Here is a 72,089-nt window from a genome sequence, read left to right as displayed (position 1 = left end):
GGATCAACAAGGTACCTCTCACGAAGGCGAGTCCAGAGATACAAAAGCCATCACATTTTTACATCACAGACAGATACAATACATGAGCATTTTAAAAGTAACATCAGTTACCAACTGATGGAAATTATTACAAAAATCGTTTAAAGTTTCAAGTCTTGCAACGGAGTTTAAAGCACGGGCACTGTACACGTCGTCAGTTCAGATATCATGCTAGCCCTGGCATGATATCACTCGGAGGGGTCTGTGTTGGCCGGGGACGGGTCCCACTCCACGGTCCAACCATCGGGCAGCGGGTAAGGCCATGGCATGGGCAGAGCAGGGTCGTCCGGGGGATTACCTGAATATAAAAATCACAAGGCAAGACTGAGTATTCTAATACTCAGCAAGGCTTATCCGTTCATGGTATACTTAGCCATATAACTAGACTTATGACGGTTTTTCGGGTTTTGGGTAAAGTTTTCAGCTGAAAAGCAACAAAGAGTAGGTCCTTAATGTCAACTTTTAGCTTTCAAGTTCTATGTGATTATTCACTCTAGATAAGCACCTATAACTATTCAAGCATAGTAGAATCTTTTGCCAAACATCCTCTTTAATAATCACAAAGTTGCTCTTGTTACTCTATGTGGTAAAGGGATCAAGCAGTCTCAATCTCCGTGAGAAACGAACGATTCCTGAATCGAATTTCAACCTTGCAAGGTAAACCTAACTCACACACTTGGAACATCCAGAGATTGTTCCGAAGCAACCGTTTGCCTTTCATTCCAACTCGTGGATCAGATCCACCACAAGCGACTGCAAGACCATACACACATCCAATGTGCAGGATGTACGCCTGTAGAGCGACTACATGGCCGTACTCCTGGTTGCCTGGCAACACGTATTCCCACACGTCGAATCGAGTAACAGGAAAAACCAAAATACGAGTGGTGGGAGGTATGTCCACTCCTCAGGCCGATTGGTTACTAGGCTTACCGCTTACCATATTTCGCGGCATGTGGCTAGTACTTTCAAACGCTTAACCACCGCTACCACACACTGCGACCTTATCAAATTCACCAACACAGACGGGGTATCATCTCAACCATGATACCTCACATAATTCCCGTCTGTTATCCTTAAAGTGATTACAGGAATGTAAACACTACAACTCCTATATCGCGCGAGTGACAGGAAATCACCCGACTTTTACCGGTCCTATTAGCAAAGCGGCTATTCGGACTCAAATGCTAGTATTCAATACATCGGTTCCTAGGAAAATGTAACTAGGATTTCTCATACAATTCCTAAAAATGTAATGCATAGATAAATATAAATAATATAGGTTGCAGTGTAAATAAAGTAGGGGTTATGTCCGGGGCTTGCCTTCTTGCGTAAGGTTGGGGGTAGTAGTGTCAAGGTTTTCCGAACTTTGGTTCGGAACTTCAGTTAGATATCCGACGGTGTTCCCGGGGTCTTCAGAAACTTCCACTTCCTGATCCGGAATCAGCTCGTAATTTCCGTCGGCGAGAGTAGTCGAGTCTACATGATATGCAAAGTCATAAGTTAAGGGATGCATATTCTTTTATTTTATTTCACGATAAAGTTGCAATTCAACGAAAATATAATTTACTTTATACACTTATTATTTATTTCTCTACTGGGCAGTCATTTATCGGGTATTAATTATTTTATCTAGTTACATTAAGCAACAGGGTTGGTTACCCTAATTATTTAATTAATGGCATGGGGTAACATGTTGAGTTGGTTTTAAATACTAAAATAACTATATTGAATAGCTTTATTTATTTGCTTTGCTAATCATTTATACTAACTCTAGGTTATTATTAAACTATGGACTTATCATAGCATGTTCTAATTGTTTTGGGTTGATTTGCACTTGGCCCTAGGTTGGAAATTTAGGGATAAGCTATACTACTCAAGAATAGTACCTCAAAATATTCTCATGACTTTTGAACATTTAAAATCACAGATATTAAATATACAAGGTTAAATAGGTATATTTATAATTAAACTCACACATTAAGAATTTATTATACAAACAGTATGTTAATTATTTTTTTAAGTAACATATATCAAAACAAGATTAATGCAATTGGTTTCACATTTTTATCATTTTTCTGCCATTTATTATGCATTTTCTTAGCCTACAACTACTTAAACTTAGTATTTAATTTAGAGCACAAACCACTCAGAAACTGAGAGTCAACCTATAAGGAAAGTTGTAGATCTTAAAATGAGGATTCTAACAAATTTAAGTTTGCATTTTTGTGATTTTTCCTTGATTTGATATGAAATTTCAAATTGGACAGCACAATGAACATCAAGGGGTCCCTAAGGCACTATTCACATGAGTCTTAAGCCTTGCAGATAGTCCCCTGGACTTTCAATTCTTTTAACACGAGGTCCTTGCCAGGTCAAGATGGTGGCCGGGGTGTTTGACCGGCATGTTCTCGCCGGCGGCGAGGGTTTGGCCGGGGATGATCTGGTCCTACGTGACCTACATGCCCTACTGAGTTCACGGGTGGGTGATGTGCACCAAGACAAGCAACGGAGCATGGCCGGCGGCGATGGATTGCGGTGGCCATGTCGGGGTGCTCGCGGTCCCGGCGAGGGGCCGGCTAATACGGACCACTAGGCGCGCATGAGCATCACAAGGGTGTAGGGATGCTTTCCCCGTGCTTAATTTGGTCGGAGAAGGGGCGGAGGGTGGTGCTCGATGGTGGGGTCGGCGTCGGGTTCTTACCGGCGGCGATGGCGGCTGGTGTTCTGCGGGCTGGGGCATTGGAGGGTGGCGGGGAAGTAGTCGAGGAGCTTCAGGGTGACGTGGCGAAGCTAATGGTGAGTTGAATTGGGGTCGAGCAGGGTCGGGAGCAGGTGCTCCACTACGGGCAGGGGCGGCGGCGGGTGGAGATCGACAGCAATCGTTGGGGAGTCGGTGTGGTGCACTAGGGGACCAATTGGGGGGGTATCGAGCTTCACGGGGCCGAGAGGAGTCTACCTAGGGTGTTGTTGTGGCGCGGGAGGGCTCGGAGTGGGCTGCCGACGGTGAACCGAAGGCGGCGGCAGAACTCGAGGTAGCCGGAGCTGTGGAAGATGAAGCTCGGGTGCGAGAGGGTGAAATTGATCGGGCTGGAGAGCACCAGTGGGTCACGGCGGTGCTCTAGCAGCTCTGGATTGGGGTTCAGAGGGAGTGAGGGCGGCTGGCGACGGTGGGCAGTAGGGGCGGCGGAGGTCCGGCAAGGAAGTTGAGCTCGGGAAAGGAAATGCTGGGGAAAATGAAGTGCGGCAATGAGTAAACAAGGTCACAGAGTGGTCGTGGAGCACGTCTTAAGGCTGAAAGCGATGCTACGGTGCAAGCAGGAGCTGTCAACGGCGGCGAGGGCGTGGCGGCGGGCGGATGGCTCTGGAATGCGTGGCGCGCGCGAGAGGGCAGCAGAGAAAAGGAACAGGGCTGGGGCAGGGGGAGGACGACGCATGGCGTTCACCCCAGTAGGAGGTGGCACGGCGGCGGCTGCAGAGCGGCGGCCAGGGCGAAGCATTGCTGGCGGCAGGAGAGGAAACAGAGCAGGGCATGGGGGACCTGTTGGTGAATTGTAATAATTTCATGGATCTCACAGTAAACTAAAATTTCCCACTGATGTAAAGATCTAATGAGGAAATGCCCAAAATAAAAGTTGTAGAGTTTTTCAAACTCTATAATATTGCTTTAAGGTTCAAGTTCAAAAAGCCAAAGTTTATAGCTTTACATATTAAATTTTTGAGTAAAGGTAGAATTTGAATTCTTTTGTCCTTACCAAAGTGGATTTGATGAAATTTTGGATATGTTTACTAGTTTTCATGGGATGTCATGATGAGTTGTCTTCTTACATGTTAGCCCTTAAGTAAACATGAAAGTTACTTTTACACTTCAACTATTTTACATAAAAGGCCCTATGGTTTTTGTTTTAATCACACATAGGTCCCTGTTTTTACTTAAAGGCTTATTTTCCTTAGGATTTAACCTATCTTTTACACTTTCTTTCCTATGGTAATATAAATTTGACACCTAGTATTATATTTATCCTAGGTTTTAATGCTATCTCCCATTTCACCCAATTTACACTCAAGGACCTATATTTTATAGAAATTACAATTATACCCCTAGTCTTTTGTACTACTCACATATACCATAGCAAGCATACATATTTCCCACTAAAACCTAGTGTCTATGTTTCTAATCACCTGAATGTTACAGGGATGCAGCAATTGGCCTGGATCCAATCCCTGCCAAGTAGGACATTGTATGTACTCTTGCTGTTGACGATGAAGAAAGAGGTTGGGATAGTCTTGTTTCCAACGGTCAGATCAACACTAAGGATGCCTTGTGCCTCTGATGTTTGGCCGTTGAAATTGCTCAGCGTGACGTTAGTCTTGATCAGATCTCTAGTGGACCGCCCCAACCGATGCAGCACTGAGTACGACATTATGTTAACTGCTGGTCCTATGTGAACCAACATCTTGTTGACAGGCTAGCCGTTTATGTAACCCTTGAGATATAAAGCCTTCAAATGCTTGTAGTTCTTTTCTTGGGGCTTCTCAAATATAACTGGTCATGGCCCCAAGTCAAGCTGGGCTACCGATAATTCTTCACGGCCTCGAGCGTGGAACTCCGCGGGGAGTACAAACATCATATGTGCATCAGTCGATGTCTTCGCATTGGCTCTTGTTGATTTTGGACGCCAAAATCCTTCTTGGGAGGGTGCGACTCCCTTTTCTGGGTGTAATGGACTTTATCCACTAAATCTGGGCACGCCTTCCTCAGTGTCTCAAGATATCTGGCCTCGGCTTCCTCCAGACTGCGCAGCCGCTGTACCCTGCGTTTCTGGAAGCGGTTAAGTCCATCAGGGCACCAGCGCGGCCGGTGATACTTATCCTCCTCCTCTTCAAAGTCCACCCTTCTTTGTGGTGGCTGAATCTGTTCATGCTGGGATGGCACAGGTCCCAAACGTCAGAAAACCAAGACCCCTTCTGCATCACGCTTCTGGGGTCCACACTCCGGGCAATCCTTAGTAGTAGGCAATCGGCTCATGCCAGAGTCCTAGCAATACTTGAAGAATGGGCAATGCCAATGATCACGCGTGTCTTCCCGCTTCTTCAAACTTTTCCCAGTACGGTGTTCATACTCTTCCTCCTCCGACTCACGCTGGAGACGTTGCTGGTACTGGTACTCATACTTTTGAGGAGATCGGAAGAAGTTGGCCACTGATTCTTGACATGCCTTATTTGTTCTTCTGTGAAATATCCCTTTTTCCCTTTTTGGGGCCGATCGCAGGGATCGGCCTCTTCATTCCTGGTGTGGCGACGTAACGCAGGCCCTGCCATATTAATGCTGAGTGCGAAATCTAATTGTCGCCTCACAGACCGGTCATAACCCTCCCCCATATTCACACTTGGGAAAGGTTGGGTATCGACCTTCATGGCAGTTTAACCCAGGATCAATCGGCCTTGCTCGACAGCCTATTGGATCTACCGACGGAGTTCCTTGCATTCACTAGTGTTATGGGTGAAAGAATGATGCCACTTGCAATATGATCTCCCTTGCGGCTCTTGTGCTGTAGGAAGTTTGCCGCCTTCAGGTAACTTCAACTGCCTCCTTCAATAACAGATCAAATATCTGTCCAACTTTGCTCATGTCGAAGTCAAAATCTTTTGCAGGTTCCTGCTGTTTCACCCACTTACAGGATACGGGATTTGCCCCCCAAGTCCATTCTGCAACTGCTACTTCTTGGTCATCCCCAGAATCCTCAACGTCTTCTGTGTCGTTCAATGTTACTTGATGCTTGAACCTGTCGTGGTATAGTTCTGGGTGGCGCTGCTCATATGTTGTTAACTTTTGCACCAAGTGCGCCAAAGAATTGAACTCCAATTGGAAAGCCAGATCCTTGATCAGCTTTAGCAGTCCCAAGGATGCCAACTCGACTGCCTCCTTCTCTAAAATATGGGACGAGTAGCATCGGTTCTTTACCTCTCTGAAGCATTGGATATATTCCGCCATGGTTTCCCCATGCTTCTACTGTACTTGTGCCAAGTCGGCAATTCCTACCTCTACAGCTTCCACGTGATATTGAATATGAAACTACTCCTCCAGCTGCTTCCAGGTGCGGATCGAATCAGGGCCTAATGATGTGTACCATCTAAAGGCTGGCCTTGTGAGAGACTACGAGAAAAACCTTACTCTCAAGGGATCCGACACCGATATCATTCCTAATTGTGCCAAGTATCGGCTCGCGTGCTCGATGGAGCTAGATCCTTCTGCTCCACTGAACTTGATGAACTCAGGGAGCCGATACTTGGGTGGCAAGGGAATTAGATCATATTCACTGGGATACGGCTTAGTATAGCCGATCACCCTCCTCTTTGGTAGAATGCCGAATTGATCTTTTAGGATGGCACTGATCTAGTCTATCGTCTGCGCTCCTGGGGCCGAGTGCGTACTGTCATGACTCGGCCCGGTGGCATAAGCAGCTAGCCATGCTTGTTTGTCAGCATCTGCCCCGAAAACTCCTCCAGCCGCCCTCTGCACTGAATGTACCGGATTGTTGCTGTCCGATATATAAGCACACATATACCCATGCGGGATCTCCTTGGGTGGCTGAAGAACTGGTGATCCACAGGGTCACCTCCCACCTTGTAGACGACTTAGCCCGGGGAGCCGTGTGACTCCAAAGCTGCGAGCGCATAAGGCAGCGGTGGCTTAGTTTGGAACGGTAATTCTCCCTTATGACTCCCTAGGGTAGGTCCCGTTGGAGAGTATTGATGCTTCATGATCTACTGGACCACGCGCAGCGTGACACGCTTGAAAGCGTTCACCAGGCTCTCGAAGTGTCGATGCAGTGAGTGGGCCACCATGTAGTTTACTTCCTGGCGCAGAGCTCTGGTACGATCTTCTGAAGGGGTGGACAGGACCACGTCATCAAGAGCGCCTTTAGGTGAAAACCCCTTCCACCTAATACCGTGATGGCGGGTCTTCTCGAAAGAGCCGATGAGATCGGCTTGGAAGAGAACTTTGATCTCATCGTATTTCTGCTTGTGCTCAGCAGGCAGCTCCTCGTACATGATCGGATCCTCCCTCATCATCCCGTCAGCAGAAGTGGATGTAGTTGATGAAGATAGTCCCACCGGGCGTGCCAGAATGTGTTGTCGGTCAAAACCCACCAGCAAGCAGCGACAGGCAACACGAGGAGCCAGGAGGCTCCCGGGATGTCACACCCGATTTATAAGAGCATAAACCGAGTGATCATATATGCGCCAGGATCAAGTCACGCATATATACAATAGAATCATCAAGATATCACAACACATATCACGAAATAAAATCATATAAATAGTAAATGAATATCTTTATTACAACTGAATCAAGAATCAGTTCAAGGAGTGCAGAAGCGTAAAATAAATACATGAAGAACAGGGTGCCACAGGGACGTCGGCTGGGAGACAAACGCCTAAAAATCATTGAGTCCGCTGATGTAGTCCTCCACATCGCCTAGTACTGAGCAGCAGTCGAAGATATCCCCAAGAGAACAGAAGGGTAGAGAAGGCAAATGTGAGTACACAACTTGTACTCAACAAGTATAACACAAACTATGAGGCTCTACAGTTAGCTGACTCAGCTGCATCAGCTTTTAATCTTGGCAAATTTTTATTAAAGCTATTTACTACAAGTGGATGAATTACCACAACCCAAGTTACATAAATAAATAATAAGGATTCATCATGAGTCTATTGAAATCCAAGCCAAACCACCAAAGGTACACCCCACCAATCAGACGGAGGATCTGGGCCGCTCATGACCCTGAGTATGGCTAGTATACCAGTTTTACACTCTCGAGAGATTGCACAACTTTACCCACAAGTCGTGAGCTACACTAGTTATTCATCACACTTCCTTAGGTGAGATGACTAGCAAGCACCCTACGAGACTGTTACAAAGGATCACGTTAGTAAGGTGTAACCGCTAAGGTTTCTGGATCAGCGACGATGGGGCCCACCTCACGGGGGTACAAGCACACAGCAGAGACCAAGTCGGAGGAGCAGGGACCATTGAAGCTTACCACCCCTCTTGCCGCGCAGGTAAGTTACTCCCAAACAAAAATGACCTAATTAGTAAGTCAAGACCGTCCCATTCCAGTCTTGTGGTTGCACGGTTGTCCCAGGTTGTCGCTCTATGAACTGGTCCTTATGGAGAGTGGCCAACCAAGCACTAAGCACCGTGCTGACCCCCTAAACCATGTTTCTAATAAAAATATATTTTAACGAGACGTGAGCCGCTCAAGCACACAGCAAAGAGGGCCACTCTCAAAATCTAGTTGCATATATCATTAATCAAATTAAAATAAAAAGGACCATAATGTGTGAGAGCACAGCACCTAGCACAACTAACCAGAAATGCAACCCAAGGTATTTATATAAAGGATAAAAGTGGCTAGGAAATCCTTATAGGCATACAGTATTAAAATGCAGTATGAAATTATATTTAAAAGTGATAGGATGTTCATGTTATACTTGCCTTCCTCAAAGTTCTCCTGCTGCTGTTCAAAGGGCTCTGAAGAAGGTGGCTCCTGGTACTCCTACGGTGGCTCAACGTCTACTCACGATCGTAACGTCCAAGCATGGTCCACACAGGCACATACATGCAAACAAGGGAAAAAGATAAGAAACAGTACAACAATACAATAAAACAGCACAAAAAACTGAGCTATACGCGTCACAACAATCGCGTGAGCGCAAAAACCACCTAAAACGGAGCTAAGACGCGAAAACTTGGGCTAAAACAAGGTCTGGGGACTTTTCTGTAAGAAAACAGAAGATTCTAGGGGTTTCTGTGCAAAAACCGAGGGCCTAAACTTAATTAAACTATAGATGCAGGGTCTTACGTGCTAGAACTCAAGGGTTGGACTGCGGACCCAAAATCTAGAAAGCTCAGGGGCTTCGGTCCAAAGACAGGGGCTCAATTGGAATTATTTTTGAATGGGAGTGGACTGCAGGTTGATTCCAAGGAAACTCAGGGGCTCTTTAACAAAACAGCCAGGCCGAAGGGGTATCTTCTAATCTGGCCACTAGATCTCGATCTGATGGCTCTGGTTGAAGGGGTACGCTGGATCTAATCTCGACCGCGGGCTCAGGATCTGACGGCTGACACCTAACGCGAGCGAGGGGCGACGGCGCTGGGTCGCCGGAGCGACTTCCAACGGCGGCACGCGGCTCGGGCTCACCGGACTTCACCGATTCCGACGCTCCGGTGGCCAACAAGGCTCGGGTTTGCGTCAGGGAGGGTCAGCGCGACGTGCGTAATCCACCTAGGGCCTTAGCGGGGCTCGGCGAGGCTCGGGACGCGGTTGCGATGGCGGAGATGGGTCTGCACGGCTGAGCTCGCCGGCGTGCGCGCGTGCATGCGGATCTGGGCACAGGGGAGGGCGCAAACGGGGCCAAGCCGCGTGCACGGTGCAAGGGCAAGCCAAAACAGGGCAGTGAGGCGGCGGTGCAGAGCTGCAGAGGGCTCGCCCCGGTGGAGCGGCGGCGGCGGAGTGCCGACGTGCGTGGTCCGTCCGCAAGGGTGGGCTACGGCCTATGGACCTATCGCAACAAGAAGAGCAGGACCACGGGGTGCTCACCGAGGGCTCGGATCGACCGGAGAGGCAGCGCAGGGTGGTCGGCGGCGAGGTCCGAGCGGCGAGGGCGGGCGGCGCTCGTGGGGGAGGTCGATACAGGGCTTCGGGGCGGAGGCTACGGTGGGGATAAGGGTGCAGGGGGGTTTGCGGGCGCGTTTAAAGGGGAAGGCCGGGGATCTCGGGGGGGGGGGCGCTCGGGGAAGGCAGGCGAGGATCACGGCGGCCGTTGCGCGGCCGGTGCTGCGAGAGGAAGAAAGGAAAGAAGAAGGAGGCGCTGCCAGGTGGGGTCAGTGCTAAGAGGAAGAGAGAGGGAGTGCGCGATTGGAGGAAGTGGGCCAGCGGGGAAAGGAGGTGATTGGGGGGGGGGAAGAGAAGAGCTGGGCCACGTGCGGGAGAGGGAGCCGGCCCGAGGAGGAGAAAAGAAAGGAGCAGGCCGGGCTGGGCTAGAAGCTAAGGTTGCTTTCCTATTTCCTTCTCCTTTTCTTTTCAAACCAACTCAAATCTATTTGAATTCAAATCAAATTTGGATTCAAACTCCTATGCACTCACTCAAATAAAACTTATGCACCAGCATGAATGCACAAACATGTTGAACCTAAAAATAATTTTTAATTACTTGCATAATTTAATTGAATTAAATCCAAGCTAGGCAAAATAAATCCTTAGAAAATTACTGGAGCCAACTTAAATTCATTATAAGACTTGAAATTTTACATTAGGGTCTTACAAACCTACCCCCCTTACAGGAATCTCATCCCGAGATTCAGATAGGCTAGCTAGCAAAGAGATCGGGATATATCTTCCTCAGCTCATCCTCTCGCTCCCAAGTAGCCTAATCCTCTGTGTGATGACTCCACTGAACATGGCACATCTTGATCTTCTTGTTCCTGGTAACTCTCTCAGACGTCTCCAAAATCTTCACCGGATGCTCGGTGTAAGTCAGATCCTCCTGCACTTCCAACCCTTCCAATGGTGCTTGCTCTTTCGGCACCCTCAAGCACTTCTTCAGCTGAGATACATGGAAGACATCATGCACTCCTGAGAGATTGGGAGGTAACTCCAAACGGTATGCTACCTCACCCTTCCATTCCAACACCTTGAACGGACCAATGTATCTAGGGGCTAACTTCCCCTTCACATTAAACCTACGGATTCCTCTCATTGGCGAGACCTTCAGATACACATGATCATCCACCGCAAAGGTCAGATCCCGACAACGCACATCCGCATAGCTCTTCTGACTTGTCTGAGCGACCCTCAGGTTCTCCCGTACCTGCCGTACCAGCTATTCTGCATCCTCAATAATATCTGGACCGAAAACCGGCCTCTCGCCAATCTGATCCCAATATAGCAGAGTTCTGTAGTTCCGCCCGTACAAGGCCTCAAAGGGGGACTTCTTCAGACTAGCTTGATAGCTGTTGTTGTATGAAAACTCTGCAAACGGTAGGCATTTATCCCAGTTGGTACCATACTGAATAGCGCAGGCTCGAAGCATATCCTCCAACACTTGGTTGGTTCTCTCTATCTGCCCATCTGTCTGAGGATGATAGGCGGTACTGAAGCGTAGCTTCGTATCCAGCGAATCATGCAACTGTTCCCAGAACCGTGAAGTCAACTGAGATCCTCGGTCTAAGATGATCTTTTTCGGAACACCATGCAGACAGACGATCCTGGAGATGTACAACTCTGCGAGTCTAGCACCGGAGTAAGTAGTGTTCACTGGAATGAAGTGGGCAACCTTCGTCAACCGATCCACTACTACCCATATAGAGTTGTACCCCTTCTAAGTACGAGGCAATCCAACAATGAAGTCCATAGTGATCTCCTCCCATTTCCACTCTGGAATCTTCAACGGCTGCAACAGACCTGCTCGCCTCTGATGCTCTACCTTGACACACTAACAAGTGTCACAGATAGCCACGAACTCTGCAACGGAACGCTTCATTCCATACCACCAGAATCATTCCTTGAGGTTATAATACATCTTCGTGCTGCCCGGATGAATGGAATATGCTGTATCATGAGCCTCACTCAAAATCAGCTTCCTGAGATCCTTTACATCTGGCACACATATCCGTCCCTTGTACCACAAGGTACCCTGATCATCCTCTCTGAAATGAGGTGCTTTGCCAATCTTGAGCAGTTCACGGATCTCCTGCAGCTTCTTATCTTCTTTCTGATGCTGCCTGATCTCTGCCTCTAGAGTGGGTTCTGCCTCGAATGATGCACTCGAGGTGTGATGCAAGAAACCCAGACTCAACTGCTCAAACTCCTCGCATAACTCCGGAGGCATCTGGAAAGCCACGGCCATGTTAACATAGCTCTTCCTGCTCAGAGCATCTGCTACAACATTGGCCTTGCCTGGATGATAGTGAATCTCCAGGTCATAATCCTTGACCAACTCTAGCCATCTTCTCTGCCGCATGTTCAGCTCACTCTGAGTGAAAATGTACTTGAGGCTCTTGTGATCGGTGTAAATGTCACACCTCTACCCAAACAAGTAATGCCTCCATATCTTCAGAGCATGCACAACTGCGGCTAACTCCAGATCATGAGTGGGATAATTCAGCTTGTGCCGGCGCAAATGCCGTGAGGCATAAGCTATCACTCTGCCTTCCTACATCAGGATGCACATCCCTCGAAGCATCACAATACACTGTGCACCTCTTGCTCTGGTCTGGCAGAGTCAGGACTGACGCCGTAGTTAACCTCTTCTTCAGCTCCTCGAAGGCCATCTGACGCTCATCAGTCCAGGAGAAATCCACACCCTTCTCTAGCAAGGAAGTCAAATGCTTCGCAATCTTGGAGAAATTCTCAATGAACCTCCGATAATATCCTGCTAAGCCCAGAAAGGAGCGGACTTCCTTCACTGTCTGCGGCACCACCCAGTCAAGTACATCCTTCACCTTGCCGGCATCCACCACAATACCTCCCTTGGAGATGACATGACCAAGGAATGGAACCTCGTCAATCCAGAATTTGCACTTGCTAAGCTTGGCATACAGCTTGTGCTCTCTCAACCTCTGCAACACGAGCTTCAGATGCTTCTCATGCTCTGCCTCTGATTTGGAATATACTAGGATATCATCAATGAATATCACCATAAAGGTATCCAGATAATCCATGAAAACCTTGTTCATCAGATGCATGAAGAAAGCCGGAGCGTTGGTCAAGCCGAAGGACATGACCGTATACTCGTATAGCCCATACTTGCAGGTGAATGCAGTCTTCGGGATATCCTCGGGATGAATCCTCAGCTGGTGATAACCCGAACGCAGATCAATCTTTGAGAATACACAAGCACCCTGAAGCTGATCAAAGAGATCCTCAATACGGGGCAATGGATGCTTGTTCTTGATGGTGACTGCGTTCAAATCCTGATAATCGACGCACATTCTCTTCGCGCCATCCTTCTTCTCTATAAGCAATACAGGAAAAGCCCAAGGAGAGAAGCTACGACGGATATAGCCCTTGGCTAGCAACTCGTCGAAATCTTCTTAACTTCCTCATGCTCAACGGGTGCCATACGATAGGGCCGCTTAGCAATAGGAGCTGTGCCAGTCAAGAGATCAATAGAAAACTCAATGTCGCGATCAAGCGGCATACCTGGCAGATCATCCGGAAAAACATTCGGGAACTCAGACACCACGCGAATACCATCCGTGGGTCTAGCCTCCATCTGACAGAGAAATCCAGAAGGCTCCGAAGCACTGACTGTGACTTTCTGTCCATCCGGTGCTAACAGGTGGACAGTCCTCTAAGCACAATCAATCCTGACACCCCATCTAGCAAGGGTCTCCATTCCCAAGATCACATCGATACCCTTGGTGTCTAGCACCATCAGATTTGCGTTGAACTCTACCCCCCTTATGACCATACTGACTCTAGGACAGAAGATATGAGACGTCATCTGCCCTCCCGGTGAAGATACTAACATGCACCTTTTTAATGTGCTAGTATGAATGCCATGATGCTCGACAAAAGACCGAGTAATGAAGGAATGCGTAGCACCAGTATCGAAAAGCACTGTAGCAGGGTGGGTATTAACCATGAACGTACCAATAACCACATTGGGAGCCACGACCGCCGACTCGGCCGTCACGTGGTTTACCCTACCCTGTGATGGAGCCTTGGGCTGAGCTAGGCGCCCCTGCTGTCCAGACTGTGCCTTCCGGGGACAAGCGTTGGCGTAGTGTCCCTACTTGCCACAGTGATAGCACGCCCGTGGGAATGCTGGAGCCTGCTGTCCGGCAGGAGTAGGCACTCCCTGCCGCGGAGCTGGTGGAGCCGGTGGAACTGAGCGTGCCGGAGGTGCTGGAAGCCTCTGGCCTTGTCCCGCCTGCTGCTGCTGCTGCTGGGGATGAGGCGGGTACTGCTGCTGTCGCGGATGGTACGGCGGAGGTGGCCTCTGCTGCTGCTGCGGGTGCTGGTATCGAGGCCGAGTGTTGCTGCTAGACGCAGCAGGAGCCATCTTCCTCTTCTTGTCCTTAATCTCCCGGCACTTGCGCTCGGTGTTGAGGGTAGAGTCAACCAGATGGTTGAAGTTGTCAAAGCGATGTTTCATGAGCGCGTACTCAATGTGATCGTCCAGCCCCTCCTTGAAGCGCTCCTGCTTATCACCATCATTGGCGACCTAAGCGGGGGCGTAGCGAGCAAGCTGGAGGAAACAATCACGGTACTCGTTCACCATCATAGCTCCCTAAAATGATAAGCACCGGAAAAGAAAAATAGAATTACTCAGCATTTCCAATTTCACGGAGATAAACAAGGGTGGGCATGAGCTCAAAAAGGAATTTGCGGAAAGATTTTACTCTAATTTACCTGCTTAAGCGCAAGGAACTCCTTGTGCTTCATCTTCATCACTCCAGTAGGGATGTGGTGGTTCCTGAAATGCTCCCGGAACTGGTCCCAAGTGAGGGCGTCACGGTCCCGTGCTAGGTAGGACTCCCACCAATCGAGAGCTGAGCCTCGTAGCTGCCCTGCTGCGTACAGAACTCGCTCCCTGTCATTGCACCGAGGGACATCCAACTGGCGCTCCACCGAGCGAAGCCAGTCATCAGCCTGGAGTGGATCAGCCGCATAGGAGAACATCAGCGGGTGACCCCTCAGAAAGTCCACACGCCTATTGCGGGGCTGCTGCGGTGGAGGAGGTGGCGGCTGGGCGTGGATCTGCTGCAGAGTCTGAACAATGTTGTTCAGAGTGGCCATCATCTGCATCTGGAGCTGGAACAACTGCTCCGGAGTCAGGGGTGGAGGCATCGGCAGCGGCTGGTCGGTACCCTGGTTGTTCTGCCCCTGTTGGCCAGAACCGGTACCGGTGCTCCTGGTGTTCACCATCTGTTTGCAGCAGAACGAAATTTATAAGAGACGGGTATTGTACGATTCTGGAAAGAAAACTCTGGTAGGATAAAGTAGAGAGAAAGAATGTATGGTTTTACCCCCCAACGGTCTATCTCAATTTTTTTACTTAACTCAAGTTTGCATTAAAGTCGATTTGCATGAGCAAGTTTAACTTCTAAACTATGCAGTCAACAAAAAATCCAAATCAAGCATTTTGCACAATCACAAACACTCAACATTCAAACATTAGCCGAGTTTATCACACCACTCGACTAAAACAACCATACGCTCTAGCGTGTTTTAGTAAAGGCATCCTAGGCTTATGAGGACAGTCCAAAAATCATAGGCCAACATCTACTAAAGATAGCAGACTAATTCCCAAAAAATGCAAGAGAGAATTAGCAAATCGAGGTTTAGAACTCAAGGAATAGAAGCAGAAACGAATGTTTGAGTTTTTTTTTGCGGAAACAGGGCAAGAGAAAAGAAGTCCTTAGACTCAACCATTTCTATCTAGGCTTCGTCCTACAGTCGACATGGCTCTAATACCAATTCTACCACACCCGATTTATAAGAGCATAAACCGAGTGATCATATATGCGCCAGGATCAAGTCACGCATATATACAACAGAATCATCAAGATATCACAACACATATCACGAAATAAAAGCGTATAAATAGTAAATGAATATCTTTAATACAACTGAATCAAGAATCAATTCAAGGAGTGCAGAAGTGTAAAATAAATACATGAAGAACAGGGCGCCATAGGGACGTCAGCTGGGAGACAAACGCCTAGAAATCGTCGAGTCTGCTGATGTACTCCTTCACGTCGCCTAGTACTGACCAGCAGTCGAAGATATCCCCAAGAGAACAGAAGGGTAGAGAAGGCAAATGTGAGTACACAACTTGTACTCAACAAGTATAACACAAACTATGAGGCTCTACGGTTAGCTGACTCAGCTGCATCAGCTTTTAATCTTGGCAAATTTTTATTAAAGCTATTTACTACAAGTGGATGAATTACCACAACCCAAGTTACATAAATAAATAATAAGGATTCATCATGAGTCTACTGAAATCCAAGCCAAACCACCAAAGTTACACCCCACTAATCAGACGGAGGATTTGGGCCGCTCATGACCGTGAGCACGGCTAGTATACCAGTTTTACACTCTTGAGATGTTGCACAACTTTACCCACAAGTCGTGAGCTACACTAGTTATTCATCACACTTCCTTAGGTGAGATGACTAGCAAGCACACTACGAGACCGTTACAAAGGATCACGTTAGTAAAGTGTAACCGCTAAAGTTTCTGGATCAGCGACGATGGGGCCTACCTCACGGGGGTACAAGCACACAGCAGAGACCAAGCCGGAGGAGCAGGGACCATTGAAGCTTACCACCCCTCTTGCCACGTAGGTAAGTTACTCCCAAACCAAAATGACCTAATTAGTAAGTCTAGACCGTCCCATTCGAGTCTTATGGTTGCACGGTTGTCCCAAGTTGTCGCTCTATGAACCAGTCCTTATGGAGAGTGGCCAACCAAGCACTAAGCACCATGCTGGCCCCCTCAACCATGTTTCTAATAAAAACATATTTTAACGAGACATGAGCCGCTCAAGCACACAGCACAGAGGGCCACTCTTAGAATCAAGTTGCATATGTCATTAATCAAATTTAATTAAAAAGGACCATAATTTTGTGAGAGCGCAGCACCTAGCACAACTGACCAAAATGCAACCCAAGGTATTTATATACAGGATAAAACTGGCTAGGAAATCCTTATAGGCATACAGTATTAAAATGCAGTATGAAATTATATTTAAAAGTGATAGGATGTTCATGTTATACTTGCCTTCCTCAAAGTTCTCCTGCTGCTACTCAAAGGGCTATGAAGAAGGTGGCTCCTGGTACTCCTGCGGTGGCTCAACGTCTACTCACGATTGTAACTTCCAAGCATGGTCCACACAGCCACATACATGCAAACAAGGGCAAAAGATAAGAAACAGTACAACAATACAATAAAACAGCACACAAAACTGAGCTAAAGCTATTCTACGCGTCACAACGATCGCGTGAGCATGAAAACCACCTAAAACGGAGCTAAGACGCAAAAACTAGGGCTAAAACAAGGTCTAGTGACTTTTCTGTAAGAAAACAGAAGATTCTAGGGGTATCTGTGCAAAAACCGAGGGCCTAAACCTAATTAAACTATAGACGCAGGGTCTTACGCGCTAGAACTCAAGGGTTGGACTGCGGATCCAAAATCTAGAAAGCTTAGGGGCTTCGGTGCAAAGATAGGGGCTCAACTGGAATTACTTTTGAACGGGAGTGGACTGCGGGTTGATTCCAAGGTAACTCAGGGGTTCTTTAACAAAACAGCCAGGCCGAAGGGGTATCTTCTAATCTGGCCACTGGATCAAGATCTGATGGCTCGGGTTGAAGGGGTACGCTGGATCTAATCTCGACCGCGGCCTCAGGATCTGACGGTTGACACCAAACACGAGCGAGGGGCGGTGGCGCTGGGTCGCCGGAGCGACTTCCCGTGGTGGTGCGCGGCTCGGGCTCGCCGGACTTCACCGATTTCGGCGCTGCGGTGGCCAACAAGGCTCGGGTTTGCGTCAGGGAGGGTCAGCACGACGTGTGTAATCCACCTAGGGCCTTAGCGGGGCTCGGCGAGGCTCGGAGACGCGGTTGCGACGGCGGAGGCGGGTCTGCATGGCGGAGCTCGCCGGCGTGCGCGCGTGCATGCGGATCTGGGCACAGGGGAGGGTGCAAACGGGGCCAAAAGCATGCGTGGTGCAAGGGCAAGCCAAAACAGGGCGGTGAGGCGGCGGTGCAGAGCTGCAGAGGGCTCGCCCCGGTGGAGCAGCGGCGGCGGAGCGCCGGCGTGCGTGGTCCGGCCGCAAGGGCGGGCTACGGCCTACCGGACCTATCGCAACAGGAAGAACAGGACCACGGGGTGCTCACCGAGGGCTCGGATCGACCGGAGAGGCAGCGTAGGGTGGTCGGTGGTGAGGTCCGAGCGGCGGGGACGGGCGGCGCTCGTGGGGGAGGTCGATGCGGCTACGGTGGGGATAAGGGTGCAGGGGGGTTTGCGGGCGCGTTTAAATGGGAAGGCCGGGGATCTCGGGGGGGGGGGGCACTCGGGGAAGGTAGGCGAGGATCATGGCGGCCGTTGCACGGCCGGTGCTGGGAGGAGGAAGAAAGGAAAGAAGAAGGAGGCGCTGCCAGGTGGGGTCGGTGCATCAGAGGAAAAGAGAGGGAGTGCGCGATCGGAGGAAGCGGGCCAGCAGGGAAAGGAGGTGATGGGCCGAGCGAAGCAAGCCAGGGGGAGGAAAGAGAAGAGCTGGGCCACGTGCGGGAGAGGGAGCCGGCCCGAGGAGGAGAAAAGAAAGGAGCAGGCCGGGCTGGGCTAGAAGCTAAGGTTGCTTTCCTATTTCCTTCTCCTTTTCTTTTCAAACCAACTCAAATCTATTTGAATTCAAATCAAATTTGGATTCAAACTCCTATGCACTCACTCAAATAAAACTTATGCACCAGCATGAATGCACAAACATGTTGAACCTAAAAATAATTTTTAATTACTTGAGTAATTTAATTGAATTAAATGCAAGCTAGGCAAAATAAATCATTAGAAAATTACTAGAGCCAACTTAAATTCATTATAAGACTTGAAATTTTACATTAGGGTGTTACACGGGACTACTGGTGGGCCCCGGTCTCTCGGTCAACAGCCCGAGATCTAGCACACGACCTGGCGTCTAGGTTGCTAGGCGTGCCACCTAACTTTGTACCTAATCAGGAAGGTGTGGAAGTGATTTATGTTAGTTTCCTACATGCACAGACACGTGTAAACATTAGTCTGAGCCATGATCGGCTCATAGGGTTATTACCGTTATCGGCTGTAAAGAGCCGATTGTGTCCAGTATCAGATCAGATCTAAGTATTTGAATAAAGCACGCGTATCCGATGGTAATGTAAAACTTGCTCTGTAACCATTAAGCCAAAACATCCTACATGTAATTCAGCCTAACAGATATGAAAGGTAACAGAATAACAATCTAAACAGAGGCCTAAAAACCAATAGAGAGCCGATTCCCGGAACAATCCCTCTTTAGGTTGATACAAAGCATCAAGCGTACCGCCAGAACGTTCAACCCGTTTGAAGGGCCTAATCATGCAGATATTAAGCTAAATCTTCGATGAATAAAGACTAACCATAACAGATTGGATCTACTAAACAAAAATAGAGCAAGGTGCTGCCCTTACACCCGAGATCGGGCATAAGGACAGCTAAACATTTACAGATAACATACGATGCATGAAAAAAGCATAAAAGAGCTGATGCTACTCTATAAACGCCAGGATAACTAGTGCTACTCACCATCAACAATGCTTCAGTACGAGAAACATAAAGGTAGATAGGCAGGAACGATGCTGCCCCGATCACACGAGGCGTGATCGGGGCTGCACGGCACTTACCCAAGAAACCCTAGAACAGGGGTGGCGATGCGCCGAGAGTTGTTGTGAATGATTGATTGTTGTTTATTCATAATCCATGGTACATATTTATAGTCCGGAGACTTGCCTTCCCTAACCAATCCTAACTGACCACGACACGAATCCTGGCTATCTCTATCTAAACTATTTTAAACGCACACACCTATCTAGATACATGGCCAATCCTGGCCTCAAACGCCCGCGTAGGGGCCAATTTGCAAGCCCACTACGATTATCTTTTGAGCCCATCTTGCTTCGTGGTGCACCTCCTGGCCTAACTAAATTATGGCAATAATAGTCTTTTGGATCTGATGAACTAAAGATTGAGGAGTTGAGGGGGTTTGTGAAGCTTCCTGAAGAGGAGTTATCCATGTCTGGCTGGTCTGTTTTTAGTAGGATAGTGTTCACTAGTATAGCAGTTCAATGCATATATATATAGAGGTTGGATGATCGGTCTGCTTGTTATGTGACCGTTGGTGTGTAATAAATAAAAGCCAACAGTCATGTACTTTGATACATTATTTTATTCATTTGGAAGATTGAGCATCGGAGAATGAATTAGCGATAATGCCAGCAATTTTTTACTGGGCATCGTAGGCTGCAGTGTGAAAAATGATGCCCGGAGAGGAGAGAGAGTATCGGGGCATCGTTTTTTACCAACAGTGTGGCTGCTCTTAGATGGCTTTTCCCTATTGTTGCTCTGATCAAACGTTCACTTAGATGGCTTTTTCTTGTCAGCAAAATTGAACATCAGAAGATGCATCCCCGATTCATCCCCAGGTAGAGGTGATCATTTAGGCAAGTAAATAATTGCCAGGAAATCCAAGTATAGATTTGGAAAATGATAAAAAAGATTAGATACATTTCCTGGAGAACCTCCAGCTACCTTTGCTGGTGTAATGCTGGTTTCGAAAAACAACAGCAGGGCCTGAGCACCTTAGAGCAACTCGAAAAACCTATTTTACCTCCTTTGTAAAAATAGAAATCACCCAAATTAGATGGGTTATCCAACAGACTCGGTATTAAATCCTGGCTCTCCATATTCAACCCCCTCCTCCGTTCGTATTGTTTTTGTTTTTCTTCAGAATCGGCGATTGACCTCTTGTCGCTGAGGGCGCCGCCATCCATCCATGGCCGCCTGAAGTCTCCTGCCACCACCAGAGTTCATCTGTCCCCAACAGAAATAGATGTGGTCGCTCAGGATGGAACATGGATGATCTTGCTGTGTCCTGCCACCACCCATCCTGCACATCATTGGTGTCTAGCCTCCTGCCGCGAGGTACGATTCCTATGCGACTGATCTAATTGTGGTGCCAGTTTGAATTCCTATACGAATGATTTAATTTGCTTTGGCATGACAGTATGGATTCAGATGATGAATTCAATCAGTTTGTAATGGATGAAGTGATTAATTCCTCGTCTTTGGATTATAAGAATGATCTAATTTGTGGTGCCACACACATAATTGTAAACGATTTGCTTAATCATCCAGGTCAAAGGGGTTCTGTCAATGGTCATGATGTAGTGGATCATGAAAGACTGTTCTGGCATGCCCTTCTTTTTAAAGACTATTTCTCAGATAATCCTACCTTTGGACCAAAGGTTTCTAGGCGCAGGTTAGTGTTTTTTTACAATTTTTATCGAATTTTTGTGTGCCTTGTACTAAAGTATGGATAATTTTTAAATTGTGTCGTGATATAGGTTTCAGATGAAACGACATGTATTTTTGCGCATAATGAATGCTGTTCAGGAACATGACAACTATTTCATGCAGAAGAGGAATGCAGCAGGTATCCTAGAACTATCTTGTCCGCAGAAGGTTGGCGGCATTTCGGATGTTAGCTTATGGAGTAGCGGCTGATACATTGGATTAGTACATTCGTATTGGTGAGAGTACTCTCTACAAGCTTTAAGGAAGTTTGCTGTAGCCATTGTTGAGGTTTTTGGACCGGAGTACATGAGATTGCCTAATGAACAGGATACAGCTATATTACTTGCAATTGGAGGGAGCGTAGGTTTCCCAGGTATGCTTGGGTCCATAGATTGTATGTATTGAATATGGAAAAATTGTCCAACTGCATGGCACGGTATGTATAGGGAACATAAGAAGGAGCCTACAATTATGCTGGAAGCAGTTGCTTCTAAAGATCTCTAGATATGGCATACCTTCTTTGGAATGCCGGGTTCCCACAATGATATGAACATGCTTCAACGATCTCCTATATTTGCAAGGCTGGCTTAGGGGGAAGGTCCACAGGTTACTTACAACATCAATGGACATGATTATTCCATAGGTTATTATCTAGCAGATGGCATATATTCATCATGGGCCACTTTTGTGAGGACCATTCCAGAGCCACAAGGTAACAACAAGAAATATTTTGCCAAGGCACAAGAAGCATGTAGAAAGGATGTTGAACGAGCATTTGGGGTTCTACAATCTCGCTTTGCTATTGTTCGTGGGCTGGCTCATTTGTGGGATGAAGACACGCTTGGAGATATTATGATGGCTTGCATCATAATGCATAACATGATTGTTGAAGACAAGAGAGATGAGTACATTGGAGAATATGATTGCAACTACGATGACATGGAAGAAGAGGTCGCAGTTTCCCATAGTGAAGCATCGGAACTTGATGCTTTCACCCATAATTACAAGAACATCAAGAACAACAAAACTCACACTCAGCTTCAGGCAGACTTGATCGAGCACTTGTGGCAATATCATCCTGATTTATACGAAATTGATTAATGTTGATGTTTGTATTTCCTCCAATTGAACATGATACATGGATCATGTAATAATTAAATTTTATTCATGTCATGTTTGCAATGAAAATGAAATAAATATATTTTATGCAGCTGAACTGAAAATGATATAAATATATCTTATAGGCAAATGGTAGAAATATATCTCATAGCCAAATGATAGAAACATGTCTGATAGCCAAATGATAGAAATATGTCACACAGCACACATAACTCAACTAGAGATAACAATTTTGTTTTAACAAAAAAACTAGATAAACTCTAGCAATTGAAACATCTTGCAAGAATCTCATTCTGGCGCCCTTCATAGTATTGCTACTGCTTGTAGCTCATAGTGCTCAAATCTAGAGTAAGAATTCTCTCCTCTTCCAACTCCCTTTGGAACTCAAATTTTTCTTTCTCCAATTTGATATGTTCTTCCTGCAGAGCAAAGGCTTTGTTGCACCTCTCTTGTTTCTTCAAATCTTTCTCAGCATCAGATTCTTTCATCTTTGCCATTAGATAGTCCAATGCTTTGATGGTCGAACGTTGGCGTAGCTTCTGTTTCTCCTTCTTCTTTCCTTCAGGTCTTCCCGAGCCACCTTCTGACGGTTCAGTAGCAGGAGTGGCAGCCGCAGGGGCTGATAAAGAAGATGAGTTTGCCATTGTGTTCTATTTCTTGTTACTTGCTGTTCGTGCCATTCCAATTTGTTTGCGCCTTCCCAACCACTTAGGCTTATCCTTTAGAATTTTCCAGCAATGCATGTAGGCAAGGCAAATTTCTTGTGCTTACTATCTTCAGCCTTGAACAAGGCAAAAGCATTTGCAATCTATACATTCAAAATAGACATTGTACATGAATATGAAACTTGATAAACGAACTGACGTGGGCGAGTATCATGGACCCCCAAAGTATGGTCTTTAGGGAGCTAATCACGGAATAAACCTCCCAAACTATGCAGCACGTGTCACACCCGATTTATAAGAACATAAATCGAGCAATCATATATGCGCCAGGATCAAATCACGCATATATACAACAGATTATCAAGATATCACAACACATGTCACGAATAAAAGCGTATAAATTATAAAATGAATATCTTTATTACAACTGAATCAAGAATCAGTTCAAGGAATGCGGAAGCGTAAAATGAATACATGAAGCTGGGCGCCATAGGGACGTCAACTGGGAGACAAATGCCTAGAAGTCGTCGAAGCCGCTGACATAGTCCTCCACGTTGCCGGGCACTGAGCAGCAGTCGAAGATATCCAAGAGAACAGAAGAGTAGAGAGGCAAGTGTGAGTACAAACTAGTACTCAACAAGTATAACACAAACTATGAGGCTCTAGGCTAGCTGACTCAACTGCATTAGCTTTTAGTCTTGGCAAATTTTATTAAAGCTAATTACTATAAGTGGATGAATTACCATAACCCAATTGCATAATAAATTAATCAATATTGATTAAGAACTACTGAGAAACATCCAAACCAAAACCACCCCGGGGAATCTCCCTAATCAAAGGTTGATAACCCCACTAATCAAAAGGAGGATCTGGGCCGCTCATGACTGTGAGCACAGCTGATATATCAGTTTTACACTCTCGAGAGGTTGCACAACTTTACCCACAAGTCGTGAGCTACGCTAGTTGTTCATCACACTTCCTTAGGTGAGATGGCTAGCAAGCACACTACGAGACCCTTACAAAGGATCACATTGGTAAGGTGTAACCGCTAAGGATTCTGGATCAGCGACGATGGGGCCCACCTCCGGGGGTACAAGACACACAGCACAGACCAAGCCGGAGGAGCAGGGATCATTGAAGCTTACCACCCCTCTTGCCCACGCAGGTAAGTTACTCCCGAACCAAAATGACCTAATTAGTAAGTCAAGACTGTCCCATTCCAGTCTTGTGGTTGCGCGGTTGTCCCAGGTTGTCGCTCTATGAACCGGTCCTTATGGAGAGTGGCCAACCAAGCACTAAGCACCGTGCTGGCCCCCTAAACCATGTTTCTACAAAAACATACTTTTAAGGATGCACAAACCACTCAAGCACACAGCACAGAGGGTCGGCTCCAGAATTAAGTTGCATAAGACCATTAATCAAATTAATTAACAAGGACCAGGTGTGTTATAGCGCAGCAACCTAGCACAACTAACCAAAATGCAACCCAAAGGATATATATATAGGATATAAGTGGCTAGGAAAGTCCTTATAGGCATACAGTATTAAAATACAGTATGGAATTATATTAAAAAGTGATAGGATGTTCATGTTATACTTGCCTTCCTCGTACTCTCCCGGCTGCTGCTCGAACTGCTCGGAAGATGGCTGCTCCTGGTACTTCTCCGGTGGCTCGACGTCTATTCACGATCGTAACAGCAATACATGAGCCACACATGCACACACATGCAAACAAATAGCAAAATATAAGAAACAGTACACCAATACAATGGAACAGCACATAAAACCAGCCTAAAACTATTCTACGCGTTATAACGATCGCGTGGATATAAGGAACGCTTAAAACGGAGCTAAAACGCGAAAACTACGCTTAAAACAAGATCCAGGGACTTATTTGCGAGAAAAACTGGACTACAGGAGTTCTGGGCAAAAATCGAGGCCTTAAGCGTAAATAAAGGGTAGACACAGGGGCTAGCACGTGAAAACACGCGGCATGGACGGCGGGTTCAAAAACTGGAAAGCTCAGGGGCTTCGGTGCAAGAAATAGGGCTAAACTGCAATTATTATTGAACTGCAGTGGACCGCGGGTTGATTCCAAGGAAGCTCAGGGGCTCTTTAACAAAACTGCCACAGCTGAGGGGTATCTTCTAATCTGGACCGTCGTGTATAGATCGGACGGTTCGGACCCAATCTAGTTCGGACGGTCTGATCTGCACAGAGGAAGGTCCGGACGGTCCGATCTGGATCAGACCGGTCCAATCTGGCTGGCTCGCGGGGACGGCGGAACGGTCGCTGGAATTTGACTCCCGCGGCGGCGCGCGGCTCGGGCTCGCCGGAGCTCGGCGTTCTCGCCGCTCCGGAGGTCAAAACAACTCGAGATCGGGTCGGGCGTGATCAGCGCAACATGCGTGATCCATCTGGGGCTAAGGCGGGGCTCAGGAGGCGCTCTAGCTGTGAGTGCGACGGCGGGGTGGGTCTGCACGGTGGCGCACCGCCGGCGTGCGGCGTTCTGGTCACTGCGGAGGCCTAAATGCTACGGGATCTAGCGCAACACGACCAGGGGGATGATGTGCTGCTCACCGAGGCGTCGTGGGGACCGAAGACGCGACGGAGGATGGTCGTCGGCGATGGCCGTGCGGCAGAGGCAGGTAGCGCTCGCGGAGGAAGCTGCTGCAGGGGCTCTCCGGACTCCTAGGCTCCACGGGTCGACGCGTGGGGCTCCTGCGAAGGTGTTACGGGGGTCAGGGAGGTCCGGGAATCACCGACGGCGAGGAATTGCGAGGGCGGAGCGCCTCACCGGCGGCGGCTTCGGGTTCAATTCCGGCACGGCCAGAGCTCAGGGTCGAGGGTAGAAACTTCGGGAAGTTTCCTGGCGGCGAGGCGGAGCTACCGTTGGTGATGTGGTGGCCTGGGGTGCGGCGGAGCGGCCGGACCACGGGGAGACCGAGGCGACCGGAGCGGGGAAAGAAGGGGGCGGCGGTGCTGGAGATCTTCGGGGTTGCAGGGCTGGGGTTAGGGTTCTGGGGGCTCAGGAAGTTCCTTTTGTAGGGCGGCAGCGCTGCCTTGGCGTGCGAGCCCAGAGAGAGTGGCTCGCCGGGGATCTCGGGAAGGAGTTGCGCCGGAGAAGAAAGGGGAGAGAGAAGGGGCCGACAGGTGGGGTCAGGCTGAGGGAATGACTGAGAAAAGAACAGGAATGACTGAGAATGGAAGGAGTGACTGAGAATAGACGGAATGACTGAGAATATAAGAAATGACTGAGAATATAAGAAATGACTGAGAATAGACGGAATGACTAAGAATAGAAGGAATGACTGAGAGAAAGGAAGGAATGACTGACCTACTTTCCTGTTTTCCCCCTTTTGTTCTTTTTCAAACAACTCGATTCTATTTGAATTCAACTCAAATTTGAATTCAACTACTATGCACTCAACCAAATAAAACTTATGCACCAGCATGAATGCACAAACATGTTGAACCTAAAATAAATTTTAATTCTTTGTGAATTAAATTATAAATAAATGCAAGCTAGGCAGAATAAACCCTTGGAACAATTACTGGAGCCCAATTAAATTCATTATAAATCTCGAAATTTTACCTTAGGGTGTTACAGCACGGCCTAGCCAGGCAGCCACGCGGCCGAGGATGGCCCACCGGCTGAAGGAACGTCAATAGCCCAGCATCAGGCCCAGACATGGGGTGTGAGCTGCCTCGCCCGCCCCCAGGGGAGTGGGCTCCACCTCATCCGACCCTATGGGAGAGGTTTCCGCCTCGCCCAACCCAAGGCACGAGCTCGGCCTCGCCCGACCCCGTGTGTACGGACGCGGCCGCACCCATATCAGGGACTTGGGATCCTTAGGGCCCCGCGAGAGTAAAGGCTCACATTGGAAGTCAAGCCTCTGACATGAGAATAGGTGAAGGCATGCCTCGACATGATCTCCGGAGATGATAGGCCATCACGGCGAGCCCCCGTCGCTTGCCGCGCCAGGGGTTAAGCCGCAAAATACGTCGGGGGCTCACGCCGCCTGTCTTGTCAGGATGCATGTCGCCCGTCGTGCATGCCGAGGGTCCGTGCCGCCTATCCTGTTAAGGCGCACGTCACATGTCGCACGTCGTGCTAGGGAGCGGTGCAGGGACACCCCTGGCATCATCTATAGGGCTCATGGGGCCCATGTAAAGGAAAGGAGAGCATCGGGATCCCAGCGACCCTCCTCTTCCTACTGCTCTTTCTACTCTATCTCATGCATCCGACGCCTGACCCTTGGCTTATAAAAGGGAAAGGGAGGACCCCCATAGGGGGAATCGATCTCTCAGAAACTCACGTACTCGCATGACACTTCGCCACCAGAGACTTGGGAGCGCATTCCCTCTCTCGACAGTTTATAACCCCTAATGCAAACAAGTGCAAGAACATGAGCAGCCCGAACTTGATGTAGGGACATTCCGCCCGAACCAGTATAAACCATTGTGTCTTTTTTGTACACCATCCGGGCTAGACGCGCAAACACAAATTCACTAGTCGACAGTCCGAAACACCAACAGTTGGCACGCCAGGTAGGGGGCTTTTGCACGTCTCGTCAATCCCACCAAGCTGCGGATGGCCAACCACGCCGGAGGATGGGCCCTGGGTGCGCTCGTGCGTTTTGGGAGCCTGGACTTCATCGTTGCCATGGAGGGGGGCTAGAGCTAGTTCACGTTCCAATCCGACCCCCTCGCACCACCAACCTCGACCTTGTTGTTGAGGCTTTCGAGGGGTTGCAGCTGAGCACCCCTAGAGGATTGCGCCTCCGAGGGCAGCGGGCCCCTTGATTTCAATTGTGAGAGGCTGGGACAACAGCTCCACACCTTCCTAGTTCCTCGACCGACCTAGGAGGCCTTGCATCACATACTCTTCTTGCTCGCCAACATGATGACGCAGCTCTCCGGAGGAGAACCACTCTCCTCGAAGATCTTGACCAGGAGCATTCTGACAACGTTCCCGTTTGGCTTGCGCAACGCGGCCCAGGATGTATAACACCTTGTAGTGTTGCACTTTGATTCGCTCCCCACAGATAGCAAATTTGTGGGGATGACGGACTACATCTCAGAGTCCTTCCATGACCTCCTCGCGGGGGAATCGGAGGCGATCTCTGACTCCAACTCCAGCGGGGTAAGCCATCACCCCTCACGCGAGTGCTTCATGGTGGACCCCCCTAAGGGGCACATGGAAAGTGCCCACGATGGAAGCACTCCCCCGGATTCCTCCAAGGATGAAGCCAGGGAGAGAAACCAAGCATGGGAACAAGGATGAGCAAGCGGTTGCGAGCTGAGGGTATCACCCTCGTCGTAGCGGATGCCATGACAGCTCTGAGGATCGAAGCCCGAGTCCCGATCCACCGTGTGGCAGAGCCAACCTGATTTATACCGGCTCAAGTACGCGAGTCCTCACCGAAGGGCTACCTCGTACTTCAAACGGTATAAAACTATTGGTCTGTCGGGTAACGTCCCGATAAACCACCGAACGCAGGATCCAACAAGGTACCTCACACGAAGGTGAGTCCAGAGATAAAATGCCAAAATATTCTACACCACAGGCAGTTATATTACAAAAATGTACAAAGCATCATTAGCTCCTACGGAGGAGAGATTATTACAAGACAGGTTTTGGTTTTCAGACAAAGCAGCGGAGTTTGAAAAGCGTAGTCATTATACACGTCGTTATTACAGATATTATGCTAGCCCTGGCATAATATCATTCGGCGGAATCTGTGTTGGCCGGGGACGGATCCCATTCCACGGACCAACCATCAGGCAAAGGGTAGGGCCACGGGGTAATGAAAGCTGGCTCATCAGGGAGATTACCTGGATTAAATCAACAAAAGCAAGGCTGAGTATACTAATACTCAGCAAGACTTACCCGAAATTGGGTATACCTTAGCCCATAACTAAACTCATGATGGCTTTTAGCTTTGGGTAGGGTTTTCAGCTGAAAAGCAACAAAGAGTAGATCCTTAATTTCAACTTTTAGCTTTCAGGTTCTAGTTGATTAACCATTCTAGGTAAGCACCTATAACTATTCAAACATGGTAGAATCTTTATTCAAACATCATCTTTGATAATCACATAATTACTCTTGTTACTCTATGTGGTAAAGGGAATAAGCAGTCTCATACATCGTGAGAGGCGGACGATTCTGAATCGAGATTCAACCTTGCAAGGGTAAACCTAACACACACGCTTGGAACACCACAGGGTGATTCCGAAGCAACCGTTTACCTTTCATTCCGACTCGTGGATCAGATCCACCACAAGCGACTGCAGGTCATACGCACTTCCAAAGTGCAGGACATACGTCTGTAGCGCGACTACAAAACCCGTACTCCTGGTTGCCCAGCAACACGTATGCCTACACGTCGAACTAAGTAACCAAAAGAAGCAAATACATGTGGTGGGGGGTATGTCCACTCCTCGGGCCAATCGGTTACTAGGCTTACCGCTTACCATATTTCACGGCATGTGGCTAGTACTTTCAAACGCTTAACCACCGCTATCACACACTGCGGCCTTATCCAGTTCAACAACACAGACGGGGTATCATCTCAACCATGATATCGATTAAAACTCCCGTCCGTCATCCTTATAGTGATAGCATGAAAGTAAACATCACAATTCCTATATCGCGCGAGTGACAGGAAATCACTCGACTTCTACCGGTCCTATTAGCATAGCAGCTACTCGGACTCAAGTACTATTATTCAATACATTGGTTCCTAGGATTCATGCATCTAGGGTTTCAAACAACTCCTATAAACTTAATGCATAGAATACATAAATAAATATAGAGTGCAGTATAATAAAAATAGTAGGTTATGTCCGGGGCTTGCCTTCGTTGGTAGGGTTGGGGTTAGTCAAACTATTTTCTTCCGAACCTTGGTTCGGGGCTTCAGAGAAATCCGCGACAAGATTCCCGGGGTCTTCAGAATAAACTTCTTCTTGTTCCGGGATCCGCTGATAATCTCCCTCAGCGAGCGTGGTTGAGTCTATATGAGATGCAAAAATTACAAGTTATGGAATGCCTTTACTTTTATTTTACTTCCCGATAAAGTTGCAATCCAACATAGATAACATTTCATTTCGATAAATTTCCTAACTACCCTGTATTGGGCAGTCATTTATTGAGCACTAATAAGTTTACTTAGATACATTAAACAGCCAACTTAGCTAAGTTAAGTATTCAATTAGTGGCATGGAGCAACAGGTGGTGTGGTTTTTAATAATTATATTAAAGAGCTTTATAAATTGACCTCACAATTATTTATATGAACCTCAAGTTACCCTTACCTTATAAATTAATTATATTATATCTAATTTATTTAATATCTAATTCTTAGTTGAAAATTTAATAATATGTTGTAATAATACAAAACAGAACCTTAATATATTTTTTTTTATTTTTGAACATATGAAAGTGTGTTTATTAATTATATTAAGGAAACTACACATTATTTCTAATAAAACTTGTACATTAAGAAAATAATACTAGAGTACAAGGTTAATTATTTTTCTTCAATTCTACATGTTAAGTGAAAATTAACCTCACTGGTTTTACTATTTTATCATTTTTCTATGAATTACTATGTATTTCCTAAGCCTACAAACAACTAACTTTGATATTTAAGTTTGATCACCACACATTCAGAAACTGAAGTTGACTCTTTAAGTAAAGTTGTAGATCTTTATTTAAGGATTCCAATAAAATTTAGTTTACCATTTTATGATTTTTCCTCAGAGAGATATAGCATTTCTAAGTTGACAGCATTATTTACATAAGGAGGTCCCTCGGCACTATTCCTCTGAGTCTACTCCTTTGCACAAAACCCCCTGGATTTCTTTTCCTTCTAATCCGAAGCCCTTGGCCGTGAACCCGAACAGAGCAAGGTGGAGGCGACCGTGTTCCGGCGACGGTGGTCACCGGCGGCGAGGTTTAAGGGCAGGGAAAGGCTCAGGGTCTTACTGTGGTCTCGTTGCGCTACTTGTCGTGGACGGGGATGGCCGGAACAGTGGAGTTCGACTTGAGCCCGAGGTGACGGCGGAGGGGTCACCGTCGACGGCGGAGCTCCGGTGGCGAACGTTGGCAACCGACCTGTGCAAAAGCTTCAGTGAGACACGAGGAATGTGTAGGTACTATCAATTGGAAGAAGTCGTGCTGGATTAAAGGAGACCGACGGAGACCGAGGCGGCGGCGGCGAAGAAGAATGCCGGCGAGCGTCGAGGAGGCTCTGTAGTGCACTAGGGAACCAATGGATGGGTCGAACAGCTTCAGGACGATGATGTGGTGCTGGCCAGAGAGTCGTGGTGGCATGAGAGTGCCCGGAGCGAGCTGCCCACGGTGGAGGCCGAAAACGGCGGCGGTGGCACTCGTCGGGGGCAAGGCTTCAGTGGAAATTGGGGAAGATCAGTGGGTCGTCGAGCACGAGCAAGACACGGGGAAGCTGGTGCGGGTGTTGGTTGGGGCGGAGGAGGTCCGGTGTGGGCTGCCCACAGGCGTGCTGTGCGCGGCCGGAGAGGAAGAAGACGGCGGCGGCGGAATGCAGCTCAGGCGCTCGAAATTGGGCTCTGGAAGTAACAGAATAGGTCGTGTGTGTTGATGTAGTGTTGCTGCGCGCGAGAAGGAGAAGGTTAAGGCACCGGGGTGGCCTGTCCACGGTGACCAGGAGGTGGCGGCCGGCGAACAGTTCGGGGACGTCGTGGCGTGCGTGGGAGAAGCCACCAGGGGAGAGGAAAGGGGTCGGGATCGAAGGGAAACGACGCGTGGATGTGTGCTGCAGCTGGAGGTGGAGCTCGGGAGCCTGCGCTGGCGGTGAACTGCGGTGGCAGAGCGGGACAGACGGGGAAGCGGCGGTGCCAGAGGAGGAAGAAGGCAGACCGGGTCAGAAGGACTCGTTAGTAATTCCCAAAAATTCCAGGGACCCCTCTGTAAACTAAAATTACCCATTGATACAAAATCCAAATAAGAGAAATGTCTAAAGCAAAGTTGTAGAGAATTTCAAATCCTACAAGAATGCTTTAAGGTTCAAGTTTAAAATCTCAAAGGGTCGGGTTTTATTTTGAATTTTTGAACACAATTCAAATTATAAACTTTATGTGTTAATTTAAACAAAATGTTCTAATGTTTGGGGTCTCTTTGTAAGTTTTTCTGCAGTAATCATGACTAGCTCTTTTTACACTTTAGTCCTTAGGTAAAACTAAGTTTTACTCTTATCTTTTTACCATTTCACATGTAAGTCCTTATATCTTTGTATTAATCACATAAGGGTCCTTAATTTCATATAAAGTCTATTCCCCTTAGGTTTATTTAACTTTTGCTCTTTTCTTTTCTATAGCCATCTGAAATTTGACACTTAAGAACATTTTCACACACTTGCACATATGAATTTATAAAACTCATAATTTACAAATATACCCTTATTGCTTTGCACAACTTGTATACACTATCACATGCTTACATATAATACACCCAAACTTAGTTTCTAGTTGTCTAACTACCTGGATATTACAGCCTCCCCCCCTTAAAAAGAATCTCGTCCCGAGATTCCGAAGCTGAACAGAAATGGATAATTAGATTTAGGAATTGGCTTGAAGGAAGTCTGGAAAATTTCGTTGAAGATAAGACTTAGTTTCCCAAGTCGCTTCTTCTTCGGTGTGATGATCCCATAAGATTTTGTACATCTTAACTGCCCTTCTTCTGGTGAATCTTTCCTTAGTATCCAGAATTCGAAGAGGTTGCTCGATGTACGATAAATCAGGTTCAATCTCAATGGCACCTGTCTCAACGATTTCCGTGGGTACTTTGACACACTTCTTAAGTTGAGAGACATGGAAGACATCGTGAATAGCCGTCCATTGAAATGGAAGACGAAGTTTGTAAGCCACTGGGCCACAAACATTTAAAATTTCAAAGGGTCCAACATATCGAGGTGCTAACTTTCCTTTTATGCCGAAATGTTGGACACCTTTGGTAGGAGATACTCGAAGATATACAAAATCTCCTACTTGGAATTGCAGAGGTTTCCTCCGTTTATCAGCGTAGCTCTTCTGTCTGGACTGAGCGGTTTTAAGATTAGATTGGATAATCTTAACCTTATCTTCGGCTTCAACGACTAGGTCTGGTCCGAAGATTTTGCGTTCACCGGTCTCTGACCAACTCAAAGGAGTTCGACATCTGCGACCATATAACGCTTCGAAAGGAGCCATTTGAAGACTAGCTTGATAACTATTGTTGTAGGCAAATTCAGCTAGAGCAAGGCACTTGTCCCAACTTGTACCATAGTGAATAATACAAGCTCGGAGCATGTCTTCAAGAATTTGGTTAACTCGCTCAGTCTGCCCATCAGTCTGGGGATGATACGCAGAGCTTCGAATCAATTTAGTCCCTAGAGCTGATTGCAATTGTTCCCAAAATCGTGCAATAAATTGGGGCCCTCGATCAGAGATGATGGTTTTTGGAACCCCATGTAATCGAACGATCTGATCCAGATAGACTTCGGCATACTTTTTAGCAGAGTAAGTAGTATGCACAGGAAGGAAATGAGCTGTTTTTGTGAGTCTATCAATGATCACCCATATGGAGTCATGTTTTTGAGATGTGTTGGGAAGACCGACAATGAAATCCATGCTAATGTCTTCCCATTTCCATGACGGAATGGGTAATGGCTGAAGTGTACCAGAAGCCTTGAGATGACTGGCTTTGACTCTCTGGCACGTATCGCACTCAGACACATATTTGGCAATTTCTCTCTTTATTCTGGTCCACCAAAAATGTTGCCGAAGATCCTGATACATCTTGGTGCTACCAGGATGAATAGAGAATTTGGACAAATGTGCTTCGTCAAGGATTTGCTTACGAAGTTGATGATCCTTAGGCACAACAATCCGATCGTTGAACCATAGGACTCCTTGATGATCAGTGTGAAAACACCGATATTTAGCCTCTCCCTGGGATAGCTTAAATTTGATAATTTTTACACCCTCATCATGCAGCTGCGACATGATGATCTTATCCCGCAGAGTAGACTCAATGGAGATCAAGTTTAAACTACCTTGGGAAATAATCTCAAGATTGAGTCTCCTCATTTGATGGCAAAGAGTGTCATTAAAGGTGGATATGGTTAAGCAGTGACAATGTGAATTGCGGCTAAGTGCATCCGCAACCACATTAGCTTTGCCTGGATGATAGTGTACCTCAAGGTCATAATCTTTGATCAATTCTAACCAACGCCTTTGCCTCATATTTAGATCAGCTTGAGTGAAAATATACTTGAGGCTCTTATGGTCAGTGTAAATATTACACTTGGCCCCCATAAGATGATGTCTCCAGATCTTGAGAGCGTGGATAACTGCTGCCAATTCAAGATCATGTGTTGGATATTTTTGCTCATGAGTCCGAAGTGCTCGGGATGCATAAGCAATAACCCGGTTGTTTTGCATAAGGACACAACCAAGGCCAATTCCAGAAGCATCGCAATAGACATCAAAAGGCTGCGTACTATCTGGCTGAGCTAGTACTGGAGCAGTCGTCAGAAGTTTTCTCAAGGTGTGAAATGCTTCCTCACACCTATCATCCCAACGGAACTTAACTTCTTTCTTAAGTAGCTCAGTCATAGGTTTAGCTATCTTGGAGAAGTCTGGAATGAATCGGCGATAATATCCTGCCAATCCAAGGAAACTTCGGATTTGGTGGACTGAAGTGGGAGGGTTCCAGTCCATAACTTCTTGAACTTTAGTTGGATCCACTGATATGCCTTGACTAGAGATAGTATGTCCCAAAAATTTCACACTATCCAGCCAAAATTCACATTTCGAGAATTTGGCATAAAGACGATGACCACGTAGTCGTTGAAGAACGACTCGTAAATGATTAGCATGGTCTTCTTTGGTTCTGGAGTATATCAGAATATCATCGATGAAGACCACGACGAATTTATCGAGTTCCGGCATAAATACGGAATTCATGAGATACATGAAATATGCCGGTGCATTTGTAAGTCCAAATGACATGACCAGATATTCATAAAGCCCATATCTGGTTGAGAAAGCCGTTTTTGGAATATCACAAGGCCTGATCTTGATCTGATGATAACCAGAGCGTAAATCAATCTTAGAAAAGACCTTTGCTCCAGCTAGTTGATCGAACAAGATGTCAATGCGGGGAAGAGGATACTTATTTTTGATAGTAACCGCATTGAGGGGACGGTAGTCGACACATAGTCTCAGGCTATCGTCTTTCTTCTTAACAAAGAGAGCAGAACAACCCCAAGGTGAAGCACTGGGGCGTATATAACCCTTATCAAGAAGATCTTGGAGCTGAATTTTCAGTTCTGCTAATTCATTTGGAGGCATGCGATATGGCCTTTTTGAAATAGGAGCAGTGCCAGGTTGAAGTTCAATGATAAACTCGATGTCTCTATCTGGTGGCATTCCAGGCAAGTCGTCTGGAAAGACATCGGGGTATTCACATACTATAGGAATATCCTTGACTTGGATATTTGTGATGGTATAGGTGCAAGGATGCAAACATTGCGGCTGAGGCAGATAAAGGGTGGTGATCCCATAGTATGGTGAATCAATTTCAACAACTCGGAAAGAAATATCTAGCCGAACTCGATGTTTAGTCATCCAGTCTGTCCCAAGTATAATATCAATACCCTCCAAACTTAGTAAAACCAAATCAGTTTTGATTTCTATACGACCAAACTGAATTGGCACACTTTTAACCATTTGGTTAGAGGTGATTTTTCCTCCAGGGGTAGAGATCATGTATGACCCCTGGATAGGACAAGAATCAAGTCCTAGTCGGGTACCACAGTTGTTACTAATAAAGCTATGTGTTGCTCCAGAGTCAAATAAAGTAACAACTGGTTGGTGGTGAATAGAAAATGTACCCGACATGACGGGAGCTCCATGTGGAAGTTCTGCAAGAGTGGTGAAGTTAATTCATCCTTGACGGACTTGCATCACCGGCTTCTTGCCCTTGCTTTGGTTCCCCTGAGTAGAGCTTTGCCCGGGATTAGGCTTCTTGGGCCGCGGACAATCTCGGATGAAATGATCCGCACTCCCGCAATTGAAGCAGCGATAATTGCTACCTTTCTGTGGCACTTGCTGAATATTTGGCCATTGGCTAGATTGTTGTGCTTGTTGCGGGGGCACAGGAGGTCTGTACCTTCCTTGCTGCTGAGGTGGCCTAAAAACCAATCTACCCGTTGGAGCATTGCGCTGTGGTGCTCTGGGCGGCGTATTGGAAACAACCCGATACCTCGGTGGTTGAGCACTCGAGGGTCCAGCAGGGTTCTTCCGCTTCTTCTCGGCATAATGCGCCACAATACAGTCTTCTTGAGTTAATGCCATATTGACCAACTCACTGAAAGTATTAGCCCTCACAAGGTTCAGGCGTTCCTTGAGTTTGGTGTTAAGGCCTCGGCGGAAACGGTCTTGTTTCTTGGCATCATTATCGGCATGATACCCTGCATACTGGCACAGATGATTGAAATTCTGTGCATACTGCAGAACTATATTGGCACCTTGAGTAAGAGCCAGGAACTCATTAAGTTTTCGCTCCAACAGTCCTGCGGGAATATAATGCGCTCGAAAGGCGACCCGGAATTCGTCCCATGTGATGACATGCCCTGCAGGTTGCATGGCATAGAAATTGTGCCACCAGATTCTAGCAGCACCACGAAGTTGTTGAGCAGCAAAGGAAGCCTTGCTAGAATCCGCACAAGGTATGGTCAGGAGAGCGAATTTTGATTCAATGATGTGGAGCCAGGCATCGGCATCCAATGGTTCCTCGGCCTTACTGAAGAAAGACGGCTGGGTACTGAGGAAATTTGGTAACTAGCCACGGGAGGATTGCGGTCATCACGACCTCCACGGAACTGTTGATGTTGCTGGTTCTGTTGTGCTTGGACCAACAAGTTGAGCAACTCAGTTTGCCGAGCCATAACTTCGGCAAGGTTAGGAGGTGGTGGTGGCGGTTGTTGAGAACCGCTGGCCTGATCGGCCCGGAAACCTTCTGGGGTTCCGCGCGTGGCTCCAACCATCTGAAACCAAGGAGATGTCCATCATTAACAATATAATCTTACTCCCAATTTCAGAAGATATGCGACTTAGATAAACAATGCACATACTCCATTCAATCATCTCATTTCAGAATCATAAGGATAATGCACAAGATGATAAAAATAGGAAACTTATTTACAACACTGATTCCGATTGTTCTCCACCTCATACATCCGAAGGATCCCTACGCAGGCCATATATATTACAACAAATGGCATGGAATCTAGCTAAGTTACACACTACCTTAATTATTACACTCCCCCTAAGTTACATCTAGATAATCGACGATTTACTAAACTAGAAATCGTCGAAGTTGCCTACAGAAGATTGACTGCCAGAAGAAGAGTGATGGGGACTAAGAACTGGATCCCCATGCTCAGAGTCAATCTCCGAAACACCCTCAATCTCTTCTGGATCTTCTTCTTCTTCTTCAGGCATTATGGGTATAGCATGAAGTATCGGTTGCTGCTGCAATTCCTCAATGTGAGCCTGGGCATCATCAGCCACAAGTATCAGATCATGAATTTGTGCCTGTAGGAACTCAATAACAGTGTCACGCTGAGTGATAATATGATCACTCTCATTGATCTGATCTTCACGATGTAGAATTGTCTCATCCCTTGCTGCAATGATTTCATCCTTTTGTGTTACCAAGGCTTGTAATTCTTCTATTTGGGTTACTTGATGGTCAGCATTCCGATAGTGGCTTTGAGCCACACCAGTTATCTGACTCACCCCATGACGCAGTAGCATTTGGTAATGATATTGCACATCCATAAACCTGGTAACGATACGGACGGTTTCTTCAGCCAGATCTCCTAGCAGATGACCATGATGATCTGTCCGAAAATCCCAGTCCAAATTACCCGGGTCTATGGTAGGAAATAACCCAATAGGATATGCGGCAACTTCCATCGGATGCTGATTGCAGAAAAGTTTGATAGCTTCTAAAGCAGCAGTTTCAAAAGTATCCACTAGACGATATCCAACCACTTCCACTTCTATGGGAGGCCATAAGGAGCGGAAAGGGTGTTGAGGAATTATCATCTTAACCCTGCAGCGGGGAACTCCTTCTTCACGATACTCTACCCCATCATACAGAGGAGGCTCTGTATAATGAAACATACTCAAGGATTCCCACAAAAGACGAGGAAACCCTTCCCAATGTAAACCATTGGTGTGAAAGTGCCCCTCCTGATCCCAAAAGGTACTAGTAGGAGCAGCCATCTGCGACAACAATGCAAATGGTAAGATATTTTTACCCTGTTGAGAAAATTTACAAGGTAAAATGGATTAATATAGCTAATTCTGATAACAGCAAAGGCTGGAAATCAGATGGATGCCTAAGATACCCAACTAAGATTCTTACTTACCCAAATTAAGAAATACCAACATGTTGCCTATTACTTAGGAAGCATCAATTTAAGCATTCAATTTAGTTGATTAATGGATTATGCATGCACGCACTACGCGATCTCACAACCAAAAATAACTGCCAAGTAATCTTGGTCTTACGTGGTTAGTTACGGTGGCACGATATAAATACGTCCCTCACTATTAACTAGTCGATAAACCCTATCCGTCCTAGTTTCGGAATCGTGGTTAGTGTACCTGCAGAAGACCACAATGCATATATATATATATATATTCAATGAACCTTTCATGCCAGCATGTCATGAAAGCGTCCCCATTCATTACTGCTCACTATAGAAACAGCATCTGTACAATTACCGCCGTACAGACAACGTTAACATACGTTATCGAGATAACGTATTCACGGGGGTACCGCAAAATGCGGGGGTATGAACAGCGATCGCCATACCCTGCGCCGAACCATATACTCCCAATGTAGTCAACCAAAGTTGACACATTGGCAGCATCTCAAGTAGGTCACTGCTTGAGAAACAGCGTTCGGTTCGCATCACCGACAGGAAGGCCAAGCTCCCTCAGTTGGCTGAGGATCCTTACCTTCTTACCTCACGATCGAAGATGTCGTTACATAAAGTAAAGTTGAATTGTGCACAAAATTAAGTTTCAACTGAAAAGTAATGCTGGAAGTTAGTCATATATATATATTACAGCCACCTCTAATTCCCGTTATAACATTACCCTAGGGCTTACGTACTATACATGATCCTTAACGAACCACCGTAGTTCGCAAATACTTGATTAATCAATTTTTATACTAAAATTTACTTTTTAAGGCTAATTATATCTCCAGGGTACACTTGTTAGCTCTGATACCAGCTGTGGCAGAGCCAACCTGATTTATACCGGCTCAAGTACACGAGTCCTCACCGAAGGGCTACCTCGTACTTCAAACGGTATAAAACTATTGGTCTGTCGGGTAACGTCCCGATAAACCACTGAACGTAGGATCCAACAAGGTACCTCACACGAAGGTGAGTCCAGAGATACAATGCCAAAATATTCTACACCACAGGCAGTTATATTACAAAAATGTACAAAGCATCATTAGCTCCTACGGAGGAGAGATTATTACAAGATAGGTTTTGGTTTTCAGACAAAGCAGCGGAGTTTGAAAAGCGTAGTCATTATACACGTCGTTATTATAGATATTATGCTAGCCCTGGCATAATATCATTCGGCGGAATCTGTGTTGGCCGGGGACGGATCCCATTCCACGGACCAACCATCAGGCAAAGGGTAGGGCCACGGGGTAATGAAAGCTGGCTCATCAGGGAGATTACCTGGATTAAATCAACAAAAGCAAGGCTGAGTATACTAATACTCAGCAAGACTTACCCGAAATCGGGTATACCTTAGCCCATAACTAAACTCATGATGGCTTTTAGCTTTGGGTAGGGTTTTCAGCTTAAAAGCAACAAAGAGTAGATCCTTAATTTTAACTTTTAGCTTTCAGGTTCTAGTTGATTAACCATTCTAGGTAAGCACCTATAACTATTCAAACATGGTAGAATGTTTATTCAAACATCATCTTTGATAATCACATAATTACTCTTGTTACTCTATGTGGTAAAGGGAATAAGCAGTCTCATACATCGTGAGAGGCGGACGATTCTGAATCGAGATTCAACCTTGCAAGGGTAAACCTAACACACACGCTTGGAACACCACAGGGTCGTTCCGAAGCAACCGTTTACCTTTCATTCCGACTCGTGGATCAGATCCACCACAAGCGACTGCAGGTCATACGCACTTCCAAAGTGCAGGACATACGTCTGTAGCGCGACTACAAAACCCGTACTCCTGGTTGCCTAGCAACACGTATGCCTACACGTCGAACTAAGTAACCAAAAGAAGCAAATACATGTGGTGGGGGGTATGTCCACTCCTCGGGCCAATCGGTTACTAGGCTTACCGCTTACCATATTTCACGGCATGTGGCTAGTACTTTCAAACGCTTAACCACCGCTATCACACACTGCGGCCTTATCCAGTTCAACAACACAGACGGGGTATCATCTCAACCATGATATCGATTAAAACTCCCGTCCGTCATCCTTATAGTGATAGCATGAAAGTAAACATCACAATTCCTATATCGCGCGAGTGACAGGAAATCACTCGACTTCTACCGGTCCTATTAGCATAGCAGCTACTCGGACTCAAGTACTATTATTCAATACATTGGTTCCTAGGATTCATGCATCTAGGGTTTTAAACAACTCCTATAAACTTAATGCATAGAATACATAAATAAATATAGAGTGCAGTATAATAAAAATAGTAGGTTATGTCCGGGGCTTGCCTTCGTTGGTAGGGTTGGGGTTAGTCAAACTATTTTCTTCCGAACCTTGGTTCGGGGCTTCAAAGAAATCCGCGACAAGATTCCCGGGGTCTTCAGAATAAACTTCTTCTTGTTCCGGGATCCGCTGATAATCTCCGTCAGCGAGCGTGGTTGAGTCTATATGAGATGCAAAAATTACAAGTTATGGAATGCCTTTACTTTTATTTTACTTCCCGATAAAGTTGCAATCCAACATAGATAACATTTCATTTCGATAAATTTCCTAACTACCCTGTATTGGGCAGTCATTTATTGAGCACTAATAAGTTTACTTAGATACATTAAACAGCCAACTTAGCTAAGTTAAGTATTCAATTAGTGGCATGGAGCAACACGTGGTGTGGTTTTTAATAATTATATTAAAGAGCTTTATAAATTGACCTCACAATTATTTATATGAACCTCAAGTTACCCTTACCTTATGGATGGGTCGAACAGCTTCAGGACGATGATGTGGTGCTGGCCAGAGAGTCGTGGTGGCGTGAGAGTGCCCGGAGCGAGCTGCCCACGGTGGAGGCAGAAAACGGCGGCGGTGGCGCTCGTCGGGGGCAAGGCTTCAGTGGAAATTGGGGAAGATCAGTGGGTCGTCGAGCACGAGCAAGACACGGGGAAGCTGGTGCGGGTGTTGGTTGGGGCGGAGGAGGTCCGGTGTGGGCTGCCCACAGGCGTGCTGTGCGCGGCCGGAGAGGAAGAAGACGGCGGCGGCGGAATGCAGCTCAGGCGCTCGAAATTGGGCTCTGGAAGTAACAGAATAGGTCGTGTGTGTTGACGTAGTGTTGCTGCGCGCGAGAAGGAGAAGGTTAAGGCACCGGGGTGGCCTGTCCACGGTGACCAGGAGGTGGCGGCCGGCGAACAGTTCGGGGACGTCGTGGCGTGCGTGGGAGAAGCCACCAGGGGAGAGGAAAGGGGTCGGGATCGAAGGGAAACGACGCGTGGATGTGTGCTGCAGCTGGAGGTGGAGCTCGGGAGCCTGCGCCGGCGGTGAACGGCGGTGGCAGAGCGGGACAGACGGGGAAGCGGCAGTGCCAGAGGAGGAAGAAGGCAGACGGGGTCAGAAGGACTCGTTAGTAATTCCCAAAAATTCCAGGGACCCCTCTGTAAACTAAAATTACCCATTGATTCAAAATCCAAATAAGAGAAATGTCTAAAGCAAAGTTGTAGAGAATTTCAAATCCTACAAGAATGCTTTAAGGTTCAAGTTTAAAATCTCAAAGGGTCGGGTTTTATTTTGAATTTTTGAACACAATTCAAATTATAAACTTTATGTGTTAATTTAAACAAAATGTTCTAATGTTTGGGGTCTCTTTGTAAGTTTTTCTGCAGTAATCATGACTAGCTCTTTTTACACTTTAGTCCTTAGGTAAAACTAAGTTTTACTCTTATCTTTTTACCATTTCACATGTAAGTCCTTATATCTTTGTATTAATCACATAAGGGTCCTTAATTTCATATAAAGTCTATTCCCCTTAGGTTTATTTAACTTTTGCTCTTTTCTTTTCTATAGCCATCTGAAATTTGACACTTAAGAACATTTTCACACACTTGCACATATGAATTTATAAAACTCATAATTTATAAATATACCCTTATTGCATTGCACAACTTGTATACACTATCACATGCTTACATATAATACACCCAAACTTAGTTTCTAGTTGTCTAACTACCTGGACATTACACACCGGGTCCTAGGATTTTCAGCTCATGCATCCGCAGCACGATGTTCCCGCCATGGTACCGTCCCCCAGTGAACATCTTGAAGTACGCTGGGGAGACGAGCCCCGGCCTATGGCTCGTGGGTTACCGGCTCACCTGTCGAGCCGGTGGGGCGGATAGTGACCATTTCATCATCCGCAACCTGCCATTGTTCCTTGCTGACTTGGCGTGAATGTGGCTCGAACATCTCCCCTCTGAATGGATCCAGAACTGGTCGGACCTGAAGGAGATATTCATGGGCAATTTCCAGGGCACCTACGAACGCCCCGAAAACCAATGGGACCTCAAGAACTGTCGACATAAGCCAGAAGAGACTCTCCATGAGTACATTCTATCGGTGTTTAACCTCCAAGCCCATCGAGGGATATCCTAGAGGTGGTAGATTGTAGATGGGGTGTCGCCGAGATCAGGAACTTAAAAGTGCAAGGAACACAAGATTTAGATAGGTTTGGGCCACCGAGAGCGTAATACCCTACGTCTTGTGTGGTGGTTGGTATTGCCTTAGGTGTTGATTTGTTTGTAGGGGGTCCCTACCCGCCCTTATATAGTCTAGGGGGACAGGGTTACATGGAAATTCTAGCCAGATACAAGCTTAGAAGTCCTACTCGAGTACTACTCGGGTAGTTTCCTTCTGCTCTGACTAGTCCTACTACGGTACGAGTAGTTACAACTGATGTAAGGCGTGGGCCATGTCTCATCCCTTATCCTAGAATATGTATGCCATGTGCACAGTCCCGTGGCCCTGGGTCTGACAAGCCCCTAAGCTCTTCATAGTCGAGTACTGCAGGCTACCAAGTACTTTTGAAGGCCTCTTCGAGTTCTTCTGAATTTCATCTTCAAGGTACCTTCCTTGGCTGCATCGAGGCTGTGAGATGCTCATACCCTGAGTAGTTTTCAAGTGTTCTTTTATATGGGGTACAATTGAACTCGCACTCTATATGGAGTAGCCCTTAAGTCTTAGGTTGAATCGAAGAATCAAGCTGAGGGTCAAATTAGTCTTCAACCTTTTATCCTTATCTTCCAAAAAATTTGAAAAATAAGCCATCCATGACATGTATTTGGAGCCCCTGAGCCTTTAATCCAAATTCCCAGTTTTGGAAAAAAGGATCCCAAAGGTCATGGCATGGGTTGTGTAAAAAATAAGAGTTTGAATTGATGGTTAAAATGGGTAAATTGGTTCAGAAATTCGAAAACCTCTTTTTTCAGGATGTTATCCCTGAAGAAATGGTTAACAAATAACTTTCCCAAAGTAAACCCGAGATTACAGCTCAAAACAAATCATATCCTATAAAAACTCTTCGCATTCTGCATAGTGAACTTGGGCCCGCCGCTGGTTATTTAACCGCGCGGTGACCTAGGGTTTTACTCACACTTTCACTTGTGCTTTTTACTGCTCGAGCCTTTCATCTTCCTTTGTCTCGCAGCCGCCGGCGCTTCTAGAGTTAGATCTAGGTCATTTGTGGTGCAAGAAGTAGTCGCCTAGTTCATCCTTCTCCCCAAAAGCCCTGATCCGCCGCCTCTCTCATCATAGCCCCCGAGCGCATGCGAATGAAGCATCTCATGACCACAAAGATGGTCGGCAACAAGCAAGGTGCCTCCAAGGGGAAGGAAAAGGAGTGTAAGGCCGCCACCACCGCTGGAGACGGGTGGAAACCAAATAAGTGCTCCAAAGCTGATCTCCAGGCCCTCATTGATGAGGGTCTTCTCCAGAGCAAGGAAGTCATCTAGTGGCTCCCTGCCACCTGGGACAAAAGGCCATATGAAGGAGTTGATGATTGTTCTTTTTCAATACCTCATCGAGTGAGGATTAGCCCTCCCGACTTCTGACCTTTTCCATGGTCTCCTCTTTTACTACGGAATCCAGTTGCATCATCTTAATCCCAGCACCATCCTTCACATTTCCATCTTTGTTTAGTTCTGTGAAGTATTCTTAGGAATAGAGCCGCACTTTGATCTCTTCACCTATCTTTTCCACCTCAAGTCCCAACCCAAAGATAAGGTCTATACGAGAATCGGCAGTGCTGGGTTGTAGTTGAGGCAAGGGATGGAGAAAAAATACATCTCGTACAAATTCCTAAGAAGTTTGTCAGGGTGGAGAGAGAAGTGGTTCTACATCGGAAACCACATGCCTTCCTTGCCAGGAAGGACCGCGAGAGCACTTCAGATCACGTGCGATTGGTCCAAGCCTGCAGGGATGAAACCGGATCCCGAAAGTACTTGGTATGATAAAAAAGCAGAGGGATGCGGGCGTTACTGGTGTAGTGGTGATGTTCTCGTGGATCCGTAGGCAAATCTAGCCACTGCAGAAGCAGGCAAGGTTTGGCTTCAACTATCTTGGAGTCTTAGACCCTTCTCAGTTTTCTGCAGAGCCAATTCAGCGATCCGATGCCGTAGTTCGAGTGAGCTGGGGACTCATGGGTGCTGAGACAGTGCCCTAGATCCTGAAGATATACTCTGCTAAGGACCCTTCAAAGCATGTAAGTATCCGTATCCTTCTGTACTGCAATCTTGTCTTGAGTGATACTAACTCATCTGTCAATTTTGTTGCAGTAGGATGTGGATGTATATAGAAGTATGCTGCCGATGCTGGACATTACAAGTCCGCGGCATCTGCAACCATCAGTGTACCAGAGGCCAGTCTTTCATCCTTCCTATGATCCAGTCAATACAGACGATGATCAAGACAGCGACAATGGTCGCACCTTGGCTGAAGTGATAAAAGGCCAGGGTAAGAAGACCGCCCTCCAGGTGATGATCTTTTGCCCAGCCATCCGTGGGGACCAAGATCCATCACTCAGAAGCGCATGGTGAGTGCCTCACCAGCTGGTGATGACATCGGAGCGTCCAGGTGAGTGCTTGTCATTGCATTCCGAGTACTTTTCCTGCTTTTGCTTGCATTTTCTGATTTAATTTCCCCCTTCTTCTTGACTTTTTTTGGTAGTTCCCCGAACCCCAAACCTACCAGGGGTACAGTTGAAGAGGAGATCGGGGATGAGACTGCAAGGGGACAGGGCGTGCCCAGTGTTGTAGTGAACCCATCAAGTGGTACTGCTGAAGCTGCGACGGAGCGATCACCGCCCCCAGCTGACTGTAGTTTGATGGTGACCGTCGCGGTTGCCTCGCTGGGGAAAATACAGCCCTTGACTGGCGAACCTATGGCAACGAGTACTCTGGGTACTGGACCAGTGCCCCGATTACTTAAGAAGAAAGTATTGTTGATAAAGAAGTCTGCACTGTAAGTATTCGAGTGCTTTTCCTTTGTGTATCGTAGGTTTTTGTCGGTCAGATAACAACTCATAATGTTATTTCCCTATGCAGGCCATCCTCTACTCTGGTCTTGGAGCAGCCTGGGAGTGCCGCGGATGCCCAAGCCCCCGAGCCAGAGAAGGTGGTTGATGCAACACCGCCGGCCATGAAAGTTGTTGAACCGTTGCAGCAGCAAGGTGCCCATGCCCCCTCACCCATAGGAACTGAATGTGCCAATGAAAGAGAGGTGCCAGTCGCTGAACTAGAGCTAGTGAATGCAGAGGAGCCTCAAGAAAATCTCATAGGTAAGTTGCGTTGATCTGCATTTCACCCGAGTTCTTTGTTTCTTGCATGTTTGCTTATGGACTAACCATGTGACAGGGAGCCTGCAGCCGTTGCAGCATGACCCTGTCGAGCAAGGCGCTGCAACTAGTTCAACAGTTGTAGCTCCGACGCAGCCATCAATTTTTGAGAGCGGCATCCCATTGGATCTCATCGATGACCCAATGCTCGTAAATGAACGAATGAAAGAGTTCAATGATTCATTCCAGGATTTGTTCCGATTCTCCACAGTTAGTGCCTTGAACACTCCATATTTGTTGCTGTTGAGTAGTATTGCTTCTCAAACTTCTTCTCAATGTCAAAGAGACCATGGCCAACTGATCCCGCATCAAGTCGAACAAATTGCAAGCCGTGGAGATCAAATTCCAGCAGTTGCAGACCAGGGAGCAAGAGATCGAAGCACAAGCAGCAGAAAACGCTATGGTAAGGTGTGAACTGGATACCTTGAAGCTCGAGCACACTCGGGAGGTCTGTCTGCTGAGGAAAGAGATTGAAAATCTAAAGGATAGAAATAGACAACACACCAAGTCTTACCGTGGTAATACTCTATCGATTGCTTTATCCTTGCTTGCCATAAGTGAAGAGTAGTATCTGAACTAGTAGAAGTGCTTCTCCGTCCCCTTTTGCTTGCAGAACTTAATAATATCATAAGAAATAAGAATGAAGAGATCACTGACTTGAAGAATCTTGTGTACCGTCATTCAGATGATGTGGAGAAGTTATTCAAGCCCTCCAAAATGGAGATGTACAACTCATGGAGTGTATGACACAGATTAGGGAGATGACCGCTGCAAAAGAGCAAAACAAGAGGGAACTTGAAGAGCTCAATGGTACTACCCAGGTTGTGGTCAACATGGTGGATCCGCCAGAAGAAGGGGTTGTGAGCAACAACATGCTGTTGGAGCGACTTCGCGTAACCCCCCAAAAAATTTCCAGTTATGTATCAAAGACCATCAAGACCTACGTGGAGCACATCCTAAGACTCTTCAGGTCCTATTGGCCCAAGGCCATCCTGGAGCCACTAGCGACTGGGATGTCTGCAAACTGCACCGAAGACAAGTTCAAGGAACTTATTGAAGAGGTGAAGCCAGTAGCCTAGAAGCTAGTCGATAGCTTAGAGCAGGAGTAGGTTCAGATGTGCAAACATTGAATACTCTATTGTAGCTATGTATAACTGTAAATATATGTACTAGATGCTTGCCCGGTGATGTGTTCGGTGTGCTGACTCATAGAGTAGGACTGAAAATCATGGGACCTAGAAATAGTAGAGACGCCCATATAGAGCTACCCAGAAGGCAACGCTTCTAGAGGTAGTCAATGGTTGTGCGTTCAAAAGTTAAACCCAAACAAGAATGTAGACAAACTAGGGTAAAATCACGTTGTGTGATGTCCTAGATTGTTTTGTAGGCATAGAAGCCTCTCCAACTGTATCGTAGTAACTAGAGCCATTAGTTTTGGTGAACTGTGCAGGGAGTACTCGAAGTAGTCGGTAGTGTTTGCAAGTACTCAGTGCTTGGCAACCCGTAGGGTCGTTGCGAAGTAGTCATGTCAAAAAGTACTCATGGCGTAGCCCCCGAGTATAATTGAAGATTTATCGTAGTTAGCATATTGTTAGTACTCGTGGCTGCAGTCCCTAAATTCTTTCAATGTAGCTAAAGAAAAAGTAGTCATTTTGAGATTGAATCAATTCTTTATTGATGACAAGATGCTGCACTGCAGCTGAGAACTTTGGATACAAGTTATCTGAGGGTAGAAATGGTGTAGGTCCTCAATATTCCAGGAGTTTGGGACCTCCTGGCCATTAGGGTATTGTAAGTGATACGACCCTGGTCCAGTAACCTTGACCACGATGAATGCCCCCTCCCATCGCGAGTTGAGCTTGTGTAGCCCAGTTTCGTCCTGGATGTGGCGAAGGACCAATTCTCCAATGTTGAAGGATCTTTCTTGAACGTTCCGGTCGTGGTAATGATGAACGCCTTGTAAGTAGCGGACTGACTGGAGCAGGATATTGCATCTGACTTCTTCTACTGAGTCAATTTCGAGATGTCTTGCATCATCGGCCTCGCCTTCTTCGTACATCTTCAGTTGTGGAGATTGCCACATGACATCAGCCGGTACTATGGCTTCAGACCCATAGACAAGGAAGAAAGGTGACTGTCCTATGGCTTTGCTTGGTTGTGTGCGAAGCCCCCAGACTACTAATGACATCTCATGGATCCACTTTCCGCCCTTTTTGCTATTCTCATCGTAGAGTCTTTTCTTCAGTACATCAAGGATCATGCAGTTGGCGCGCTCAACCTGGCCATTGGCCCATGGGTGAGCCATGAGACATACTTGACCTTAATGGCGCTGCGCTCACAGAATTCTCAGTATCTGTGCGAGTGGAAATTGGATCCTAGATCTGTCGGTGTTTTATTGCCACGCCCACCGAGGGATACCCCTGAGGTGATGAGTTTGTAGGTAGCCGAGATCAGGAACTCGAAGGTGCAAGGAACATAAAGTTTAGACAGGTTCAGGCTGTTGAGAGCATAACACCCTATGTCTTGTGTGTTGATTGTATTGCCTTAGGTGTTGACTTTGTGTCTGTCGTTGGAGGGGTCCCTACCCGTCCTTATATGGTTTGGGGGGACAAGGTTACATGGAAGTCCTAGTCAGATACGAGCTTAGGACTCCTACCCAAGTAGTTTTCGGGTAGTTTACTTTTGTTCTGACTAGTTTTACTATTGTATGAGTAGCTACAACTGGTGTAGGGTGTGGGCCATATCCCACCCCGTATCCTGTAAGATGTAGGCCATGTGCCCGGTCCCATGGGCCTATGGGCGTTACTGGAAGTATGGGGGCGAGGCCCCTTCAGTAACATAGAATACTAGTCGAGAACTAGTAATCTGAGCGTTATCCGAAATCAGCCCCTGGGGATAACGGTTTTTATCTAACTTTATCGATACATTCCCTGGCAAGATAAGGTAAAAGATCCCTGATCCCACTGATAACGAGTAGGCCCAAATAATTCGATTGGGGTAGTTGCCGGGGGGTGGGATTTGGAATGGAATTTGAAATTCGAATTGGAAGGTTTGACAGCCAAGGAGCGGCAAATAAGTAAATCTCTTCGACATAGCAGAAGAGAAAAGGAATAATAATCTCTTTCTTAAAAAGTCAATAGAAGTAAAATGCGAAGCATGAAACTAATTAAAAAGTTGGGAATGGCTACATCGGAAAAGCGTGAAACAATGTCAAGTCTCGGGTTTGATCGAGTGATGACGAGAGATAGAATGATACAAAGCCTAAAGGGGAGAGCAATCCAATTTGTAAGAAAAAATTCCCAAAAATAGAGCTAGCTAATTTTTCCTTTACGAGATCTCGGCTCTTCGGAATGATTGGAGATGGGAGCGAGGCCCCTTCAGTAAACTTGTATGTAGTACCAATCGTGAACCAGTAAATGGAGTAAAACTAGAAATATGGGGGCGAAACCCCTTCAGTAACATAGAATACTAGTCAAAAACTTATAATCTGAGCGTTATTGGAAGTATGGGAGAGAGGCCCCTTTAGTAAACTTGCACGTAGTACCAGTCGTGAACTAGAAAATGGAGTAAAACTGGAAGTATGGGAGTGAAGCCTCTTCAGTAACATAGATTACTAGTCGAAAACTAGTAGTCTGAGCGTTACTGAAGTATGGAAGCGCGGCCCCTTCAGTAAACTTGCACGTAGTACCAGTCATGAACTAGTAAACTGTCACACCCGGTTTAGAAAAGGTAACTGAGTGCATCCCATATGTGCGTCAGGATCAAGTTCCGCATATATAGTAGATGTCGCAAGTGTATACCCGAAACAATGCATTGACGAAATAGAGTATAATAGTACTTTATTATATGACCGACAGTCTTAATCTTCAGCAAATAAATAAACGTTAGTAATTAGCAGTGGACTTTGACCTCACAGGCAGATGACTAGGAGACATACGCTTAGTATTCTTCAAAATCTTCAGGGTACTAAATGTAAATAAATAAAAAGCATTTTTAGTTGGTCAAGTTTTATTAAGCAAGCATTAACTAAGTGTAAATAAATACCAATCCCTTAGACAAATTTTAGTAATAGATAATGAATGACATAAATAGATAAAGAACATCGATTTAGATCATCTTTAAGTTTAATTATCATGTGAGTGTCCAACCCGCTCTTAACCGTAAGCACGGCTGATATATCAGTTTTCACTCTGCAGAGGTCGTACACTTTACTTACAATTCATGTTTCCCTTGATGCCCGGGTTTGCAAGGCCCATAAACACTTCCAAGGTGAGTGGCAGGGATTCACTACGAGGCCTTTATGAAGATTCCCTAACTTGCAACGGTCCGCTAAGGTTTCAGGCCGTAGTGATCATAACCCTCCCTAATGAGGTAGTACCTTAGCCAAGGACCATACACAAGGCCTCCAAGAGGACCGAGCTATACCCCATCAATGCACTCCCCTCTTGCCCTTTCGGTAAGACCATTACAACCTAAAGTTTTTAATTAATTAGCCAAGACCAGAGCCATGTAGTATTGTGGTTGCACTATTTTCCTGGATGGTTCTCCATGTTCCAATTAATGCAATGATCTTAATTATCATTAATAAAGTATTGCATAACAAGAGTAACCTAGTGTAACATGATTTTCAGGTTATCCAATCAAATTCTAAGTAAAAGCAACTTGCATAGCTACAACATAAATATAATAACCCAGGTTTAATCAAGGAAGTTCAATAGAAACTAGACACATCCTTAATTTGGGATCCATCATATTCTAGACACATGCATGCACATAAAGTAAATGTGTGTGTTTATAAAGTTATTAGAACTGAAGTATGATCAAGGACCACTTGTCTTCGTCAAAAAACTGCTGCTGCTTGGGAATGTCTTCAAAGCTTGACTCTTGCAGACCCTTGAACTGTGTACCGTCAATCGTAACACACAAGTACAAACATGCAAACAATACAATAAATAAGAAACTGTACACCAATCAATATAAATAGAGCAAAATAATGTAATAAAGCTACTGCATATGTCGTAAGGATCGCGTGAGCGCAAGAATCGATGAAAATGGAGTTAAAACGGAGAAGTTAGGGCTAAAACATGATTCTAGAGGCTTATTTGTAGAAGATTTAAAATTAAAAGGGCTCCGACCAAAGAAACCAAGGGCTAGATCATAATTAAACCTTAGACCTAGGGGCTAGATTGTAAAATAGAAGGATGTAGGACTGCGGGTTCTATTCTTGAAAAAGATAGGGGCCTAAATAGAAGAAAAAGGATCTATTCATGAATAGTTTTGAACTACCACGGACTGCGGGTTGATTTCTACAAAACTTAGGGGCTAAAGCGCAAAACAACCTTGGGTTGACGCGTATCTAGGTCTATTGACTCGGGTTAGATCTAATCTAACCTGTTGGATCTAGATCTAATGGTAGGGGTGGCTGGAGGAGCGAGGCGGCGGTGCGGGGCGCCGGCGGCGAGGGTGGAGCAGCGGCGAACGGCGGCAGCTCGCTGGGAAAAATGCGTAAACACGCTCTCAGCCTCGGTTTCGAGCGGGGGTTGCACTGGGAGGTTGCGGGCTTCACGGGTAACCCATCTAGGGGATTTGGGGGCGGCGGATTTGGCCGGAGCGGCGGCGCGGCGACGAGAGGTGGCTCGGGAACTCCGGCGACCAATAGCAAGCACGGGAAAGCAAGGTAGAGGAAAAGAAGCGGCAGGCGAGTATCCTCACCCCAATGCGAAGCTCCTGGAGCTCTTGCTCGACGGCGGGGAGCGGCGGAGCGGCGGCGCCGCGAGCGACAGAGGCACAGCGGTGATGGTGGCGGCGGAAGCTCCGGGCGCTAGGGTTTCCCGGGCAAAAGGCAGCGGCTATGGCTTGGGGAGAGGCGCTAGGGCATGGGGGTGCTTAAATAGGGCCGGCCAGGCGTCTGGGCATTCGGGCCAGTGGCCCCGCGCGGCGGAGGTCCACCGGACTTGCGCCGAGGTCGGGGACGACCTTGATGGGCGGGCCTCGCCTTTCAGCGAGGGAAGGAGGGGAAAGAGAAGGAAGGGCCGGCGCGTGGGCGGATTGGGCCGGCAGTTGGGCCGCGCGCGGGGAGAAGAGGAGAAAAAGGAGATGGGCCACCTGGAGGAACTGGGCCGCACAGTGAAGAAAGAAAAGAAGAAGTAGCTGGGCCGGCTGGGCTGGGCTGCAAGTGAAAAAGAGAGAGGGAAACAGAAAAAGAAAAGTGGGCTGGGCCCAATTAGAAATAGAGACAGAAAAACAAATGCATTGGAATTTGAATTTGAAATTTAAATTCAAATGGAAGCCAATCAATAAAACAATGCAATGGGGCATGAAATGCAGAAACCTATTGTTCCTTATATTTCTTTTTATGGTTTATTAAATTGCTCTTAATTCACGGTAAATGCTCTAAAATCAAAATGAGGAGATATAAACCTTATGGGTCCTAAAAGGAATTCTAGCAAAATTTATGTAAGTTTTCTAAATTAAAAATTAGGGTGTTACGTAAACAGAGTAAAACCGGAAGTATGGAATTGAAGCCCCTTCAGTAACATAGAGTACTAGCCGGGAACTAGTAATCTGAGCGTTACTGGAAGTATGGGAGCAAGTCCCCTTCATTAAACTTGTACGTAGTACTAGTCATGAACCAGTAAAACGGAGTAGTACTGGGGGTATGAGAGCGAGACCCCTTCAGTAAACTTGCATGTCATACCAGTCGTGAACCAGTAAATGGAGTAGTACTGGAAGTATGAGAGCAATGCTCATGTAGTAAACTACATGTAGTACAAGTTGTGAACCAGTAAAACGGATACGGGAAGTATGGGAGCGGGGCGCCTTCAGTAACATAGAATACATGTCAGAAACTAGTAGTCTGAGCGTTACTAGAAGTATGGAACAAGGCCCCTTTAGTAAACTTGCACGTAGTACCAGTTGTAAACTAGAAAACGAAGTGTTACTGGAAGTATGGGAGCGAGGCCCCTTCAGTAACATAGAATACTAGTCAGAAACTAGTAGTCTGAACGCTACTGGAAGTATGGGAGCGAGGCCTCTTCAGTAACATAGAATATTAACGAGTAATCTGAGCGTTACTAGAAGTATGGGAGCGAGGCTCCTTTAGTAAACTTGCATGTAGTACTAGCCGTGAACCATAAATGGGGTAGTACTGGAAGTATGTGAAGGTTATTGGAGGTCAACTAGCAAGGGAGAAATAAATCTTGCTGGTAGCTTCAGTCGATTCCTTGGGCGGACTATGAGAATTCACACGCTATTATGCCAAAACATCATGGCTGGTCTGAAGGAATTGATGATGAGGTCCTTCACTTGATCTTGATCAGTTCCTTGGGCGGGCCAAGACAAGTCATAGGTTGCCATGCGAAGATGTCTCGGTTGGTCCAAAGGAAGTGACTGTCACAACCTAAAATATTTAATTTTAGGATGTGAGTATCTTTTAGAATGTGTTCATCTATCAATAGGGTTTCCCGACAATTTTCAAGAATTTTTTGGAAACTATTTCATTTATCCTAGAGCTAGGTCCATATTTTTTTGGAAGGCTCTAAAATTTTTGTCATGAGTCCCAAATATTTTATTTGGATTCCTCGTGTCCCAAATTATCTCCAGAGTTTTGCTCAGAATTTTTGGGATTCTTCTGGATATATTTTTTGTGGTTTAAAAGATTTATCTAGACTTTTCTAGATTGATTTTAAGCTGAAAATATCTTTAGGAAAATGAATTCATTTTTCTTTTCGTCTTGAGCTGGATTCAACTCGTGTTAGGTCTATTCCGCCTTAAATCCTAGAATCGTGTTGCGAGCAAGCTTGAACTTGACCGCCGTCATAATCTCGTCATCTGTCGTGTTTTGATGATAAAAAAATAAATCAAAAGCTTCTCCTTGAGGTACCGAAGCGACCACCCATGTTTTTGCCTTTTGTCTTTCCTTTCCGAAGCTTAATAGCTCATCAAAGCTACCTGACCGCCACTCGCCGTCGATCATCTTTCTTCGCCAAGCTGGAGTTATCTAGAAGCCTTTCCGTTTGCCCTTTCCTATATAGTTCCTAATAACTTATCGTAGTTGGACCAATTCATTTCTTCAGTATCCGTCATTTTTCCTCTATCCTATCTGAGACCATAAGATGCCCCATCATGGTACCCATCCTCCAACCTTTCTTCTCGATCAAACCTTGCCCGAAACAGAACCGTAGCTTGATTTCAGCGTTCTTTTTCGATGGTGCTCCGCTGTCGTAACTACCAACGACTCGGCCTGATCCCTTCCTTCTCTTTTTGGCTCCCTCAAATAACTTGTTTATGTTCAACCAGCACTGTCAGCTCGTTTTCATGTTTTGGCCCATAATTGAACTCGCTCGCCACTCAAGTCTCGACGCAAGGTCATTTCCTCCTTTCTTTACCTCTTCCTTCCTCTCTTTGCTCGCTAACTTGTGGGGCCCGCAGGTCAGCCCAATCTCGTTTCTTCCGTAGGCAATGTGGTCTCAAGGATGAGTCCCAGCCCGATGCGCTGCCTCGTCCCTGCTAGTTAAACTCTCAGCCCCCTACGACCTCCCTAGCATCGCTGGCCCTAGCCCCTGCATCGCCTCCCCCGTGCAGCAAGAGTACCGCCGTCGCCGTGCACTCACGCCCTCCTCGTGCAAGCCGCCACGAGTGCCCTTGGCCCGTGCGCGCCTTGGCCCTGCCCTGCCCTTGAGCGCCATCGCACTCCCCGGCGTGCCCCTGCGCTGCACGCCAGCCCCCCTGCATTACCGCCGCCAGCCCGAGTTCGTGCGCCACCAGGAGCGCCATCGCCCCTCTGTGCGCCTCTCCTGTAGTGTCGCCACCCCCTGCCAGCCTCCCCAGCTTTTAGACCCGGGACTACGGGACTGTGTACATAATGTAGTTCATACAGGATTAAGGGATAGGACATGTCCTATACCTTATCTATGTTGTACTCTACTCGCATGCGAAATAGGACTAGCCGGTACAGAAGGAAACTACTCGAGTTGTACTCGAGTACGATTCCTAAGCTAGTGTCGGACTAGGATTCATGTAACCCTGTCCTCTCGGATATATAAGGGTGGGCAGGGACCCCCTCAAAACATCAATCAACACCCAAAGGAATACAAACCACCAAACAGGACGTAGGGTATTACACACATCGCGGCCCGAACCTGTCTAAACCTTGTGTTGCTTGTACCTTCGAGTTCCTGATCTCGGCGTCACCCTACCTAAAACACCGACAGCTGGCGTGCCAGGTAGGGGTGCGCATCGAAGATCCATCGGCGAACTCGATGGTATCGTTCAAGTTCACCAGTTCTGTGCCCCCTCAAGGCACGACGTTCGTTTTCGGCTTGTGGGTTTGCGTTGCAGATGGTGCGGGCAATTTTTGTCGATTCATCGTCGACATGAAGCTGAAAACTCCCGCGGCGAGTTTTCATAGCGACCTCGATGAGTTTGTCGATAATCTCGATGACTTGTCAACCCATGGCTCCGCTACGAGGACCGAGGAGGAGTCCGTTCTCGACGCGACTCCGTCCAGCACTGCAACAACCTTGCTTGAGTTGGACTCTTTCCAATCGAGGACTTGCATAGCCGATTGCGACTCGGTCTACGCAATTCGGCCACTAATCGTCAGGAGGCCAACGATTCCAAGTCCCTCTCCGCATTGGAAAAGGACTTGGACTATTTACTCCGAATCAGAAAGCCCGAAGCCACCGCACGTCGGGGGGCTGCGGGTTGTCTTGGTGACAACGGTCCGATGATCACCACCACTCCAGAGGGCCGTTTCATGCATTGGAAGGGCATGAAACTCTTTGACCTACTCAAGGATGAAGACCTACTTGTGGCACACCTTGAGCCCTTGCCTTTTCAAGAGGGCAGGCCATTAGCCACCGTGGTAGAGGAGTCAACTAAGCTAGTCAAAGTGAGCTCTGATGAGCTCATATCTCACCACGTGCTGATGGCGGAGGAGGGCGAGGATGACGGCAACTTACCCATCGTCGAACTTGACGTGATATCCGAAGATGAGGCCACAGCCAACACCGGCAATGAAAACAACACCGATCGTGAGGCACGGAGGGCCAGGAACAGAGCTCGCGCAGTCCGACGAAGGAGGGTCAACGAGCGCATGCGATCTATGCATCGCGAGCTAGATGCCAAATTCGCTGCAGTAGGCGAGCGGGGCTTTAGAACTCCGGTGGCCAACATCGCCAGGGTAACAGCTATACTCAAGTAGAGTAACGATCCAAACCTGCGTCAAGCACTTCGCTACGCGCAGAGGGCTTGGATTCAGCTTGACCAACAAAACCCAGCGTCCACCGTCAGAGAAGAACACATGGGCGAAAGCTGCAGCCAGGCTCATAGTCGAACGGCAGGCGGCCGTCCTCAACCTCATCGCAGCAACAACAACGACAATGCTCGCGGGAGTCAGGCCACTGGCGGGAGGCAGCAGCCACCTCCAGGAGGCAACCCGCAACAGGCCAATCATCGGAATCCTCCAGAAGACCTACGCCAGCGAATCAATGAAGGACGCGATGTGCGATCCATAATCGATTCCAGGCGCAGAGAGCGTGAAGTAGCCGAGATAGAGGGTACCGACTGCAGCGACTATTTTCCATCATTCTCCGCACTGTTCAGCAGTTACAAGTACCCTAAGGGCTTCAAGCCAATTGGGATCACCAAGTATGATGGCAAGCAAGCTCCTCAGCAATGGCTACGTTGTTACTCCAACGCCATTGAAGTCGCAGGGGGCTCCAACATCACCAAGGTCGTCTACTTCCCGATGGCTTTGGACCCTGCGCCGCTCACGTGGTTGCAGAGCCTCAACAACAACTCGATTGACTCCTGGGAGTGGCTCAAGAAAGTCTTCATCAACAACTTCCAGGGGGCGATCACCCATGCAGGTACTCATCACGATCTCGCTCAATGTAAATAGGAACGTAACGAGCTCCTACGGTCCTATACATGCCTTTTTTTGACATGCGCGCCACCATTGTGAATATTTCAGAGGAAGACATCATTGACTGCTTCTACAACGGCATCACTGACCCAGGCATCTATAGAGACTTTGGGCGGAACAAACCGAAAACTGTTGCAGGGCTTCAGACATGATGCACGACTAGTCCAAGTAGGAGGAAAAGATGCGGGAGCGGTTCCCGAGACGCAATGATAGCGACCTGAGGTGCCCAAATGACAACTGTAATGACAAGAGCCAGCGGGACTACTCGGGTCCACCCCGAGAGCGCAAGCCAGACGACCTCGTCGCGGCTGTGGATCGTCCTTCGCGAGGCAGGAAGACAACGACGCCGGAGGAGTTCGAAAAGCTCCTGCAGAAGAAATGCCCATGGCATCCAGGTGCCAATCATGCGGCAATTGATTGCTACCACCTCTGGAGGACATTCAGCAATCCTGGTGGTAGCAAGAAGAACAAGCCAGCGGACAAAGAACCCAAAGAGGATGACCAAGAGGACAAATCGCACAGCGCGAAGTACCAAGATGCCAATTTCGAGTCTTCTTATCATGCCATACTGGGCAGACCGGCACTGGCCAAATTCATGGTAGTGCCGCATTATGTTTATTTTCTTCTCAAGATGCTAGGACGAAGTGGGGTACTCACTCTCCGAGGCGACTTGAAGAAGTCGTATGACTGTAACTAGGAGGCAATCCAGTATGCTTCAACTGCGCGTGTGCCAGATGCTTCCGGAGAAGTACTCGCAACCGCGGAACAACTCTCCCAAGCTGGGCTGGAAATCCCTATGAGAAAGGCCAGCTAGTTGAGCATCCAGTCGACCGGTGACGTGGCCCTCAAGACGATCCAGCTCTAGGAGGGCGACTCATCCAAGACTGCCGTTATCGATGCAGGCTTAGATGAGAAATAGGAATTCGCACTCGTCAGTTTTCTTTGGGCTAACCGAGACATCTTCGCGTGGAAACCAGCGGATATGCCAGGGGTGCCCAGGGAACTGATTGAGCATAGTCTGAATGTAAACCCACAGGCTGTACCCAAAAAGCAACGCCTTCGAAGGTTTGCCCATGACAAACATGAGGCAATTAAATGGGAAATAGCTAAACTCCTCGCGGCTGGTTTCATTAAAAAAGTAATCCATCCAGAGTGGGTAGCTAATCCCGTCCTTGTAAGGAAAAAGAATAATGAATGGAGAATGTGCATTGACTACACCGATCTCAACAAGCATTGCCCAAAGGATCACTTCGGGCTACCGCGCATTAATCAAGTTGTCGACTCAACGGTGGGTTGTGTACTCCTCTGCTTCCTTGATTGCTATTCGAGGTATCACCAGATCGCACTCAAGGAGGAAGATCAAATAAAAACCACGTTCATCACCCCGTTCAGGACATATGCCTACAAAACTATGTCTTTCGGGTTGAAAAACGCAGGAGCAACCTATCAACGCGCAATTCAGATGTGCTTCGCTGATCAGCTGCATCGGAATGTTGAGGCCTACGTGGATGACATGGTTATCAAGATCAGGAATCCCGATGACCTGATTGCAGACTTGGAAGAGACGTTCAGCAGCTTACGAAGGTTTCGGTGGAAGCTCAACCCAACTAAATGCAGTTTCGGAGTACCATCAGGGAAATTGCTCAGGTTCATCATCAGTAATTGGGGAATTGAAGCCAATCCTATGAAGATTACATCCATCACTGACATGGGGGCTCCAGCCACAATCAAGGATGTGCAGAAGCTAACAAGATGTATGGCAGCCCTGAACAGGTTCATCTCCTGACTCGGGGAGAGAGGACTACCCTTCTTCAAGCTTCTGAAATGCCAGGACAAGTTCCAGTGGACGGAGGAGGCCGAGCGGGCCCTGCATGATCTGAAACAACACCTTTAGTCACCTCCGGTCCTTATAGCACCACTGCCGGGAGAAGATCTACTACTCTACATTGCGGTGACAACTCATATTGTCAGCAGTGCCATTGTAGTCGAGCGCTGTGAGGAGGGCCATGCGTTTGGAGTGCAGAGGCCCGTGTACTTCGTCAACGAGGTACTCTCCGAATCTAAGGTACGATACCCGGTAGTTTAGAAACTTTTATATGCAATACTGATTACATCGAGAAAGTTGCGCCATTACTTCGACGAGTACAAGATCACTGTGATTACGGATTTCCCGTTGGCGGATATTCTTCACAATCAAGACGCCACGGGGCGTATATCAAAGTGGGCAGTGGAACTGCGGGCTTTGTCAATAAACTTCAAGCCATGCATTGCAATCAAGTCTCAAGCTCTAGTCGATTTTATGGCTGAGTGGAGAGAGAATCAAATTCCAACCCCAGTCGACAAGCCAGAGCACTAGACCATGTATTTTGATGGGTCTCTTAAGCTCGACGGCGGCGGCGCTGGAGTCTTACTTATTTCTCCAAGAGGTGAAAAATTGAAGTATGTCCTCCAGATCCTTTGGGAGGTATCCAATAACGAAGCCGAGTATGAAGCCTTACTTCACGGGCTACGTTTGGCGATATCACTAGGCATCAAGCGACTACATGTATATGGTGATTCACTTCTGGACGTTCAGCAAGTAAACAAAGACTGGGACTGCAACAAGGAGATAATGGACGCCTACGTACAGGAAGTTCGCAAGCTGGAAAATAAGTCTTCCGGCCTGGAGGTTCATCACGTGATACGGGAATATAATGTTGGCGCAGATATACTCTCCAAGCTAGGATCCACCCGTGCACAGGTTCAAGAGGCAATTTTCTGTGACAGAACCAACCTGAATTACACTGGCTCAAGTGCGTTGATCCTTTCTCGGAAGGCAGTAAGGACTCAACTGCACTTCAAACTGTGTAATCCTGTGGTCTGTCAGGTAAAGTCCCGATAAAACCACCTAACTCAGGATCAAAACAAGGTACCTCACTCGAAGGCGAGTCCAGAGATACAATCACCGCAATTTTACTTCACAGGCATAATATTACATTAGTATTCAAACATATATGGTAGCAAGACCTAATATAACACCCTAAGGTAAATTTCTTAAATTTTAATGAATTTATGTAGGCTTAAATAAAATTTACAGGGTTTTCTCTAATTTATCTTGCATTTAAAGTAATTTTATAACACGAGAAAATAAAATTTATTATAGGATCAACTTGTTTGTGCATTCATGCTGGAGCATTATTTTATTTGTGTTGAGTATATAGGGTTTGAATTCAAATTTATTTGAATTCAAATAGAATTGTTTGAATAGTTTGAGGGTGGAAAGGAAAAAGAAAAGAAAAGGGAAAGGAAAAGAGAGCAGCAGCCCACTCCCCTCTCCCCTCTCCTCTCCACGCGGCCCATCCACGCCCGGCCCAGCTCTCCCCTCTCCTTTCCTTCCTTTCCCCGCATGGGCCGCACCGAGGCCCAGCTCCCTCAGCCCCTCAGCGCAGCCCAGCCCAAGCGCTCCCTTCTCTCTCCCTTTCTCCCTCTGTCAAGCGGGCCCCGCTTGTCGGCGCCTTTCTGCCACCCGAGCGCCCGCTCTCTTCCTCCCTTCTCTCTCTGGCCGCGTGGCCCCGCGCATCAGCACCTTCGTTTCCTCCTCTGCTCCCTTTCTTCACCTCCGCAACGAACGTGCAGCACCGCCGCGGGGATCTCCGCGGCCCTATAAGTGGGACCCACGACCCCTGCGACCTCAGCTCTCCACCCCGTAGCTGCCGCTTCTAACCCTAGCGCCCCCGCCTGTGCCTCGCCGAGGCAGAGCACCTACGCCGCTCGCGTCCCACCGCCTCAGCGCCGCCCACCGCTCGACAAGAGGGTCCAAAGTTCCGCCGCCCCACCACACTCACGGCCACGCCTCACCAACCCCCCCTAGCCGTGGCAGGCCGGCCAATTTCACCAGAGTGTCCCCACGGTAAGATTCCTGCTCCGCCGGAATTCTTCACCGCCGGCGCGTCACCGGCCCCGCTGACCCCCTTTACACCTTCACAAGACCCGCACTTGTTATCTTGGTGGATTAGCAGGCCGGGAGGAGCACTACCGCGGCCCGTCCACGAGCACCGCACCGCTCTCACCGCCGGACATCGCCGTCGCGCCCCCAGCAGGCCGTCTTTGTTCAATTCGGGCCTAGGTGAGCCCCACCTCGACCTGCACTTCCTTTTGCACCCGATATCGTGGCCAGTGGATCACCCCAGGGGCCGGAACCGTGCTAACGCGGTACGCAGGCGAACCCGAGCCGCCTGTCACCGCGAGCCATCCTCTCCGGCCGATGCCGCCCCTTCCTGAGCCCACCAGTGGACTACCCATCCTGCGCTCATACTCTACGGCCAAACCGCTTGCTCCGACGAGTCCCGGTGAAGCGCCACCGCGGAAACTCAGCTCCGGCGGTCAGCGCCGCTGCCCCCTCGCGACCCCGTGCCTTAAGCTGTCCGATGTAGATCCAGTGGCCCAAATCAGTCCCGCGCACGAGTCAAAGGAGCAGCGTATCGGTCAGCGCCGGTAACTTTTCTAAAGAGACCCTACGCTTTACCGAAATAAACCTGCAATCCACTTAAATTCAATAATAATTGCAGTTTAGCCCTGTTTCTAGCACGGACCCCCCTGAGCTTTCCAAATTTGAGGTTCGAAGCCCAGCCCGACTGTTTTAGCGCGTTAGCCCTCAAATCTTTCTGGTTTTTGAACCTAAACCCCTGGTTTTGTCCAGAACCCCCTGTGGCTCAGTTTTTCTCGCAGATAGGTCCCTGGATCTTGTTTCAAGCGTAGTTTTCGCGTTCTAGCTCCATTTTAGATGTTCTTTATGTCCACACGATCATTGTAACGCGTAGAACAATTTATTCATAGTTTTGTATACTGTTTTGATGTAATGTTGTACTGTTTCTTATCTTTTGTATTTGCTTGCATGTATGTGTATGTGCTGGACCATGTTTTGGCATTGCGATCGTGAGTAGACGCTGAGCCTTTGGACGAGTACCAGGAGCCACCATCTTCTGAAGCTTTTGAGCAGCAGCAGGAGAACTTTGAGGAAGGCAAGTATAACATGAATATCCTACCACTTTTAAATACAACTTCATACTGCATTTTAATACTGTATACCTATAAGGTTTTCCTAGCCACTTTATCCTTTATATATATATACCTTGGGTTGCATTGTGGTTAGTTGTGCTAGGTGCTGCGCTCTCACACACCTCGGTCCTTTTTAATTAATTAAATTAATGGTTATATGCAACCTAATTCTTAGAGTGGCCCTCTGTGCTGTGTGCTTGAGCGGCTCACGTCTCCTTAAAATGTGTTTTTGTTAGAAACATGGTTTAGGGGGCCAGCACAGTGCTTAGTGCTTGGTTGGCCACTCTCCATAAGGACCGGTTCATAGAGCGACAACCTGGGACAACCGCGCAACCACAAGACTGGAATGGGACGGTCTTGACCTACTAATTAAGTCATTTTGGTTTGGGAGTAACTTACCTGCGTGGGCAAGAGGGGTGGTAAGCTTCAATGGTCCCTGCTCCGCCGGCTAACCAATTCTGTGTGCTTACCTGTGCTGTGTGCTTGTACCCCCGTGAGGTGGGCCCCATCGTCGCTGATCCAGAATCCTTAGCGGTTACACCTTACCAACGTGATCCTTTGTAACGGTCTCGTAGTGTGCTTGCTAGCCATCTCACCTAAGGAAGTGTGATGAGCGACTAGCGTAGCTCATGACTTGTGGGTAAAGTTGTGCAACCTCTCGAGAGTGTAAAACTGATATATCAACTGTGCTCACAGTCATGAGTGGCCCAGATCCTCCGTCTGATTAGTGGGTTGTACCTTTGGTAGTTTGGCTTGGTTCTCAGTAGTTCTTAATTAATATTGATTAATTTCTTATGCAATTCGGGTTTATGGTAATTCATCCACTTGAAGTAAATAGCTTTAATAAAAATTTGCCAAGATTAAAAGCTAATGCAGTTGAGTCAGCTAACCTTAGAGCCTCATAATTCGTGTTATACTTGTTGAGTACAAGTTGTGTACTCACACTTGCTTTCTATACTCTCCTGTTCTCTCTGGGACATCTTCGTCTGCTGTTCAGTACCAGGCGTCGTGGAGGACTACATCAGCGGATTCGATGATTTCTAGGCGTTGTCTCCCAGCCGACGTCCCTATGGCGCCCTGCTCTTCATGTATTTATTTTACGCTTCCGCACTTCCTTGAACTGATTCTTGATTCAGTTGTAATAAAGATATTCATTTATAATTTATACGCTTTTATTTCGAGATACGTGTTGTGATATCTTGATGATTCTGTTGTATATATACGTGACTTGATCCTGGCGCATATATGATTGCTCGATTTATGTTCTTATAAATCGGGTGTGACACCTAACTAGTACGAATTTATACAAAACTGTTCAAAGTTAGAGTATCTGCAGTGGAAAATAAAACACGACACTACCAGACGTTACGGAACGGATATTGAGCTAAGCCCAAGCTCAACATCACTCGGAGGGACTTGTGTTGGCCGGGGACGGATCCCACTCCACGAACCAACCATCGGGAAGAGCATAGGGCCAGGGTACAGGTAGAGTAGAGTTCTCAGGGGGATTACCTGAAACAAAGGTCACATTGCAAGGCTTACCCATTTCATGGTATACTTAGCCATGTAGCTAGACTATGAAAGCTCATAATGGTTCTGTGTATAGTTTCAACTAAAAAGCAACAAAGAGTAGATCCTTAATTTTAACTTTTAGCTTTTAGGTTCTAGTTGGTTATCCATTCTAAGTAAGCAACTATAGCTACTCAAGCATGGTAGAACTTTTTAAACAAATATGATCTTTGATCATCATCAGGTTGCTCTTATTACTCTATGTGGCAAAGGGATCAATCAGTCTCAATCTCCACGAGAAACGGATGATTCTGAATCGAATTTTAAACCTTGCAAGGGTAAACCTAACTCACACGCTTGGAACATCCAATGATCGTTCCGGAGCAACCGTTTGCCTTTCATTCCGACTCGTGGATCAGTGCCACCACAAGCGACTGCAGAACCATACGCACATCCAATGTGCAGGTTGTACGCCTATAGCGCGACTACATGACCGTACTCCTATCCACTGTGCGGAACATACTCCCACACGTTGGTGCGTGTGCGAAAATCCAAATTACGAGTGGTGGGGGGTATGTCCACTCCTCGGGCCGATCGGTTACTAGGCTTACCGCTTACCATATTTCGTGGCATGTGACTAGTACTTTCAAATGCTTAACCACCGCTACCACACACTGCGACCTTATCAAATTTTCATCAACACAGATGGGGTTTTTGCCAAGGTCATGAATCATAATCACAACCCCTTCCGTCATCCTTATAGTGGTTGCAGGAATGTAAACATTGCAACTCCTATAAAGCTCGCGAGTGACTGGGAATCACTCGACTTCTACCGGTCCTATTAGCTTAGCAGCTAGTCGGACTTAGGTTCTAGTATTCAATACATAGGTTCCTAGGAATATACAACTAAGGTTTCAATACAATTCCTGGAAACTTAAATGCACAAATAGATATACATGAATATATAAATTGCAGTGTAGTAAAAATAGCGGTTTATGTCCGGGGCTTGCCTTCGCTGGTGGGGCTAGGGTCAAAGATATCAACACTAAAAGTTTCCGAACCGGGGTTCGGGGCTTCATTTAATACTCCGATGATGTTCTCGGGGTCTTCAGAAATATCCCCTTCTGGTTCCAGGATCAGCTGGTAATCTCTGTCAGCGAGAGTTGTCGAGTCTATATGATATGCAAACATCACAGTTGAGGGAATGCATATACTTCCATTTCATTTCACGATAAAGTTGCAATCCAACAAGTTAATTAAACTTCTTCTACGGGCAGTCATTTATCGAGTATTAAATTATATTACCTAATTTTATCAGATAACCTACCTAGTTACTATAATCAAACTAATGATATTAAACACATGGAAAAAGACTCTAATCTATTCATTAAACATCATTAGTTGATTCATTAAACATCATTAGTTGATTTTACTAATTAACTAAATTATTTTAATTCTTGGTCAAATAATAAAACCCTACCTTAGGAGTGATTACTAATGCTATAAAAATTAGTATCAATAGGTCTAATTGAAATAAGCTTATCATAAAATTTTTAGAACATTTCATACAGCATAGATGGGTAAATTTCATGTATTTTTGGACTTAATTGCAAGTTTTATGTAATGCAATGATGACTATTATTCTTAGACTTTAACACCTAGTAAAATTTAAGAGTTACCTTTGTAATTCAAATGTTTTGCATAAAAGGACTCATATTTTTGAAAAATTACACATAAGTCCTTATTTCCACACATTCACTCAATTTCACTCAATTCAATACATACATTACACATTCTTTCCTAATGTGTTACAATTTTGACACCTAGGGTAACCACTGATGCTGGCCTTCAACAGCCCGATCGGGAGGTAATGATGCTTGGAGAGGACTGGAGAGAGGCTTATATCGACTTCATCCGGGACCAACGACTGCTAGTGGGGATGGACACAAGAAGCGCAGCGGCAGCACGTGTCATGTGCAGAAGCAAGGGTTTTGTCCTGGTTGACAATAAACTCTACCGGCGTGGTGCACGATCAGGTGTACTCATGAAGTGCGTCACGGGAGAAGACAGCTACAACATACTATGGGTGATACATGAGGGCGTTTGCGGCAACCACGCGGCTTCAAGAACGCTGGTGGGAAAAGCATACAGAGCTGGTTTCTGACGGCCGACCGCAGTGTCCGATGCAGAGGCTCTCGTGCGGAGATGCCAAAACTGCTAATTCTTCGGCAAGCAATCTCATGTCCCAGCTCACAGTCTTATCACCACACCGCCATCCTGGCCGTTTGCTTGTTGGGGCCTTGATATGATTGGGCCTTTTACAACGGCGCCAGGTGGTTTCACCCATGTATTGGTGGCTATCAACAAGTTTACCAAGTGGATCAGGTACAAGCCGATAGCCAAGCTCACGCCAGATAGAGTCGTTGATTTCATCTCCGACATCTTGCATCGCTTCGGCTTCCCGAACACCATCTTCACGGACCTGGGATCAAATTTCACGGCTAACCAATTCTGGAAGTTCTTTGAAAATGCATGCATCAAGGTCAAGTACATCTCCGTTGCACACCCAAGGGCCAATGGTCAAGTCAAGAGGGCGAACGGCATGATAATCGAGGGCCTTAAGAAAAGACTTTATGATGAAAATAGTGAGAAAGGAGGAAAGTGGATACACGAGTTGCCACATGTCGTCTGGGGGCTTCGAACTCAGCCGTCCAAAGCCATAGGACAAACACCGTTCTTCCTTGTCTACGGCTCTGAAGCTATCTTACCGGCCGATATCATGTGGAAATCCCCAAGGGTTGAAATGTACAATGAAGGCAAGGCAGACGAAGCAAGACACTTAGAGCTTGACTCTGTCGAAGAGGCTCGCTGCACCGCTCTTGTCCAGTCAGCATGATACCTGCAGGGGATCCGGCGATATCACGACCGCAATGTGAGAGAACGGTCATTCAGTATAGGCGATTTGGTCCTACGCCGCATCCAAGACGAGTCCGGCTTACACAAGCTCAACTCGAGAAGGGAAGGACCGTTCGTCATCAAGCAGATTACAAGACCGGGGTCTTATCGACTACAATACCCCGAGGGCCAAGACGTCCCAAATTCTTGGAATGTTCAGAACCTGCACAAGTTTTACCCATAAAGACGACGTGTAGGGACAGCTGTTCTCTGAGCGCCTAGATGTTTTTCTTCCAAATTCAATTTGGAGGCTATGTGCCACAGAATCCGGAATGTAAATTTTCTATTAAGATACGGAGGCTATAGCCACGTTCATGTTTTATATGAATCGAGTTCTTGCCATGAGCTTTGATGGTCACTAGATACGAAGGCTATAGCCACATTCATATTCTATATGACTCGACTTCTTGCCATGAGCTTTGACAGTCATTGCGATGATGATCACGTTTTTCCTAACAAGTCAGTTCCGCTCGATCGGATTATATCTAACTTGTTGGACGGGCTCACATGAGGAGCTATTTCAACTACGCCCAGAGTCGTTGCACTCGGGAAAGTTTCGACTTCTTGCCATGAGCATGACAGTCGTTGCGATGATGATCGCGTTCTTTCCTAACTGGTTAGATCCGCTCGATCGGATTGTATCTAACTTGTTGGATGGGTTCCTATGAGGAGCTATTTCGACTACTCCCAGGGTTGCTGCTCCCAGGGTAGTGTCTACTACTCAGCCTACGAACATGGATAATCCAAAAAATTGTAAGGCAAAGATGGGTATAGACGTCAGTGACAGATATATACAAGGAGAAAAGTACTTGTTTTTACAATATCTCAATCCTGTATTACACTTTCCACTATTTTTTCAGCTACAGGTCGGGCTTCTATGAGGTACTCGCTGAATTGCTCTTCAGAGCACTCTGCAGCTACACCCTGTGCGAATACTTCTAGTCAAGCCTGAGGCCAAAAGGATTTTACAAAATTTAGCGCGTGGCTGACACATGTGATGGGGGCTTCGGTGATGAAACTTAGGACTTTTTGCGGAGCTCCGAGGAGTCGCTCCAGCAGGGATCGCCCGTCTACTTCGCCGCCTTCCTGCGGATCCACCATATCAACAAGCTGTTGGGCGGCCCCCTTAAAGTCCTCCAACTCCTTCTGGCGCTGCTCCAGCTCCTTCTGTCGTTGCTCCTTCTCTTCGCCCAGCGTCTTGATCTGCTGAAGGCAATCGACGACCTGTTGTTTCATGTCGACGATCACCTTTTGCAGCCTCTCAACGTCATCTGTACGGTGATACAGCATATTCTTCACATCAGTAAGCAACTCTTCTTTATATGTTAAGATTTTCCTAAGCTCTACGGTGAAGATAGTTTTCAGAACTCAAGATAAATTGCTAAGAGAAAGTACTTGAGTGAAGGAAGGGCTTGCCTTGGTGCGCCTTTTACTGCTCTTTGAGCTGTTCTTGGAGCTCTGAGTTGGACTTCTCAAGGTTACGGAGATCGTTCTTGAGGAGCCATGTTTCTCGCGTCCGCTCCAGCTTCAGCTTATCGAGCTCTCTCTGAAGATACATGTTCTTCTGATGTTCTTCTGATATGCGTTGATCCTTTGCTCGGAGTTTCTGGAGGCCACTCACCACTTCTTTCAGCTTTTCAGATTTTTGTTGGGAGAGTTTGGCCACATCCTGCATAAGGGGAAAGACTAAGACAAGCAACTCGACAAAGTATAATGGCAGAAGAGTAATCATGCCTTACCATGGTAAATTGGTACATCTCCTTGGAGATCTTCTGGAAGTATCGCATGTTGTTGACAGTCAGGAGCGGATCATCCACTAGTTGTGTGGTGATAATATTCTAGTATCCACTCCCGGACACCAGCAGATCTTTAAGGTTTCTTGAGGTACCCACAGCTTCTTCAGTTGTTTGTTGTGGGGATCCTGCAAGTGAAGACGCATTCAGTACATGAAGTTTGTGGTCTAAGCAGTTAGCCATGGGCGGTCAGACACTTGTGCCATCTGCAGGAGCGGCATTAGTGGCCTCGACTTGTTCCTCACCACCGGCACTGGCTTCGAGTTGCTGGGGCTCGGGGGGTGGTGAGTCGGGCAGTGTCGTGTCCTCCTCAGGGGCTGGCGGCTCGGGGGGCCAGAGTACCCGAGACAGGCCCTGGCTTAAAACCCCAAGGCCGACGTAGTCCTAATGAAGCAGAATCAATTATATCATTAAACAAGTCGAAAAGAATAGGATATGCATTATGAAAAAGGATCTGCACTTACAACGAAGATTTCTTCATGGCAGATTTCTTTAGTCTCAGTACAACGAAGATTTCTTCATGGCAGATTTCTTTAGTCTCAGGGCCCATGGTTTTATAAGCACGGTACTCGTTGCCGGTGGCGGGGTCACACCAGCTGATTGCAAGGTACCCGCCACAGCAATGGTTACCATCCCTGTTGAAGTAGTCGATGGGTCTGTCCCAGCAGTTTCTGCGGCACCACCTACTGGAACATCATCCCTAGTGAATTTGGTCCCGATCACCTTTTGGCACTTGGGGTCGGGTGGAGAAGCAGAAAGACTGCAAAACAGACAATGTAAGCATGCAACAACTCCAATATTTGACAATTCTACGGGACAGTAACTTCATACCTTGGGGGTTCGATTGCATGCGCTTTACGTCTGTGCACTACTCGACGACCCCGAAGGACCAATGGCAAAGCTTTGGCCAACTCCACGGATGATCCGGGGGAGTTGTTCTTCTTCGACTTCCCTTCGGTTACCCTTTCCGCCAAGGGGCTCCCGCTTTCGGTCGTCTCGCTGCCGAGCAGAGCTTCAAATGCTTGAGCTTTTTTCGCTTCCGCCGCGGTGCTGGGAAGAAGGTGGTCCGGTCGGGGGATGTCGGTTTGTGGTGGATAACTCCGGAATAACTCTGTGTGTCCCTGCAGAGGATTTTCAGTCAGCGGTTACAGAAAAATAGAACTTATTCCGAAGAAGTCGAACACTTACCAGATTTGGAGGATTTTGTGCAGGAAACAACTCCAGGACGTAGGGAACTGCGTTCACGTCCAGCAGCACTCGCTTGACCTGGATGAGCGTGGCATCGTCAGTCAGCTCCTCTGCGCACATCCGAGATGGGTCTTCGGCAACTATGTGCTCGAAGCCTAGCGTGTGGCGCTGTTGGATTGGCTAGATCCAGCGTTTGAAGAAGGAAAAGATTACAGATGCGCCAGTCAGTCCTATTTCTTTATGGGCTACTATGATGGCTAGCAACTTGGTGACTTGATCCATGTCCCCTCTGGAGAGTTTTGTGTTCCACTCCAGCCTCACGACAGGGGGTTTCCCAGATCTTTTAGGAAGTTGGGGGACATGGTTTCCGATGTAGAACCAATGGCTCTTCCATCCAGGAATGTTGGAGGGGAATTGGTAGGAAAGGTATGTATCATCGGCTTGTTGTCTAAGCTGGAGGCCGGCGCCTCCTATAACGGATGGATTTTTGGAGATGGGTTGCAGCTTTATCTGGAAAAGAAAGCGGAAAAGATCCCAATGGGGTTCAATTCCAAGAAAAGCTTCGCAAAAATGGATGAAGATAGCAATGTGGCCGATTGAATTCGGGTTAAGGTGATGGAGCTCTAGCCCGTAGAAGTGAAGAAGGCTCCGGAAAAAAGAGCAAGAGGGGAGAGCCAAACCCCATTCAGAAAAATGATAAAATGAGACGATTTTGTACATATTTTCCATAGGAAGAGGTTCGCGAAAAGAGGGGTGCCAGTTGACAAGACTTTTCTCCCGAAGCAAACCTTCGGAAACAAGATTCAGGAGTTTGTTGTTGGAGTAGTTACTGTATGTCCACTCCCCAGATGGCGGCTGCGACTCCTTTCCTTTCTCATCCTTGTCACACCTGATTTATAAGAACATAAATCGAGCAATCATATATGCGCCAGGATCAAGTCACGCATATATACAACAGATTATCAAGATATCACAACACATGTCATGAATAAAAGCATATAAATTATAAAAGGAATGTCTTTATTACAACTGAATCAAGAATCAGTTCAAGGAATGCGGAAGCGTAAAATAAATACATGAAGAGTAGGGCGCCACAGGGACGTCAACTGGGAGACAACGCCTAGAAATCGTCGAGTCCGCCGATGTAGTCCTCCATGTCGCCTGGTACTGAGCAGCAGTCGAAGATATCCGAAATAGAACAGAAGAGTAGAGCAAGTGTGAGTACAAACTAGTACCCAACAAGTATAACACAAACTATGATGCTCTAGGCTAGCTGACTCAACTGCATTAGCTTTTAGTCTTGGCAATTTTTATTAAAACTATTTACTATAAGTGGATGAATTACCTTAACCCAAGTTACATAAGGAATTAATCAGTATTAATTAGTAACTACTGAGAACCATCCAAACCAAAACCACCTGGGGAATCTTCCTAATCAAAGGTTGATAACCCCACTAATCAAAAGGAGGATCTGGGCCGCTCATGACTGTGAGCACAGCTGATATATCAGTTTTACACTCTCGAGAGGTTGCACAACTTTACCCACAAGTCGTGAGCTACGCTAGTTGTTCATCACACTTCCTTAGGTGAGATGGCTAGCAAGCACACTACGAGACCGTTACAAAGGATCACGTTGGTAAGGCGTAACCGCTAAGGATTCTGGATCAGCGATGATGGGGCCCACCTCCGGGGGTACAAGACACACAGCACAGACCAAGCCGGAGGAGCAGGGACCATTGACGCTTACCACCCCTCTTGCCCACGCAGGTAAGTTACTCCCGAACCAACACAACCTAATTAGTAAGTCAAGACCGTCCCATTCCAGTCTTGTGGTTGCGCGGTTGTCCCAGGTTGTCACTCTATGAACCGGTCCTTATGGGGAGTGGCCAACCAAGCACTAAGCACCGTGCTGGCCCCCCCTAAATCAAGTTTCTAACAAAACATCTTTTACGGAGACGTGAGCCACTCAAGCACACAGCACAGAGGGCCACTCTCAGGATTAAATTGCATAAGACCATTAATAAAATTAATTAAAAAGGACCAAGTTTGTTATAGTGTAGCAACCTAGCACAACTAACCAAAAATGCAACCCAAAGGATATATATAAAGGATATAAAGTGGCTAGGAAAGTCCTTATAGGCATACAGAATTAAAATGCAATATGAAATTTGTATTTAAAAGTGATAGGAGGTTCATGTTATACTTGCCTTCCTCAAAATTCTCCTGCTGCTGCTCAAACTGCTCAGAAGATGGCGGCTCCTGGTACTGGTCCAAAGGCTCCGCGTCTACTCACGATCGTAATCGTCAAGCATGGTCCACACATGCACACATATGCAAACAAGAATAAAAGATAAGAAACAGTACAACATTACATCAAAACAGCACACAAAACTATTCTAAAGCTATTCTATGCGTTACAACGATCGCGTGGATATAAAGAACACCTAAAACGGAGCTAAGACGCGAAAACTACGCTTGAAACAAGATCCAGGGACCTATTTGTAAGAAAACTGGAGGTTCTAAGGGGTTCTGCGCAAAAACCGAGGGTCTAAATGCAAATAAAGGG

The 72,089-nt window shown here is 46.9% G+C and overlaps 1 protein-coding gene and 1 pseudogene across 1 annotated transcript; one reads left to right on the top strand and one right to left on the bottom strand.

The window, feature by feature from the left end:
- The first annotated feature begins 20,701 nt into the window (after positions 1–20,701).
- LOC112873065 lies at positions 20,702–22,244 on the top strand. The gene is made up of 4 exons (XM_025936094.1): positions 20,702–20,771; positions 20,985–21,108; positions 21,194–21,311; positions 21,735–22,244. The coding sequence occupies exons 1-4, from the start codon at positions 20,702–20,704 to the stop codon at positions 22,242–22,244; spliced, it is 822 nt and encodes a 273-aa protein (XP_025791879.1).
- A 278-nt stretch (positions 22,245–22,522) lies between these two features.
- LOC112873064 lies at positions 22,523–42,828 on the bottom strand (annotated as a pseudogene).
- Between the last annotated feature and the right edge of the window lie 29,261 nt (positions 42,829–72,089).

This window comes from Panicum hallii, chromosome 9 (genome assembly GCF_002211085.1).
Source record: "Panicum hallii strain FIL2 chromosome 9, PHallii_v3.1, whole genome shotgun sequence".
NCBI lineage: Eukaryota > Viridiplantae > Streptophyta > Magnoliopsida > Poales > Poaceae > Panicum > Panicum hallii.
This window is presented reverse-complemented; position numbering and strand designations above follow the sequence as displayed.

What these genes read in the sequence shown, in the direction of transcription:
- LOC112873065 (XM_025936094.1), top strand. Translation starts at nt 20,702, where the DNA reads ATGGATGATCTTGCTGTGTCCTGCCACCACCCATCCTGCACATCATTG. An exon ending in CCAAAGGTTTCTAGGCGCAG is followed by an intron (nt 21,109 to 21,193) that starts GTTAGTGTTTTT and finishes GTCGTGATATAG; the next exon opens with GTTTCAGATGAAACGACATG. An exon ending in AACTATCTTGTCCGCAGAAG is followed by an intron (nt 21,312 to 21,734) that starts GTTGGCGGCATT and finishes AGGCTGGCTTAG; the next exon opens with GGGGAAGGTCCACAGGTTAC.